This window comes from Cucumis sativus, chromosome 6, assembly GCF_000004075.3.
Source record: "Cucumis sativus cultivar 9930 chromosome 6, Cucumber_9930_V3, whole genome shotgun sequence".
In the NCBI taxonomy this organism is placed as follows: domain Eukaryota; kingdom Viridiplantae; phylum Streptophyta; class Magnoliopsida; order Cucurbitales; family Cucurbitaceae; genus Cucumis; species Cucumis sativus.
In genome coordinates this window covers 10,170,291-10,231,238 of record NC_026660.2, presented here as the reverse complement: position 1 = coordinate 10,231,238, position 60,948 = coordinate 10,170,291, and the positions used below count along the sequence as shown (strand labels likewise).

The following is a 60,948-nucleotide window of genomic DNA, read 5'->3' as shown; positions in this document are numbered from 1 at the left end:
ACTACATTATATATTTATATCTATAAAAATTGTTTTCCATAGTATTAAGGATGGAATAGATGTTACGTTAACATTTTTCTATTTAATCACCACATATAATAATCTTTGTCTCTAATAATACATATTGAACAAAAATGAATTTAGTGGAAAGAATGAACAAAAAAGGAAACTCCCAAGAGAAACAAAAATAAAAATAAAAAATAAAAAGGACTAAAGAACATTAAAGACAGTAATAATAATTTAAACTAAAATCATGGAAGTTACAGTAGGTAATATTATTTAATTTTGAAACAGCCAAAAATGGAATGAATGTTACTTAACATAATTTATACATTTTTTCCGTTTAATTATGGTATTTTTTTGTCACACTTTGACCAACATTAATCATATAGTAATGAAGATAAAAATTAATTTAATTTTCTCATATTTAACACCATTTTCTACATACACTATAAAATCACCACTTCCCACTTTACATTTTTGCATAGACAAAGAGTGAATTAATTAAAAAGAAAATTGATGGCTAACTCGTTCAATAATTTGCTTTTTCTCTTGGGTTTTGTGGCCATTTTTGGCCAAGCCATGGCTTCCTCTAGACTCATTTCTCCAACTCCTAGTTCTAGTCCTAGTCCTATTGAGGCTCAAAAGATCGACACTTCATGGCATGATGGACGTGCCACTTTCTATGGTGACTTTAGAGGTGGTGAAACTATGGGTAAGAATAGAAAATGCTTTCTAAAACAATACTATCTACTATGATATTATAGAATTTCATCATTTGCTTGTTTTCATTGACAGAATATTTAAGTATTCATCTATCTCTATACATACCAGGAAGTTGTCATAGTAAGAAATTGACATGCAACAGTTTTTGTATTCTTTCAAGAAAGCAACTATTAAAAGGAAAATTGTTTGTATTTTTTGTATAAAAATGAAGAGTACGAGATTAGGTGTAGTCTAAAGTGCATCTAATCATTACTCACTTTATTTTTTCATTAAAGATGCAAATGTGTGATTGAGAAGAATTTTTTAATTTTAAAATAAAAAAGATTTATGATATTACATGAAATGGAATTTCATACCTATATGTATCATCTACTCTCTTATATTGTGATACGTTATCATAACTTCATCATTATATTATTTTGCTAATAATTTAGACAAATTAAATATATTGATTATTTGTTGGCAACAGAAGGAGCTTGTGGATATGGCAATCTATTCCACCAGGGTTATGGCCTAGCAACAGCAGCACTAAGCACAGCATTGTTCAACAACGGTGAAGCTTGTGGAGCATGTTTTGAGATAATGTGTGTGAACGACGAACATAAATGGTGTAAACCAAATGCAGGCACAATCAAAATAACAGCTACAAACTTCTGCCCTCCAAACTACACAAAAACACAAGACATTTGGTGCAATCCACCCCAACGCCATTTTGATCTATCTCTCTACATGTTCACCAAAATGGCTCCTTACAGGGCTGGGGTCATTCCTGTTCGCTACCGTAGAACACGTTGCCATAAACTAGGAGGCATACGGTTTGAGTTGAAAGGGAATCCATATTGGCTTCTTGTTTTGCCCTACAATGTTGGTGGTGCTGGTGACGTTGTTGACCTTCAGATTAAAGGCTCTTCTACTGGCCGTTGGCTTCCAATGAAAAGAAATTGGGGCCAAAATTGGGAAGCTGACAGTTATTTGGTTGGGCAGAGTTTGTCTTTTAGAGTTACTACTAGTGATTGGAAGACTAAAGAGTTTGATAATGTTGTGCCTAGTTCTTGGGAGTTTGGCCAGAACTTTGTAGCAAACTATAATTTCTAACACAACATTTAAGCTTTCTTCTATGTTGTTTTAGTTTTAGTTGACTAGAGTTCAGTTTGGATTTCTTTCCGTTAAGTCTAGTTGTTGTAATCGATTTAATATTATATAATTTTAAATAGTTAAATCCTTAAACTATTTAAATTTTGTGTCTAATATATTTCTTATTTGTATATATACGAGTTGAAAATTTAATCAAAATTAAAAAAACAAAAACAATGTTTTTAGTTTTCAACGTCAATAAATAGATGAAAGTGAGATTTGTAGACTTAATTTTTCAAAATCAAAATTCCTCATAACTATTACTTTAGGTAAAAACTGAATTACTTGAAGAAGAACTTAATAAATATAAAATTGTAAAATTGATGACATAGATTTTGGAAAAACAAAAAGTGAAAAGTTGGGTAAAACTTGCAATGGAACCAAAAAAGAGTTAGGTGGAGTAGTGCATATAGTATGAGAATTAGATGGTAGGTTTAGAATTTCTTTTACAAGACATGTTAGTATTAAATTCTTGGTGACCTTTATTTCAAATAGCTGTGAGATGTTGTTGAGAGAGCTAAGCATTCAAAACCTTATACCAAGTTGTATTTTAAATGTTTACTTTTTATTAAAGATTTTATATTAAAAAAACATTTACTACTAACCGAGTATACATATTTCTTTTATCTACTGTCATGTCATAAATCGTTTTAAAAACATTTAGAAACTCGACAGATATTAGAGAAATATTTTGTTTTAATTGGTTTTGACATAGACTTTGAGCTTTAAAGTTTGTATATGTTGATCTAATCCTTTCAATCTTATATAAAATTTACTGATAGCTTTCATGTTAAGTTATATATATATATCATGTTAATTGCACTTAACTAAGCTATCTACATCTTCAATTAAGTCCTAAACCAACGTAAAACATAATAAAAAATGGGATGAGATATATCAAATTCAATGCCAAAAACCTCTTCTTGATCAAGAAGCTCTCTTTCTTATAACCAATTAAATATTTCAATATATACTACTTTCACTTTCACCATTTTCCATTACAATAAGCTATAAACCACTCGATTATCCATCTATTATGCCATCATTTTCACTAAATATATTTTTGTTTTTTGTTTTTATTATAATTAAGATGAAGATAAGAGAGATTTAAGATAGAAAGAACTTGTGGTTTAATATTAAAACACCTCTATGCCAATTGAATTAGGTTTACTTTACCTAAATATTCAGTATCTATTTCTTCTTCTTCTTCTTCTTTCTTTTTCATCCACCACCCACTTGGTTGCTCAACCTTCTTAAATGAGATCACAATGTTCTATCTTTTGTACGAAAAAAAAGAAAGAAAGAAGGGGGTAAATTAAACCCTCTACACTATACACCTTGATCATTAATTATGATACCTTCTAAGAGAGAGATTCATATGGGGGTGGTTGTTCCAAAGAAAAAAAAAGAAGTTTTTTATTCAATTGATTAAGACTTCTTGTTTAATAATTTCTTTCGTTTTCTTTAATAAAATGTATGAACTTTTTCACAATGTTGTTGCAAGATAATAAGACCCCATTTGAAATTAAATTAGTCTTTAATTGCCTTTTTTAAATCTCTTCTACTTATTTACCTTTTATCTATGTTTATTTTATAATAAAAAAGGTAATTTAGAAACTTACTTTTTAAAAAAATTGGCCAAACTTTTATTAAGAGAGTCGAAAACTATAATAAAAAAGTGAGAAAAAATATACTTAAGTTTAAAAAAAAAAACAAAGGATAACCAAACGAGAATTTAGATAATTATCAAACATTGAATTAAAAATAAAAAATGAAAAGCTTATTTCCTCTAAAATAAACGTGAAAAAAAAAAAAAAAAAAACGTCTCAAAGTTTCATAAAGCTTATAAAATTCTTAGAAAAACTTTTATAAATTAGTGTTAGAGATACAATATTCTTAATAAGGTTCCCTTGTCATTTAACTTATTCAATTCAACCCTAATAATTAGATTTGAATGAATTATAAGCTAAGATTGAAATACTTGTGGATATACGTGTAGACTGATTTAACGTCAAGATATCTTCAACATTTTTTATAAAAACATCACAAATTACCATATAATATGCATACAAATAGTAATACCAACATATATCAATAATTAGTTTGAAATTAGTAAAAGAGACGACTTTACTTACAGAAATATATATCCCTCCATTTTATCAAGAGATATATGTGTTCTTAAAATAAATTAAAAAAAAAAATTCGATCCATTTCAATATCAAATCAAATGTGTTATTTAATTTTCCTACAAAAACAAAGCATAATTTTTGTTTTAACAATTGTAATTTATAAATCTATTCTGACCGTACAAAGAGCCCAACTTTTTAAACTGATTATTTATTGTGAAAGTCAATAGAAAAGTGGATTACATTTGAATAATAAGTATAATGTATATAAGACGAATTATATTTTTACTTTTGAAGGGGACAATCTGTTTGTGAAACTAATAAGATGGTTATAAATTTAAAAGTAATCTTGGAACTATTTTTTTAAAAATACGAATAAAATAATTTAAAACGAAAATCTAATTCCGGAATACAATTTTAAATTTAAGAAGTTATCAAATACGAAAATTTCTGAGGTTGGTATGACTTACCAATGATTTAATAAATATTGTCAATAAAAATAAAAGGAAAAAAAAATCTTGAAAATATGAGAGCATTTGAAGTGTCATTGTATGTGTTCTATAAGTGGATTTATTTGACAAATGGCACCAAAAATGACTCCAACTATTCTCCACTTCATTTGTAAAATGGGGAACTTTGATTTCATTGAATGCAGGCCGACAAAAGGAAAGAAAAATAGGATCAAATGGCATCTGTCAATATATATATATATATATATATTTGACCATTTTGTTGATCATTTCCCACCAAACTTCTATGCATAACCATACCAACACATTTCACTAAATTTTGTATATGTCTCAAATAATGTCAACTTTATAACCTCATCTCTATTATATATTTATTATTATCAATTATTATAGTTTGTGAGTGGTCGTATCGTTAAAATAAAAAACAGTATATAAATAATTTTAAATAAGAAACATCAATCAAGTCTAAACAGTAAGTAAAATGGGTGCTTCTTAATTTGAGCTATTAGGGTGGCTAAATTTGAAAATCTAAAAAGGTTAGAAAGGTAAAGGGGGTGTAGAACTTATAGACAAATCAAATGTGTAGAAGAAGGTTTAGTCAGTGCATGAAATAACCAAAAAAAAGAAAAGAAAAGAAAAGAAAAGAAAAAGTGGGATTACACATTTGTTTTTTTCTTCTTATTTTACTTTTTCTTTCCTCTTCTAATATATTGGTAATAGGCTATGTATTTATTAAGCAGCCGAAATTTGTATTTTGGATGGTAAGTTTAAAATGTTTGAATAATAAATTTCGAATGGACCAATAAAAGCCATTATGATATAATTAAACAGAGTTTGTGGTAGGGTAGAGTGAGCCAAAAATGGTGGAGGTGAAGAAAGGAAATAATTAAAATCAAAGCAATGGTTTAGGCCCAGCTAAAGTTAGAAAGTGAGTTGATTGGTAACTGACATATATTAATCGATTTCTATGTTTATTGTTGATGTTAAATCAACTGTGAATATGACTTAAGTCCTTCTCCATTAAGTTTTTCAAAGTAATCAAATTGGGACGTGAAAGAGGAGTGTTTCGTTTTACATTTCACCAAGTTCAAACTCATCTAAGGTTCTCTCTTGGATCCATTTTGATCAATGGGACGATACTTTGGGTAGAGGTATGCATGAAGCATACTTAATTAAGGTCACTTTCTTTAGGTTCATTGCCCAATCTTGGCCAAGGATGTCACTTTTGACCTTCTTATCTTATTGACTTCATTCTTTATAGTCTCTCCTTTTTCATTTAGTCTAAAATCATTTATAAAAGCACACCAAAGTGAGAGGGAATGAGGGGAGTGAACAATTAAATTTGATTTCTTTTGTAAGTTAAATGTATAGCCATATTTAAAATTAAATTGCAGCTCCTAATTTCTATTTTTTCTTTTTAACATCATATATAGAAGATATGGAATGAAACATTTGATTTTCAAGATTGATAATGGAAACATTTGACTTTGAAGATTGATAATTGATCTATGTTGATCTCAATTTAATTTATAGTTTTAATGTGTCACCATATTTGGTGTGTTGAATTTAAATTCTAAATTAAATAGGATGATTTTAATTTGATTAGAATTGAAAATATTTAGTTTTAGAATCAATATATTTAAGACAATTTGTAGACACAAATATGGTGAGAAATTAAAACCTCACATTTATAATGGCATAGATTTAAATGGAAACTCTTTATTAGTCTATCAATTTTGAATGCATCTAAATAAAATCAAATTTTCCATTTGACATTTTTTACATTTATTCTTATTGGCTAGCCAAAGAAAAATCAACTATGAATTTTCTTATATATATATACGCATAAAACCTGAGTTCAATTTTCACTAATCACAAACTAATTTGAAAACAATGAATTAATTTAAACGAAAATATTGTTTTGTACAAAAAAAATACCTTTGACCAATATAAGATTCATTAACTTTCTAAACCTTCATAAATTTTAACACAATTTTGCCATAATGCTATTTATCTCTAAAATTTTATGAATAAAAAAAATATGTTTTTTCATTTAAATACCATTTTTAATCTAAGATAATTATCTTAGGTATAGACATTTATACTAAAAACGAGAATTAAATTATAAGAAAAACTATTGGTAGTTAAAATTTTGCTCTCAAATTTATGTTAAGAAAAAAAAAAAAAGTATGGATAGATAGAAAGTTTAAATTGATTTTGAGTATGGAGGGGAAATGTAAAATATGAATAGAATGGAGAGAGGTAAAGAAAATGATAAAACGGGAGGGGGTTTCCCGAGAGGGATGAAAGATTTGAGGAATGATGAGCGTTCCTTCTCCATATCCAACTTCCAAGGACATCCTTTTTAATTAATTTATTTAAATAGAAGAATGGCAAATTGATGTAAATAATAGAAATAAAAAGGGGAAAGTTGAAAAGTATTGAAACTAATATGGTATGAGTGAGACGTACACGTTGCCATTGAATTAGGCTTACTTATTCAGCAGTTTATAGTATTCATAATCTTAAATTATATCTATGAATTAGGAATCAATTACATTTTTATCTTTACAACTTAAGCAAGAAGAAACCAAAACAAGCAACAAAGCTAAAAAAAAACCTGCTCCTTTTCTCTGACCATTCCCCTTCCCCTACCCCTTCCCCTTCCCCTTCTCTTCCGGATTTTCACCAATTTTCCTATTACTATTCGCCATTCTCATTGCTTCTGGAAAAGAAAACACCTCTTCTTCTGTTCTTCTTTCTTTCTTTCTTTCTTTTTTGTTTGTTTGTTTCTCTTTGCTTTTACATTCCTCCAAAGAAAGATTTTGGTTTCTATCAACATGGATTTCTGTTTCTAGACATTCCCAATCTCTGTTTCTGTATCAATGGCAAACAAATGGAGGAAGGTGAAGATGGCTCTTGGCAATGGTTTGTGTCTTCATCTTCCTCAAGTTGCTGGAGATTCCACAACCTCTAGTACCCAATCCCTTTCTCCTTTGCCTCCTAATTCTAATTGCCGCCAATCCACGCCGACCCATTCATTCTCTACTCCCCGCGTTTCCAAATCCGGATCAAGGTCTTCTAAGGTCTCTCTCTTTCTGATTCTGAATTCCCCTGTTTCATGTTTTTCGATTGTTTCTTTTGTTTTCCTGTTCTGGGGTTCTTTTTTGTTTTTGTTTGTTGTCATCCTCTTAATTATCAGATTTCAAGAAAATTTCAAGAGGGTTTCTGTATTTCCCATTACCTATTTATCACTGTTTTTTTTTTTAAAAAAAAATCTCTTATAATGTTCTTGTGGGTGGCTATTGGTGTGATCATGTTGAAATAAGTTTTGATCTAGCTATTGGTACTTTCTGGTCTTGTCTTAATCACATATTGTTACCCTCTTTCGTTATTCTTGTGGGGTACAGTGTCCCTACAGTGATTGGATTTATTAGAACTTAGTTTTTAATTTGTGAAGAAGGCTATTTCTTGTCGGGTTCTGTCTCTTTGACTCTTTATGTTATATTGCTATTATCTTTTCTTTTGCTATCTTTTAACCTTTGATCAAGTGGTGGGGTGTCTGTTTGGTGAGGCTGTTGTTTTGTTTTGTTATAAGTGTAGACTGGGTAGTGGTTTTCTTTGAGTACTTTTGATCATTTGTACAACTTAAAAGTGCTATTTTGAACTATATCTCTCAGGGAAAAGGAAAAAGTAAGATTTGATGTTAATATTTTGGAAACAGTGATTCCCAATGGTTTTTCCCCTTTTCGTGGTGTGTTTTTTGAGACCCTGTTTGACCATCGTTGATTTTGAGATTTTCTTGTAATAAGTTTTTGCTAATTGTAAAGTGCCAACTGGTTGAGGAAAGAGGGGGGCCAAAAGAAAAGTCATGGGGATAGTGAAGGGATTGGTAAATAAAAAACTACATAGGAAACACAAACACCTCATAATTTCTTCTTTCTAAAGTTCATACTGTTAATCCATCTTTTTTCCGGATCTCAACAATGGGCACCGATTTGCAGTTAAAATACACTGTGTCAACCCATCTTACTGAAGCAGCAAATTTTGAAACTGTTTTAATGTAGAAAAGAATTGGAATCAATAGTACAATTGACTTGAACTATTTTTGGTAAGCAATGCTTGCAACCCACTGCTGCCTCCCAGTCTGGCCCCTGTCTAAGTCCCAGTGTGGCTGCCTCTGAGTTAGTTATTATAGTTTGTATTTGGGTTGCAAAATATTTTAGTTTGTCTAAAAAATTATTAGGAAATAGTAAGCACTCTAACAATTAAAAAAAGGAGGACGAGGTGGAAATTGTAAATGCTATAATAGAGAGAGAAAACTAAGTAACAAAGAAGGATTTGAAATAGTAATATTGGAGTTAAATCTTGACTATACCAACTATTATAATTGGAGCCTCAATCATGGAGTAACCTAAGTTGGAGCCTAAACACCCCCTAGAATTTTTCATATACGTGAGCCATTTACTTTTTAATACTTTATTGATTTTTTCACTTTCATGACTTCATGCAAGACTGTGGCTTTAGAAGCCGGTCAATGAACCCTTTGTTCCTTCCAACGTAATCTGTAAAGTGCCGAACTTTAATGCCTCTTCATGCTGGCCCAGAAGATTCTCTTCTGTTGAGGAAAATCTAATCATATGAGGCAGTATTTTTGAGTTAGTTATGGTATCTATTTGCATCTGGACTTGCCATTTGATAGAATATTCATATTCATTTAAATCTTCTCTCAGCAATGTATTTTTCTAAAATGCAGAGGACCTGTGCAATATGCTTGACCACCATGAAAGCGGGTAATGGACAAGCTATTTTCACTGCCGAATGCTCTCATTCTTTTCACTTCCAGTGCATTACTTCAAATGTAAAGCATGGGAACCAAATTTGCCCTGTTTGCAGAGCAAAATGGAAAGAAATCCCTTTTCAAAATACCAGTTCCGATTGTGCTAGGCCTAGAACCAACCCTGCAGGCTTGGCCCCTGATGATCCATGGATGACGATTGTTCGACGGATGCCTCCTCCTCGCAGCAATACAACTAGACAAATCACCTCTATTTTTCATGGCCCTGAACCTGTAGCTTATGATGATGATGAAGCTTTAGATCAACAACCTCATGCCACAGAGAGAAACACAACAAATGATGGTGCTAGTGTTCATAGTTGCACTGATAAAGTAGAGGTCGAAATGTACCCAGAAATTTCAGCTGTTCCAAGATCAGTTTCTCATGATCATTTCTCTGTGTTAGTCCATGTCAAGGCTCCTCTCTCTATTGCAACAGTAAATAACTCCAGAAACCAGGCTTCATTGCCTCCATTGAATCAACCTTCTCGTGCACCTGTTGACCTCGTAACTGTGCTTGATGTTAGTGGCAGTATGGCTGGCACCAAACTTGCTCTACTCAAACGTGCAATGGGTTTTGTGATCCAGAATCTCGGCCCTTCCGATCGACTTTCTGTTGTATCGTTCTCCTCGACTGCTCGTCGCCTTTTCCCACTTTGTCGAATGACAGATGCTGGACGACTGCAGGCATTGCAGGCTGTTAATTCTTTAAGATCAAACGGTGGGACAAACATTGCTGAAGGCTTGAGGAAAGGTGCCAAAGTGTTGGTAGACCGCAAGGTGAAGAACCCTGTTGGTAGCATTATATTACTCTCTGATGGGCAGGATACATATACTTTTAATGGTCCTAGCAGTGCTCGTCCTCAAATAGATTATCAATCCCTCCTTCCAGTTTCAATCCATCGCAGTAACCGATCGGGAATGCAGCAGATTCCGGTGCATGCGTTTGGGTTTGGTGCCGATCACGACGCTGTGACGATGCACACGATTTCTGACACATCTGGTGGCACGTTTTCATTCATAGAAACTGAAATCACCATCCAGGATGCATTTGCTCAGTGCATTGGTGGCCTGTTGAGCGTGGTGGTGCAGGATCTGCAAGTTGAAGTGAGATGCATTCACCCAAGTTTACAGCTTGGCTTGATACGAGCAGGAAGTTACCAAGCCAGCATCTCTGAACGTGCAAGACTAGGCTCCATTTTCTTTGGAGACCTGTATGCTGAAGAAGAGAGGGACTTTCTGGTCACACTCAACATTCCGGTTGATGAGTTTGGAGGTGAGATGCCATTGCTCAAAGTTAAATGCGTTTACAACGACCCCATTACCAAAGAGCCAATCACTTTAGCAAATGAAAGTGAGGTTCAAATACTGAGGCCGGATACAGTAGGCGAACAAGTAGTGTCATTGGAAGTAGACAGACAGCGAAATAGATTCCATGCGTCAGAGGCAATATCCAAGGCCAGAGTTGCCGCGGAGCGTGGTGATTTAGCTGGTGCAGTGTCTGTGTTGGACAATTGTTACAGAACTGTGTTTGAATCAGCATCTGCTCAAGCTGGTGACCAATTATGTGCCGCTCTTTGCGCTGAGCTGAAGGAAATGCAGGAGAGAATGGCAACTCGCCACATCTACGAGTCCTCTGGACGAGCTTATGTGCTGTCAGGATTGAGCTCACATTCATGGCAGAGAGCAACTGCTAGAGGGGATTCAGTGGACATGGGAAGTGCAGTGCAAAGTTATCAAACGCAGTCAATGGTAGACATGGTGTCTCGTTCTCAGACCATGATACTAGGGCCGCCACCGTCTCAAAGAACACTTCGGCCCACTCATTCTTTTCCAGTCAGAGCACCCCAACCGTCACCACCACAGTAACTTGTAATGGTGAATGATAAGGTGAAGCTGAGAAGCTCAAAAGGCCCTTCAATTTCAACCAATGTTTTGCTTTTTCTTCATGGTTCTAATTAATATTTTTTTTAACATTCTCTTTAAATTAGTTTTAGAGAAATGATATTGATTTATTGGATTTTATACTGTTAGGCTTTTCATTCATATGGATGGCTTTGAAAAGAAAGCAGAATAAGGCATGATGAGGGTGCCATAAAAGGAGCTTATTTATATAAAATAGTGTGGGAAAACAAATTCTCATAATATTTTCTTTTTCTTTTTGAAAAGAACAATTATTATGTAAGAAGAAGAGGAAGTCAAGATGATGAGTGCAGAATAGTTGTTTAGTTTGGAGTTTGCTTTGCTTTGGTGTTTTTTTATTTTATTTTGCAATTATTGAAATAGTGTTACAATGGTCCAAATTATTATTATTATCCCAACATATAGATGATATAGTTTATATATTTATTTGAATTAACTTCCCTTTGTTATTATTGATTTGGATTGGAGCTTTTTGCATTCATTGTTTGGGCGAATAAAAAATTCTATAATTCTATAATATTTGTATAACGTTCGTAAAGATTCATTTAAAGACGAACTAAATTAAAGCTTAAAGTTAATATCGAGAGTTTTGAAAATTTAGAGATATAATTGAAATTTATCATAAAGTCGAGACATTTGGTATAATTTATCATTTTCTTCTCTTTATTCTTTAATATTTTTTTTCTTTTTCTTTTTCTTTGTCTCTTTATCCTATGTCGGCCACAATAACTTTGATTATATTTTAACATTTCATAATTAAAATATGAATTATGAATAGGATTTTAAATTTTAAGCTAAATATGAAAGTTATGAAAACAACTTCAAGAATTTGATTAGTTGAAAATAAAACCAAATCAAATGTTTTTATTTTGTTTTTAAGTTATTAAAGTGAGGGTGGCTTCCAATTACTTGTTAAAAATATTTTTAATTTCTACGTGATTAGATGAGACGATAGGATGAAGATTGTAGTCTATTTTGTTGTTTTTAAATATCATTCAAATAATAAAACGTTGAATATTCTAAATAATTGATGCAAACTATATAAAATAAATGAAATTATAAGTTAGTAAGGTAAGTTAAAAGTAAAAGGTTTTGGAATGAAAGTATATGAAACTTAAAAGTTAAGAAGTAATATGAAATGAAAAAAGTTTTCTTAAGAATGAAAATGAATTTGGAAACAAAACTTATATAATATTAATATGATGAATCGAATGGGAAGCCGATTGGGAGTTCCAGAAAATGTAAATAAACCCGACGTGTAATGCCACGTCACACCTAGCCGACGAAAACTGGGGACCACTGACCATAAAATAATAATAAATCAATAAAGAAAAAGAAGAAAGAAAAAAGAAAAAAGAAAAAAGAAAAAAGAAAAAGAAAAAGGGCCCCACGTAATATATTTCTGATTTCAAACCCCTTTGGCTTCGGCTCACTCCCGGTGGCGCCTCCTTTCGTTTTTCTCTCATTCTCTCACTCTCACACTAAACTTCAAACTTCTTTCAACTAAATCAACTCAATCCTTCTTCTACTTCTCCTCTATTCTATTTTGTTTCTATCCTTTCATCTTCTTCTTTTGAATGCGCTTCAATCAAGCTCCCTTTGTGAAGAAATCGTGTCGTCTTCTTCTTCACTTCTCGCTTTCTTTCTCTAAATCTCCTCTAATTTTGGCACCCCTCTTAGCTTGATTCAATAATCATAATCTTCAAATCAGTTGATTTCCGAAGTGGGTATTGTGGTTTTCACAGTACAAAGCCACACAGTCTAAGACACACTATTGTTTTACTGGGTAAGCAGAATCTTCACTGTTTATTACATTTCTGTTTCTGACTTAGCTTACCATGTATTTTACTTGGTTGGAAGAAGCTGGATTTTCCTTCCATGGCCTTATTTTGGCCATATCTGAAACTCTGTTATTTGGACGCTCCAGATTATTCCGATCAATCGTGATTGATGCACGATTGTTGTCCGCAATTTGGCGGTCTACATAGCCGACACAAGGTTGGTGGGGATGTGGGTCTCACTATCGGGCCCCCTTGAAAATCGAGGCCATGATTTATTTATTTTTCTATTCACCCTTGTTATTTTCTTTTTCTATTTCTGGGATAAACGTTGGAATTCCACTTTACATTTCGGTTTGTTCTAGTTTTCGCATGTCTTTGAAGCCAAGTTTGGTAGTCTTCTAGCCGTTGTTTATTTGGCTTCTGTTTTTTTCTTTTCCCATTTTGAAGATGGGTTTTATCCGTTGGTAGAGATGCTGTTTTCCAAAAAGTAAAATGTAAACAATGTCAGGGAAGGTAAGACAGTATGTGATTAGTAACTTGTTTATTTGTTGTATGTTGAGCAGTCCCTTTCGAATTCGCAAATGGGTCACTTTCATAGTGGTGGTCGATGGGCTCTGTTCTGTTCTGTTTTCAACCTGATTCCAATTCTGAATATATCCAAACTATCAGCGGTCTCTGTCCACCGTAATTCCCTTTCTATCATGGACCTTTTCTATCTTGCCAATTTTTCTCTTCCATTTCCTCCCATTTTTTATAATTTGTAGTTCGCGTGCTCAATCCACTGTTTGATTGTCTGGGTATGTCTCCTTTGTCTTATTTTACTTGATATGGTATTTAATTATTAATGCTTAAGTTGGAGTTTAACGTATCAAGGGTAGCATTACAAAAGCACTTCCACACCTGTGGTTGCTCAATTATTTTTGTTATTTGATTAGAGCATTGAAGATTTTCTGTTTCTGGTTAAATGTTCAATTCCTTTCTTGGGTCGTTCTGAATAACCTCAATAAAGCATGTACATTATTGCGAGATGTAAAGAGAGGTAGTTGTCTTATATGTCTTCCTTTGATTTTTATTGAACTTTAAATGTTCTGTTGCGGTAATCGATGATGTAGGGGGCCATTAGTTACGGAAATGGCGTTTCATATGGCTGGCAGGTTGTCCTAGTTTTTGATGTGACTTGAATTGGAAGTTTAAACCACTTTATTTCCTGGTTCCACATGTCACTCTGTAATCAGACACTTGGTAAATAGATAAGATTTTGCGGTTCACTTTTTTCTTTGGTTTATCTGGTTAAATGTTTTAACAGTTAGTTATTACCAAGGGTCTTCATAAATCATTGTAAAATTATGTTTGGAAAATTAAAAAAAATCTTACAATCTTACTTTTCTTACAAGTATAATTTCTTAAATATGTAGTGTGTTGACTTAAATGATTGGAAAATTTTAGCAGTTTGTTGTCCAACTCACGAACTAATCAACAACTTTCCCCAAATTGTATTTTTCCTGTACTGTTTATGTATTTGTTTTTCATCAGGGAGTTGAATCAGCAATTCCTATGAAAATAATTGAATACTGCTTGGAAATAAGAACAACTGTTATACTCCCTATTTTGCAATTAATCATTTTAGAACGGATGAAAGGATAACTTTCAGTGGCAGTCACCTGTAATGTTCCTTGATGCCATATTTTGTTTCTCCTTGTCCACTTAGGCTAAATTAGATAATGGTAGCTTGTCTAGATTGTAGTTATCATTAAACAATCCAGGCATCTGATCTGTGGATTGTCTTGATTTTCTTCTTTATGATTAATCATTAGTTCAGTGTGGACTCAGTAGTTTTATATTCAATTGGCATTCTGCTCTAGTCTAGTACAAATCAAGAAAAGGAATCAATTTTTGAATTTGTAGCTAGTAAGGTTTAGGAATAATGAACACTGTTGAAGGTTATAACAAGTTAATTCTCATCTCATCTTGGATTCTAATATTTCTGCTATGCCGTCAATATTTAGATTGAATAAAATACCTTCATGTATTAAGTATCAACATATGCTACAATGTGCCATGAAATAAATATTATGCAATTGGCGATTTTTAATCACATTTTGGAAAGCAAGCACCTGTTAGTTTCTTTTCTTGTTGATAAGTTTACACTATCCTCTTCTTTTGTCAATTAGACCAAATTATGTTCTTTATAAACACTCAACATGAAGTAGAAAACAAAATTTGCCATATTTAACTTTTGTTTGGTTTCAATTCATTTTCTTCTTTGACTCAGATAAAATGAGGCATCAAGTGGCAGCCACCTTCCTTTCTTTAGTGGGTTTTATCTTGTTGCAACAAGTCATTTGTGGTCAGTATATCCGGAGAAATATATGTGATCAAACTTTGCCTTCCATGTGTTGGTCAATGTTTCATTCATTTCAGGTTAAACTTCCTCTCAGATATTATCTGGCTTACCCTATGTTTATGTTTTTTTGTCTCAGCCGATACTTCTGATTTTTCTACCTCTGGCAACTGGACTTGTAGATGTTTTTCTCCTCACCAAGAAAATCAGGGATTAACACTTGGTCCAAATTGTTCTACATCTTGTTCATGTACACAAGGTATAAACAGCGCCCTTATATGTTCTAGACTAGTCATCTTGAGTCGTTGAAATATTATCATTTGTTGCTACAACAATATTGGAAAAACTATGACATTCTGTTGGACTTAATGGTTTTTGGCATCACATCCTTCAAAAACATTGGTGAAAAGCATTTACTCTCTTTAAAATGATGCAATATTCTTTCAAAAGCTCTACTCATTTTTTGCTTTGATGATTGGGTGTGGATTAATTCGGCTATTGATTTATGTGATATATTGATTACATATATGAACTAGCTACTCATTTTTTGCTTTGATTATTGGGTGTGGATTAATTCGGCTATTTATTTATGTGATATATTGATTACATATATGAACTAGCTACTCATTTTTTGCTTTGATTACTGGGTGTGGATTAATTCGGCTATTGATTTATGTGATATATTGATTACATTATGAACTTAATTTAGATGTTGAAGGATCTAGACTGTGGACATGCATGTGTTCAACTGATGGCTTCCCAAAAGTTGTAGCCAATAACCGTGATTCCAACTGTTTTACGTCATGCAACTGCACTTATGGTATACATCAACCTTTCAACTTTGTTGTTTGATTGTTTTTAGTCCATGTATATCTTAGCAGTTTCTCAATTTGTCATTAATCACCAAGAAAGGGTAGAACCAGTTTCATAAATGCAATTCTGAGTTTATGTGTATGGGTATATACTATTTTTCATAATTGGTATAAATAGCAAAGATATTTTAATAATTTTCGTCAATTATTGAATCCCATTTAGATTGTTGTCTGAATTATTATTGAATTCTACTCAGGAACATGCCTTCAATAATTTAACTTGTTCATTTTGTTTTATACTGCTTTTGATACTTGCTTGGGCATCCATTGCAATTTTGTTGTTGTTGATTCTTTATTGTTTAATTTTGAAATTTGGTAGCTATTTAAGCTTCTTGTAAGCTTTGTATTTGATTGTGGATCAGTTATGCTTTATCTTAGTCTATTGAACTATTTCTATGTTCGATCTGAATGTTAATTTCACTTTTACATTTGCATGGCTTGTGAAAATTACTATAAAATTCATATATTATTACGTTTGGTTTCATAATAAGTCTAGTAATGATAAAGAAAATTAAAATCTTCCTTGGATAACATTTTCATTGCTTCTACAGGACTGCTTCCGGAGTTGCCATATTCTAAAAGGCATATTTCAAGCAATGTGGTTGTGATTATTCTCTCACTATGTGTAATAATCATAACAGTAGCATTCTTCATCTTAGTGGTTTGCTATCTTTGTCAAAGGGACAAGTGCCGTGTTCGAGCTCCAATAATTTCATTAGATAAGCAAATTAGCTACAACAGCTTGACTAACCTAATTAGTCACAGGAGTTCTTCAACACCAGATAGTAAGGTTATGATGGATTCTCCGGTGAATAACATCAAAGGTGTGCTGGTTTTACTGGGGTTTATTGTTTTTCATTATTTTTGAACTTGGCTCAATGGATTCTCTACTAAGCACAACGACCTTGCATTCACACACTTAAGTTTACTATTGTCGGTTGGGTAAATAAGAATTGGTCTACCATATTTCTCATTTTGTTAGTATCTCACAAGTGATAATGCAATCTTCTACATTTAATTGTTCATATATACTTCACTTAGCTGCTAACCCTTATCATTTTGCAGGATGTTTTTTCATGAACCAATGCTTGTTGAGAACTAAATCTAGAAGTTTGTGTGGGATCATCATCCAATTCTCGTACTCAGAGTTGGAAAATGCAACAGAAAAGTTTTCAAGCTCCCATCTTGTGGGGCGTGGGGGAAGTAGCTTTGTCTATCGTGGTGAATTGAGGGATGGTAGAACAGTGGCAGTAAAGCGGCTCAATATTCAAGGAGGACCGGATGTAGACTACTTGTTCTTAACAGAAGTATCAGTTCCACCGATCCCTTTATGATCACTTGACACATTTTTCCTTATATCTCTTGCAGAATAATATTGTTATCTTATTTTCTTCCATATTTTGCTGTTCAGATACAATTGTTATCAAGACTGAATCATTGTCACGTGGTGCCTCTGCTTGGTTACTGCACAGAATCAAGAGGGAAACACACTGAAAGGCTTTTGGTATATGAATACATGCCAAAGGGTAATCTGAGAGACTGTTTGGATGGAGCTTCAGGGAAGAAAATGGATTGGAGTACTCGGGTTACAATTGCTTTAGGAGCTGCCAGAGGCTTGGAGTATCTTCATGAAGCAGCTGCTCCCAGAATTTTGCATAGAGATGTCAAGTCAACAAATATTCTTTTGGATAAAGATTGGAGAGCAAAAGTAAGATGTAACTACAATCCACAAAATGAATTGCCAACCTTTTGAGTTTTGATGATAAGATATGCTATTGTTACAAAACAACTCAATCATCCCAACCAATTTGATGTATAGGTTTTCTGGATCTCCCTAGGGTTTACTTTTCTGATGTACTTTGGTTCATGGTTTTTTGTATTAGTATTACTTCTATTTTGCAGCTGAAAATATGTAATCAAAATTTCTTCTATGGATGCATAGATAACAGACCTTGGTATGGCTACAAGGTTAAGAGGTGATGATCTTCCTAGCTGTTCCAGTTCTCCTGCTAGAATGCAAGGGACTTTTGGTTATTTTGCACCGGAGTATGCAATTGTTGGAAGAGCCTCTTTGAAGTCTGATGTCTTTAGTTTTGGAGTGGTTCTTCTTGAGCTTATAACGGGTCAGCATCCCATCCATAAATCAGCCGGCAAAGGAGAGGAAAGCCTTGCAATATGGGTAGGATAAACTTAATCATTTTGTTTACTTTAATAAATATGGCTCTCATCTCTATTTCATAAATAGCCTTATTAAGTGTATTATCAGACATCCACTTTCACAAGATAAGATAAGCTTCTTAAGTATCTAGTTCATCCTTCGTTCTCATAATTACTCTCAAAAGGAATAATTGTATGGTGGATTTGATTACCTTGGAATCAGTTGCTTATGCAGAATTGGATACTCTTTTTATCTTTTCCTAGGCTGCTCCTCGGTTACAAAATAGTAGACGAGTTATAACAGAGTTACCGGACCCACATTTAGATGGAACGTTCCCGGAGGAAGAGATGCAAATAATGGCTTATTTAGCAAAGGAGTGCTTGCTGTTGGATCCTGATGCTAGACCAACCATGACTGAAGTTGTTCAAGTTCTTTCAAATATAACTCCAGATAAATCAAGAAGGAATAACATTTCTGCAAACGTTTTTCAGGTAAGTCAATGTTAGTTATATCCAACTTTGCTTTGATTAGTGTTTCTTTTTTGAATGGTACTGATTGTTCGTGCTGCTATTACTCATTGTCACAAGGGAATTTAAGGACCATCTTGAGTTATTAAGTTGGCCATTCTTTAATTGTTAACTTCTGTAGCATCCTTGTAATGAATTACAGCTGAATCCTTATTTTTTACTCAAAATGCTTACCTCTATTTCAGTTCTATAGGGATGAGAGAGTATTATCCAAATTAACTGCTTTAGTTACAAAACTAGGGGTGTTAAGCGAGGAGTTCGTGGGCCCATGACTTAAAAAATACCAATTTTAAGATGGTTAAAGCACTTGTGTGCCTTTTGTTGCACAAGGCTTCTATATTTGATGAGCACTCTGATATACAACAAGGGTCATTACGCACACCAGATGACTGTTTGATCTTCTTTTTTGTTTGATTTATTAAGGAGAGGCTGTCACCCTGTAGTGTGGAGAGTGAACCAGACATTGCAAATCACAACATGCGTCCTTCAGGGAAACAAGTCCATACAGAGGTGATTGTTATGGATGAGATGATGGAAAGACAAGCTTCATCCCGCAAATGGCTTGACCGCTATTCACTACCATTGGATATCGATCGTTCACTTTGTGCTGACAACTATGGCAACCAAGATATTGTTTCTTTTGAGAACATGAAAACACTCGTACCCTTTACTTCAAAGGGCAACAATCTCCGAGTTCAAGGCCCAGATGACGAAACAGTAGACTTGACTGAGCCACGGTTCGAGTCATTCTGCATTGTGAATGTCAAATCTTCCTCATAGAAGCTAAAGGATCAGAGGCTCATGACACAATCACAGTTTTCTTTAACTTTTCGAAATAGACACCACAAAATGATGAAGTCCCAATTTGTTCCTCAGGTTTCCCCGTCAACCTGCATATAAATTATAAGAGGAAGGGGAAAATCTGGGTGCTTTTGCAACAGAATTGTGTTCTAGTGCTGTAACATGTATAATTTTGATAATATGTACAGAGAATTAGGCAAAAACTATATAGAAATTGAGTCACAGAGTTTGTTTTATGTTCTCTCTCTTGAATATTGATATCAATTATGTATTAGCTTTCATGGAGATAAAACTGGTTTACATTTATCAAGTTTTGTAATTTCTGTTGCCTCTCTCTTGAATATTGATATCAATTATGTATTAGCTTTCATGGAGATAAAACTGGTTTATATTTAACAAGTTTTGTAATTTCTGTTGCCTCCTCTTCAACCCTCCAAGAGTTGACTGGTTAAATTTTTATTTTTGCTTCTTTGTTGGAATGAACAATTTGGACAGTTCTTTAGATCGAAACTTATATCTTATTAGTAGTTTTTAATATGAAATCGAAATAATTTTTTTTTGTTATTTTTTTATAAAAAAACTCCTAAGAGACAAATTTTGTAGTTAAAAAATTGAAATCAAACAAGTTCAAAACTTAAGAATCAATTGTATAAAATTTAAGAACAAAAATAGATCCTAAATCTTAGAACTAAAAAATAAATCTCTTTTATTGTATAGAAGTTATTTGTATATTTGTTTCTATTAAATAATTGGACAGAAGAGAGGTTTCAATTTAAGATACTAAAAAAAATAAACATTTAAATATTTTTCTCTTTTTAACTCTTGTGTCACTCTTTCAGCCCGTCTCGTTAGAAAAAGACTAGAAGAACTCTAGTCATACAAGTTCAATCATAGATGATCTAAAATTTGACAAATATGAAATATGTACTACTTTTCAAAATTGATGGATTTTTTTACCTTTTGTATAAGTCATATTTGTTTGAAATTACGGAATCTCATGCAACTAAATTGATTTTTCATTATTGTTCTCTTTGTCTCGATAACTCTAAGTCTCATTTCACTCGCTCTTCTTGATCTCCTTTTTCTCATTTGCTCCTAGTCTTCTCTCATTCTACACATTTGACACTTCCATAACTAGATATATTTATGACATTTGATTTAGTATAGATCTATTGGGATCCCTAAAAATTTTAGTGTTTTTATATAACATGTATAAAGAAAACTAGGGAAATTGCCAAAAATGAGATTATTTCGATGGGTAGTGAGAGTTTTGAGATGGGATTTTAAAAAAGAAGACTTTTAGGACAAATGAGCTGTGAAAAGTCTATATTACCCTTTAATTTAAAAAACCCTAAAAATTAACTTTGTGTCATTTTCTCCTTTTCCTTCTCCCTCACGTTCTCTTCTTGCGGCTTTCTCCTTCTCCCTCACTTTCTCTTCTACTAAGACAAAGGGCAGCCCGACTTCAACTCTTCTCCTTTCTCAGTTGCTGTCGCATCTCATTTACCGTTGTCAACCGTTCAGGCATCCATTGGTGGTCAGTTTGTACGCGTCGTGCAAGATTCTCCATCGAAGATGCGGCATGCAAGATTCTCCTTTCTCAGTCTTTTTTTTTATAACCACGCACTTTCTGTTTAGGGATTGTTTTGATCGGATTGCTTTTGTTGTTGTGCATTTTCATTGAATGGTTGAAGGCACGTATCTCGTACACATCTCGTACCTATCTCGTACACATCTCGTACCTATCTCGTACACATCTCGCACCTATCTCGTACACATCTCGCACCTATCTCGTACACATCTCGCACCTATCTTGCACATTTCAAAACTTTTACTATTATTTTCAAAATCAAATTGTTACCCCTCCTCGTCGGAATCCAATTTTCGCAGCAAGATCACGAGTACCAAGTCATGTTCCACAATGAAATCACCGGAACTACCATTGTTTTTGTAGTTTTGTGAATGAAAAATGAGAAAGGAAGAAAAAGGAAATCAAAGGTTTTGTGAAAATGAGGAAAAATGGAATACGGATAGAGAGAGATAGAAAAATGAAATATTCTTTTTGGAAGTGAGAAAATGGAGGAAGAAGGAGAAGGAATTCCATAAATTGTTTTTTAGGTTTTTTTTATAACTAAAGGGTAATATAGACTTTTCCTAGTTAATTTGTCCTAAATGTCATCTTTTTTAAAAATCCATCCTAAAACTCTTTAAACCCTTAAAAATTATCCTATTTTTGTTAATTTCCCAAGAAAACTATTTAATATTTAATATTTAATATTTATAGCTAATTTAGTGGTAATTATGCTTGTAAAAAAATATTCTTAAACTTTAAGCACGTTTTTGTTTCAAATGTTTGGCAGCTGCCCTTCAATTTTTAAAATGAATAAAAATTAACTTTACCATTAATTTTCGATAAAAATCAATTATGTTTTTGCTAAAAAAAAATACTTTCTAAAGTTTAAAAAATAACACATTTTAGTTTTTAACTTAAAAATCATTAGGGAATTAAGCCCTTGTCTGGCGCCCTCACCCGCTTCCAAGGTTCAATTTCCCAATCGTTGGCTCCTCGGTCTCTACCATAACACACAACTCTTTTCGATCTCTTTCAACTCTTAATAGCCCGTTCTCTAAACCGATCGATTCTGGGTTTTTGTGTTCATTGCCTTGACGGCCTCAGGTACCTTTTTTTTTTGCATTAATTATAGGTTTTGAACCCTAAATTCTGGTTTTGTTTGCCAGTTTTCTTTTGCCGAAATGTAGTTTTTTCTTTTTTTGTGTGTGTATTTTTCCATGGAGATTAGCTACTGAGGCCCTTCCATTGTGTGCCAAACCTCAGGAAATTTGTGGCGGAGCCTTCTAACTTGTCAACGGAGTCATTCATTGGCGTTCTAAATGGCCAAAAAAGCGACACCAACTACCACAACGTATTCTCCGTCTCCTACTGTCCACAAAACCAGGCCATCCCTCTTCAGAACCGATGACGTCAACTGGGTTCGCCCCGATGGCCGTGGCTTCCATCAATGCCGCCCTGCTTGTATGTCTATCTTGCCCATTTCTGTTTTTCTCATTTGCTCTGTCTTGCTGCTTTTCACATTATATCGTTATGTTATTGTTTCATTTAATGTCTATTTGAGGTTATTGTTTCTAATTGCTGCTAGTTTGAGGTTATTGTTCTCGATCAGTTTATCATAAGTACTAAGCACCCTCGCATTATTTCTGCTGTCTCAATCTTGTGACCACGTTATCAAATTTGCTCTGTATTTGTATGCTTATGATGTCTTTTCCATGATGATGGTCCTGTTGAGGATCCCACGTGGAGATAGATGAGCTACTTCTCCCACTCCCAATTTATTTTGAGAGATGGAGCCACGTTATCTAATAGGCTTGAGAATCGTTGTTTATCTAATAGCCATGTTATCTTAGTTTATTGATGGAAAAATTGGTTGATGCCATGATCTTAATAAATAAGCGTTAACTGAGAAGTAGGAAATGACATGGTTAAGAATGTGTTATCTTGTCTTTCGACATTGAAGTCTAACTGGAAGGTTCTCCCTTTGATTCGATTCAGTTAGTAGTTGATCATAGAGTCCTTGAGGATTTTGAACATATGTTGTTTTACTTGGTGGTTTTGACATTTCTGTTGTTAAATCTTGGACAAATATCATCTGTTTAGAAACCAAACTTGTCATTCCTTTGCAGTTTTCAGGACTGGAGCTGTAAATGCTGCTTCAGGATCTGCTTATGCAGAATTCGGTAATACCAAGGTCATTGTTTCTGTGTAAGTTCTAGCTTACCTCCGACTCCAAGTATGTGCTCTTTGTGACTTCTAGGTTTCTCTTTGATGATGAGAGTTTGAGCACCAGTGCCTAATCCAATTGGTTGCCCATTTGATGAACTTGCTATTCCTTTCCTTTAATCATTTAAATCATTAGTATTTTGTGTCCAGTTTCCTTTCTTTATTCAAATGCTGTATTCTTTGCATCAGATTTGGCCCCAGAGAAAGTAAGAAAGCAATGATGTACAGTGATATTGGCCGGCTCAATTGTAGTGTTAGTTATACAACATTTTCCACTCCAGTTCGTGGACAGGTGTGAAGATACCCCTCTTCTTCTATTTCGTTTATATCTTTTTACTGTTGTCATTTGACTATCTCATTTTGTCTTGACTTCATTTGTTAGGGATCGGAAAACAAGGACTTCTCCTCAATGTTACATAAATCTTTGGAAGGGGCAATAATATTGGAATCATTCCCCAAAACAACAGTGGACGTATTTGCCTTGGTGTTGGAATCTGGAGGCAGTAAGTAGAGGATTTTTTTTTATGTGTTTGATCTATAAGACGAATTTACCGTGAAGAAGATAGATTATTACAGTTAATGAATATGAACCAGTATTCAAAGCTTATTTGCATGTGGGAGTACGATGACTCGTAATTTTGAAGTATAACAAACTAAGACCATTTTGAGAAGATTCAAAAGTAACATGTTTTAATCTCATTACACTATGGAAACTTTCAGTTGCTGGTTATTCTTTCTTTAAAACAATGGTCCATTAGCTAAGTGGAGAATGTTGGTTATTTTTTTGGGCTGCATAACTATTTGTTATCAATGGCTTTCATGCCAAGGTATCTGTAAGACCCCCAATTATCCATACTTATAGGAGGAAGGGTAGAAAAGTAACTGCACAGGGAATTATTATGGAGAAATGATTGGAAGGACGTTCTGAGTGGTAGGGCCCACTGGGCTGAGGAATATGTGAGTCTATAAATAGGATTATTAGGTTGGAGTAGCTAGGGTATTTTTATCTTTTAGGAGGTAGGGCTACAGCAGCCACCAGGGTCTCTTAAAACCAAGAGGCTGGTATGATCTTTTCTGCATTTTTCCTTGTTGTTTCTTGTTATTTCTTTTCATCTTGTGAATCTGGATCATTTGGCTTTATATATAAATAAAGTAAACCAGAGTACCGCCTCTGTTTAAGCCATTTATACAGTCCTTTCGGTCTAAATTATTGTTAGTATCCTAACAGTATCCATGATGTACTTTCTTTCCGTACTGGCATCAAGTTGGAACCAGATCCAACCATTATTCTCCGTATGCAACTAAGGTTACCTTTTCTCTAGATTGATATTCTGTTGTTGCAGGTGATCTTCCTGTTGTAATATCATGTGCCAGTCTTGCTCTTGCTGATGCTGGAATTATGCTTTATGATCTTGTTGCCTCAGTTTCTGTGGTATGCATGTGCACATTCTCAACTGTCCTGTTTCTTCTATAACTAATTTTGTATTTCTAGCATTAAGCCTATCCTCAACATGCATTTGATTTTGCTAAGTTTATCATGCGTTCTCTTTCCATTCAACTAGCTTTTTGGTTACAAAGGGTTATGCAAGTATACAGTTATTCAGGTTGCTGATAATTGAATCCTAAAAGTAGGAGATTGTAGTTCTCTGTGTTCTGGCCTATTTTCTCCTCTCTGCAACTGAGGAAGATATTTTTCCGCACAAAATGACCTTTCGCATTGGCTGTCTTGATTGCAGAACTTCATTTTTTAAAAAAGAATTTGGGTTCTGTTTCCAACATAAGGCACTGATGGATCTTTATTCTATTATGATTATGTAACTCTCGGTGTCTACCATACGAATTACCATTTTAAGTTCTAATACATTACTCTCATATGTTAACTAGAGCTGCTTTGGCAAGAATCTTCTTATTGATACTGTTTTGGAAGAAGAAAACTACCAAGATGGAAGTCTTATGATAACTTGTATGCCATCTCGTTACGAAGTCACTCAGCTCACAATCACAGGTGAATGGACAACTTCTAAAATTAATGAGGTAAAGCATCAACTCTTAACTTCACATTCATTTTGAAGAAAGTTTTTAGTACTAAAACAGCATCTGATAATGGTTTTTCTTGTTTGTTTGTTTTTATTACCACAAAAGGGTATGCAACTTTGCCTTGATGCTTCATGCAAGCTTGTGGAGATCATGAGATCATGCTTGAAGGAATCTGCCGTCACCATTTCAGAGGAATAAAAAGAGTGATGTCTAATGTCTCTTTTTAGTTTTAGTACGGAAATCTCAACACCACCCCTTCCCCTTCCATCCCCAATTTTGATGAGAAAGAAAAATATGTAAAATCTTTGGAAAATGGTTGATTTGGATTTTGCATCAAAGTAAAAAGTAGCAGAGAAGTATTCATTGGTTGGTGGCTGACCACAGTAAAAAACAACTCCAATGGCTGAAGAAGCAAAGTTGACTTGAAACCTCTTTTTCCTTTTTTTTTTCTTTTCCTTTTGGTTTTTTAGCGTTGGTAAGTCAAGTCAAAAGCCTTATCCTCCTACTTCTACGGTTCTACCACGCTCCATTTTGAAGTCTATTCTCTAGTCAAAGTCTATTTCATTCTTTGTATTTTTTTTTTTTCTTTTTGAAATGTTTAGTTATGATCCTTTTAACACATGGATTCCATAGAGGCAAACAAAGCCATTGACTATACTCTCTCGATTCTTGTTTTGCAAAATCCTAGTACAAGTTAACATGGGATTCCAAAGCTTATGTAAGCTTTGACTTATTCCTTTGAAGATTTCTCTCTGCCTTATCTTCTCTTAAATATCCACTCTTTGTAATTTTTATACGAAAAATCATTTGTATACCATATATTTCATTGGGAGAAGCTTTAATTGGACTAATTTAACTTATTTGTCTTTTAAAATATTTTATTCTTCTTTATCAGTATCATTTCCAAAATTTGATTTTGATTTTCTTATTTATTAATCTTAAAATTCTATAAACATGACCATTAAAGTTGGAAAACATTACTTATATTTTAAAAAAATTGACATGTTTGAAATTGAGACATGGGAGAGGAGAGGAGAGGAGAGGAGAGGAGAGGAGAGGAGAGGGAGTTGACTGAGAAATCAAAATTTGATCTAAGAAAACAAAAGGGGAAAATATAATATTAGTACAATAGTATTCGATAGATAGAGACGTGACACTAATCATCAAACTTACATATTATTTTTATTCTAAGAAAACATGAATAAACTCACGTACTTAAGGTCATTTATATAATCATAAAAAAAACGCGTTAATGATGCAATTAATTAATATATATAAATGGGTTATCTTATCATCACGGCACAATTTATTTGATTTTTTTTAATGCTTCATTTCTGTTTACGTATTTACATTAATACATGCATCAAATTTCATCTAACTATAAAATAAGGATATAATGTGTAAGTGTGCGTATGTATAATAGATGTTTATGGTCACTGTCGAGTTTACGTAAGAGTATGCAAAAATACGTGCTCCTTCACATTATCGATTTTTGTATTTTAATTTTAATTTCGAAGTGTTAAATTACAATATATATTCAATAATGTTTTGTTTTAAACAAAATAAGATTATTTTATAGGGGTTGTACTCCCACTTTCACAACCATAAGTTGTTGTATCTTCTATATTCTTATATTTTACCAATTTTAATATTTGAATTGAGAATTTGAGTTTGAAGATAAATTATTGAAATCTTTTAGCACGATTTAAGTTAATAGTTAGGTGTTAGCAAAGGTAAGCTCTTTTTTTTGCAATAATTTTCAATTAAATTATATATTTATTACCTAAACCATAAACAATAAAACTTGTAATTAAATATAATATTTATATAATTATAACATGATATTAAATTATTATAATAAATAAAAATAAAAATAAAGCAAAAGGGGTTAGGGACATGGATAGAGAATGCATTCGCCGTTCCCATCTCCATTTAGCTCATTTTTCTCCTAAACATTGAATTTCTATCCCGTTTTGACATAGAAAACGGAAATCTCTAAATACGAAACTTCAAAGAGTCTAATCGAACAAGAAACTCGTTCACGTTTCTGGTAAGGTACAAAACATGAATCATGATCATTAGTACCTAAGTTCCCATATCTTTAGGCTAGACTCAGAATGCACTATTGTGAGTAACAGTAAAGAAATAGTGCAACAATCCAGTACATTATTATATACACACAGAGTAAATGAAAAAAGACAAAGTATAATGGAGTGATTGAAAATGATTTAATGGGAGGAATTATTTAAATATAAAAATGCATGCTTGGAGAATATATAATGAGAAGAGAGAGCTATTAAAATTGAAATTAGAATGGACCCATTGCCAAATCAGAACAGTCTGTAAGCAAATAGAAATTTGCAATAAGGCAATATGGGAAGGGAAGAGAAACAACAAGAAATGGGTGTTTTAAATGATCCCATAAGGGGTGTCTGATTATAATGTCCCAACCACAATCACATCTCACACTAATGGCCCCCATTTTTAGTCCCTCTTTTGTACTTCCCCCATTTCCACTACTTCTAATCTATTCTAAACTACTATCATTCCAATTTTTGATAGAATCGAAACAAACATATAATAAAGAAAGATGGTGGTATATAGAATAACATATGAGTTACAAACAAATATGAGCTGCATATTTGCTAGAAACCTGTCATTTGGAGAGAGAGAGAGAGAGATATTTGAGTAATGGAATTGGAATAAATAAGGTATTATATATGAAGTGAAGAAGTGATTGTGAAGACAAATGAAATATGCAATTAATGTTGCGTCCTTGTTTAGTGTTTAGTGGGGGAGAGATGAGAGACGTGAGATGTTAGGAGTTAGGAGTTAGGAATTAGGACTTAGGAGGAGTTTTAATTATATATTTAGAAATCAATTAATCTTAACTATAGGGTGAGCTGGCATCTTGGGTTGTCGGATTTCATTGGCTTTGGTCTGACACCGTGGCATTTAACTAATTTATTAGTATTTAATTTGTTTTGTGTTTAGTCTCAGCCTCAGCCCATCACGGCCGGGTACTTTTACTATTACCTCACCCTCTTTTTAATCCTTCTTCTTCTTCTACGGCTTGTGAGATCCGCACTTCCACAGTACCAACATTTTTGTTACACATACTATCCCATCCATTTACTATACTATGTATAGAGAGAGAGAGAGAGAGAGAGAGGAGAAGCATAAACAGAAGCACACATAATATTTATATATATATTTAGTTGTCCATCTCTTAAAATACAAAACCATAGAAAAACCCACCAAAGTTTGGTTTTGTTGGTGCAGAGCAGTTAAAGAATTCCCAAATTTACACTTCAACTACAAATTGCACAATCTTTCATAAGGTATTTCATTTAATTATTTACACATCTTCTCAATACATTGCCCAAGATGCAATCTTGTTTCTCAACATTAAAACTTTGGATCATTTATATTGTTTTATTCCGCATCTAATTTTTTAAAATATATATATAGTTTTTATTTGTTATGAGTAATTGAGTTATATTCTTAATTATTACTTTCTTTTTTTTTTTTAGTATTAAAAGCTTTACTTAGTTTTTAAAAAAACATGGCAGCAAAGATAGAGCCAAAAAAAAAAAAAAATTAGAGATAAAAAAAAGTGTTCATAGACTTCACTTTTTAGCTAGAATTACAAATATAATCTTAATAATTTAGTCATTAATTTATTGCAAGACTACACATAGTCCCTTTTCAGAATTTTATTATTTCGAAATACAATTTTATAAATAGAAAGTTAAACAGAATTTGAGAAGTGCACACACATTGATTTCGTTTTTGTTGTTATTATTTTTGGAAATTGTGTTTATTTCAAAAGTAGCAATAATGGAAAAATGAAGTACATATGTAATATGGAAACAAAAAAAGGCCAAGTTTTGGTTTCCTCAAAGGAAAAAAGAAAAAGCAAAAAGCAAAAAGAAAAGTGAGTTTTTGGCTTTTCTTAATTCCATTGATAGAAAATAAAGAGTCAACTCCCTATGATCACTACATCAAATGCACAACAATGGCTGCAGGGTAAAATGGGAAAAAAAGTTCCTTTTTCTTCTTTTTTTTTTTTTAAAAAAACAAACTTTAAATTATATTTTCTTAGAAAAAAGTCCAAAAGAAGCATCTTTTCTTCTGCCATCTTATGAAACTTCTTTAGACCCATTCTCTGTTTTTGGATTCTCTCTCTCTGTCTCTTTCAGACTTTCACAGACTCATGGAAGCGCTTCTTCTTGGTAACCATTTTTTTTTTTTTTTTTTATAATTTCAGTGTCATTCTTCTCTCTTTGAACTCACTTAAGTACCTTTTCCTACTCTCTCATTTTTCTTTTCCCATGTCTATTTCATTGAATATTTCAAACCCCATTTCCCCATTTCATTCAAATTCTGATTTTCAACTTCTCATTTGGGCGACAACTACAACAAGCCCTTCTCTTTATGCTTTGAAACAGGTATTCCTGTAAAACCCATCATCAGTTTTTTACTTCTTCCTATTGAGATGCAATCTTAATGTTTCCTCCCCTTTTTCTCTTGTCGGTGTTTTTGTGAATGAGGGAAAAAAGTGTTTGGTTTTAATTAAGAAATTGGACTTAGTTTAATGAACTTGGTTTGAGATGCAATTCTCTATGATATCCTACTTGGAAAGTATTTGGTTGTTAAAAAGGGTATTATAATACAAAATACTCACATGTCCAACTTGTTCATTTGGAGTTTGAGAGGCTTTACAGCTTTATCCTTGCTGCAATTTTTTAATTCACATGATTCATGGTTACACCAGGCATGGAAAAACCTTCCTCTTTAGTTTATGGGCCTTGAATTCACGCCTTGTCTTTTTCAGTTATTATGAACTTAACATAATTTGGCATTTTCAGCCTTCTGACCTCTACTGTTATTTCCTTGTATTGCAGGTTAACTCCATTAGAACTGCAGCCAAAGTTTTCATTTGAGAATATCTTTATGGCTTATGGTAGTTCTAGATCCGTAAGGTTTGTTACCTTTTCAGTATTAGACCTGAGGACACAATTTTTAATACTATTTTTGTTCGTTTCTCTATCATTATTGTATTTGGTTTGCACTTAGTTGGGATTTAGGCATCGTGACACGTTTATGATTCAAAGTTGTTTTTTGATTCAGGTTCCAAGACGATCTTGAATCATCTGCCCTGCCTACTATCAATGGTGGTGGTGTGACAAAGATCATATACAATATTGATGGCACACAAATACCGGAATCAAGTGGCAAGAGGACAGCAGCTTCTAGGAAGTCTGGACGATCCCTGAGAGCTAAAGTTTTATCTAGAGTTTTCTCAGAGGATTATGAGAGAGTACAAAGAAAAATACTGGATCCTAGGGGGCAAGTCATAAGGCGATGGAATAAGATATTTTTAGTTGCTTGTTTAGTCTCTTTGTTTGTAGACCCTCTTTTCTTTTACTTGCCTGCGGTCAGGGATAAGGTGTGTATTGATATAGGAGTAGGTCTTGAAGTCGTCCTCACAACTATAAGATCTATAGCTGATGTTTTCTACACAATTCAGATTTTCATTAAGTTTCGTACAGCTTATGTTGCGCCCTCTTCTCGTGTATTTGGGAGAGGAGAGCTTGTTATAGATCCCTGTAAGATAGCAATAAGGTATCTACGCCATGGATTCTGGATTGATCTCATTGCAGCCGTGCCAGTTCCCCAGGTATATGTCAGTCCATCAGTTGCTTTTCCATTGGTGTTCTATGTGAGGTTGTCAAATTATTGATCTGAGCGTTGGTCCTTGGGCCTTTGTAGGTACTGATCTGGATTGTCATTCCCAACCTTAGTGGTTCAACAATGACTAACACCAAGAACTTTCTAAGGTTCTTTCTCATATTCCAGTACCTCCCAAGGCTTTTTCTCATATTTCCTCTCTCAACACAAATTGTTAAAGCCACTGGACTTGTGACACAAACAGCATGGGCTGGAGCTGCTTATAACCTGATTCTTTATATGTTGGCAAGCCATGTAAGTAGAAGACTATTGCCAATTCTAATTGTCTCGAAGTGGAAATTAGAGTTTAAAATGAAAAAGTAATAACTTATTTTTATCTTACTGCTCCTACTGTTTTATCCTTTTAAAAGGTTTTAGGAGCCTGCTGGTACCTTCTTTCAATTGAGCGACAAGAAGCATGCTGGAGAAGATTTTGTTATTTTGACAAATCTTGTAAAGATGGATTTTTTGATTGTCATAAGGTTGATGACCCTCAAAGGGATTCATGGTTTAATACGAGCAACATTAAAAGCTCATGCAATCCAAATGGTTCCTTTTATCAATTTGGTATATATGGTGATGCAATAACTTTCCATGTCACAACCTCACCTTTTTTCAACAAGTACTTCTACTGTCTTTGGTGGGGCCTGAAAAATCTCAGGTGAGCTACGCCTGCATTTTTATTATGTTAGCATAAAATTTTTGTTTTTATTTTTTTTCTAATAAGAAGGAACAATTTCGCATTATGTTGTTTTTCATATGATTTAGAGAGATAGCCCTCCCATGTGATCAGGGGCTACATAGGCCAAGGGCCAAGGGGAGTATATTTTAGAATTGTTTTTCTCAAAGAAAAATGTTCTTCCAACCATAAAATGGTTGAAGATCAGGAAACGTATCTCTGAAAATTTTCTTTTTAAGGGAAGAACATTATGTTGTTATGAAGCTTGTTGAAATTAGCCGTTTCCATTTTATGTCACTCACTATTGTGGCTGTTTAATGTGTTCTTCTGGTTCCTAGAAAAAAAAATTGCGTTCTGCTGGCTTACTAGTGACCCTTCAGTCCTTAAAGAGTTCAATACAAAAAATTCAACTTCCCTCCATTTTTATGTGCAGTTCCTTGGGACAAAATCTTGCCACAAGCACTTTTGTTGGGGAAATAATTTTTGCCATTATTGTGGCAACTCTTGGACTGGTTCTGTTTGCATTGCTCATTGGTAATATGCAGGTAAGCCCTTTATATAATAGCTATTGTAATTAACCCATAGTTTATAATCACCTTCCGCCATAAATCTAAATCACGCAATATATTATGCAGAAATATCTCCAATCGACAACAGTTCGATTAGAAGAGTGGAGAATAAGGAGAACTGATACAGAACAATGGATGCACCACAGGCAACTACCTCCAGAACTCAGACAATCTGTCCGCAGATATGATCAGTATAAGTGGGTAGCAACTCGAGGAGTCGATGAAGAAGTGCTGCTGAGAAGCCTTCCCTTGGATCTCCGGAGAGATATAAAACGTCACCTTTGCCTTGACCTCGTTCGAAGGGTAAATTTCACATATAAATTTGCATGACATATGGATACGGAGGAGCAGTGTTGGAAATGACTGCTCACGAATTACAATTTGTCGCAAATTAAACCGATTCATCTCTGTGCACCCCCTTCTTGATCTTTGCAGGTTCCATTGTTTGATCAAATGGATGAAAGAATGCTAGATGCAATATGTGAGAGACTTAAACCCGCTTTGAGCACAGAAGGCACATTTCTTGTGCGAGAAGGTGACCCCGTCAATGAAATGCTATTCATAATCAGAGGTCATCTTGACTCATACACCACTAACGGTGGTAGAACTGGGTTTTTCAACTCCTGTCGTATTGGTCCGGGTGATTTCTGTGGTGAGGAGCTGCTGACTTGGGCTCTTGACCCTCGTCCAAGCGTTGTGCTTCCGTCTTCAACTCGCACGGTCAAAGCCATCTCCGAGGTAGAAGCATTTGCTCTCATAGCCGAGGACTTGAAATTTGTATCCTCCCAGTTCAGAAGACTCCACAGCAAACAACTAAGACACAAGTTTCGATTCTACTCGCATCAATGGCGAACATGGGCTGCATGCTTTGTTCAAGCAGCATGGCGAAGATATAAGAGACGGAAAGAGCGAGCTGAACTCAGGGCTAAAGAGAGTTATCCAACTACCAAAGTCGAGTCCCCGCTTTCACCACCAACGACATCAAACTTGGATTCACGATCAGGAAATGCTAGAAGGGCATTGAATAAGCGTTGTGTTTCAGATGCTGGGGTCGTAAGCTCATTGCAGAAGCCAGAAGAACCTGACTTCTCCATTGTTGAGGAGTAAAGTGACGATGGAGCTCGGCTGAAAAACCAGCAACTGAGTCTGTACAGGTGGGGTGTGAACGGTGAAGCTATACTTACTACTGGTTGTTTTGTGTAAAATGAAAGTTTGGTTAAGAAAAATTTACGTGGGGATTTTCTGTTGACTTTTTTTTTTTTTTTTTGTTAGGTAGATTTGAAGGATGTGGTGTAAGTGTAACACAGGGAACTAGTTGAAAGAGATGTATGAATGATGTAAAGCATCACAATAAGTTTCTATAATATGTATGTTAATTATAGTAATTGGGTTTGATTTACTTGAACTCCATGTCTGAGGTTTTATATTTTACTCTGATTTAAAGTTTATATTTTCTAGTACATATATATTTTGCAATTTTGAAATGATAATTGGCGATTAATTTACTAAACTAAACACAAAGAGAGATTGGATGGTTATAGGGATACATTATTTGTTTCAAATTTTACGTTATGTTAAGAAACATGAGAAGTGAAACTCTAGACAATGGGCTCTACCTGGAGAAGGCCCAAGTTTCACCTCAAAGTTTCGAGCCTCGTACTAAATGGGCTTTTTCCTTTTAATGGAACGAACTATTTGTTTTAGTTGTTAGAAATGGGATATATATATATATATATATATATATTCAAATTTAGGAAGGATGAGTAGATTTCACCTTCCCTCTAAAGTTGGTCATTGAAAGTTGTCAACTATATAAAATAAAGCATTTGAAGTAAATGAGTTATAGCCTCATTTTAGACATTCATATTCGTGAACCCTATATATTAAATCTTAGCTTACACTTTTAGGGTCCAACAAAATAAAGTTGTGCATTAACTTTCTTTTTTTTTTTTGACCATATGACATTCTTATTTAATTAAAAAAAAATTCAATGATTTTATTTTAAATTGAATTTCATATAGGAAAAAAAAGATTTATATGGTCCATTTATTCTCATTTTACTTTAATTTGATACATGAATGAGTGAGTATATGGTAGACATTAGACAACATTTAAGGCTCTAAAGTGAGACAACTTAGTTTAAGAAAAGAAGCAAGATGGAGATGGGCCAATGGGCGTTATCCATGGCCCATTTAGAAGACACAGAAGTGGGCCCAGTTTCACCACATCAGCCAACGTTAGATAATATATTATTTTATTAGACGGGGTTTGATAAAACTTGGTAAAAAAATGTCTATCACCCAAGAAATCTCTAAACTAATTAAAAAAACCAAATGGTAGGATAAGAGTGTAATACTAAAACTTGGTTATGGAAGTTGAGGGTCCTAGTAGTTTGAATTTGAATTTAGTTGGAAAAAGATGATTCTTTTTAACCCAAAATTCAAACTCTTTTCATTCATTGAAAACACTTTATTTTAGGGACTTGGGGTGTAAAATGATAAAAGAGAAGGGAGGAATGAGAGAATTTGGATAGAGTTGAGGGCATGATTGAAAGGACAAAACGGGATTTGAGTAATTAAAGCGAAAGTTGTTGGGATTGGGAAGAATTGGTGAAAGATGCTTCTGTTTGTGTTTCTGTTTCTGCTTCTGTTTCTATTTCTCTAGAAATCATATAAAAATGTAATTAAAAGTAAGAGAGAATGGATTTAAGGAAGAAGTAAATAGTAATGTTGAAAAAGAAGAGGAAAATGATTCGGACAGTGCAACAAACTGAAAAAGAAACAAAACTATGGTTGGGGTCCAAATAGAAAGAAAAAACATTATTTTGGGGTGGGGGTACAGAAATAAAAATAAAAGTAAAATTTGGTAGCATTATATGGTGAAGTCCCCACTGTTATTACTTATTGCTGCCACCATGTGAAGCTTAGAACAAAGTCCAACTCTAAAATAATAATGTTATGTCCTAACTACAGTCTTTTGTCTTCTTTTTTCTTTTTTCTTCTCATCCAATTTTTTATATTACCATTCAAATATCATTTTACTCTCTTTCAACTTTCTTCAATATTCTATACATTATTATTCAAACTATAAACATCAAAATCTTGGGTTTTGTGTTTCTTTAGTAGTAGAAGATTACGAATACTCCAGTGACTTAAGTTCTTCTTGTATTTTTATTTTCATTTTCATTTTCCTCTTTCAAGTACTCTTCAACTTTTCATCTCATTGCTTTTTCTTTTTCTTCTTCTTTCATGCTTATTTGTTCCAAAATCCCAAGGATGTTCTAAAATGTGCTTAATTTTTCTTTTTCCAAAAAAACCCAGAATTTGACTTGTGTTTGGTGAAATTCCACTCATTATGTTGCATTCAAGAAAAATAGTAATATAAAAAAGAAAAGTATGCTCATGTGAAATTAAGAAAACCCAAATGTTAACTAACAACTCAATGTGAACAAGGGTTAAAGTGAAGGAAGAAGAAGATGACATTATTTAACCCTCTCTTTATTCATTTTTTAATCCAAATCACACATTAATATCCTTTGTTTCTAATTTTTTGTTTTTAAAAGTTATGTTAGTATATGGAAAATTAGTTTAAATTTTAAAAAATGCTCAAAAATATTTACCGATATAGATAATATTATAATACATAAAGAGTGTGATGAACTACTATCTATCATGACACATTTAGTTAGTATATAGTGATCTATCATAAATAAACTATAAAATTTTGTTATATTTGTAATTGTATGTTCATTTTATTAAGTTTCAAAACAACCATAATTTAATAAATATTATTTTTACTTCTAAATTTATGGATTTGTCATGGATCTACATTTTATAAAACTATACCAAGGTCTAAACACTCAAAAAATCAAAATCATTTATTTTAAACTTGGTTTTGTTTTATAATTTTGGCTAAAAATTCAGCTAGTTTACTTAAGAAATATGTAAAACAGTATCAAAATGAGTTTTTCTCAACAATAATTGATATCACTTGGTGAAAACTTCCATCCCTTCTTGACATTGTTGAATTGTAAGAAATTAAAGGAAAAAAAAAGTTTAGTTTTAAAAAACGAAGAAACAAGTCCTTGTTTAGTAAACTATTTAAGGCTTCCTTATAAAAAAAATTAGACGTATTTCAAAAATCTAATTTATCCCCCAAATTTCTAAAATAAAAATACAATAAACTCTTGTATGGAGTTTATATAGTTTAAATTACTATTCACAAAATCAGATAGTATTGTTCTGTATTACATGTAAGAACACATTAAAAATAAATAATTTAGTGGGAAATATCCTAATTGTTTAAGAAAATTAGGGTAAAAAAACAGAAAAGGTTAATACTAATAGAGTAGGGTTAATATTTCGAAATTTGTAGAGATTAGGTGGAGAGGTTTTATATTATTAGGAGAAATGAATAAAAATGACAAGGAAAATAATAATTATGTGTTTGTACATATTTGGAAATTAAACATATGGAAAGTAGGGACATTAATAATCTAATTCAAGTAAACTTGGAATCCAATTCTAATAATAATGCATGGCCCCTTCAAGTAATACCTTCCCCCACACCCTTTTTTATTTTATTTAATTTTCAGCCCTACTACGACATTACTTCAATTAAGGTTAATTTTTAAAATTAACACTAAACTACTTTTCATTTCCCCATACTTAGTTTTATTAGACATAAAATTGGCCAAATTAATTATTTAATTTGTTCTAGGGGGAGGGATTGCGATTGCTCAAGCAACTTCCATAATTATTATTATTGATCACTTGCCAACTAAAAATTTAGATAGTTTTTATATCTTTGTGTAAATAGATTTGTTTAAATTGTATATCAATATCAATAAACTACCTAGATGATATTACGAAATAGAATGGTCATGATCAAATCCATTTTGTTTAGTGAATTATTTACGCCCCAAATTATACAGTACTAATGATAGAATTGTCAAATTAGTGAATAGCACAATAACATTATAGAGTTTTCATTAAAATATATATACCAATCATACAATCATGAATTTATTCATATAATTAAGATTAAAGATTTAAGGTTGCTTTAGTTTTTTTTCTAAACATAAAGTCTACACAGTACTAGACAAAATTGAGTAAATTATTAGGTAGAAAGAAGATCTATTTTTTGTTTCAAAAGAAAAAAAAAAAAAAAAGGTAAGAAGAAGATGAAGATTATTCATTAGCATTGAATAGTTATTATTAAAAAAGGAGATTATAAAGCAATGGCCTCTTGGACTCAAAAAGGCATTGACAAAAATATCTTTACTTTTTGTCAATATTTTATGAAATTATATATTAGTTTTAGAAAGTACATTAAAAAAAAAAAAAAAACTAAATCGTTGTCCATATTACAATAAGATAACAAATTGAAAAAATCATATGCTTCTCATTATTGGATTAAATTTTAAATTTTTAGAGCTTATATAAATGTTACCATGTATGTAAGTTTGTTAGAGGTAAGTTTTTATGATTTATATTATTATCTATGTATAATTTTACTTGATGTGGCTTATTTCTAAGCTAATTAAAATATTAAGTTAATGGGATCTAATTAAATTTTAACTTAGACCATATTTTATTTATAATGAAACATCATTTTTCTCGTTCCAAACTCAACATGATTGACATTGAGAAATGATAATGAAGAAATATAATGTCCACATTTTTTTGACTGTAATTGATGAACATTATTCATATAGAGATAGAAATGTGTGAAATGAGGCAATGAATAAGTTGGATGATTATCATAATTTTGTAGGTCAATAAATTATGTGACATCATATTTAGCCCAAACAAGTACACAGATTTATGAAAACGTTAATTATATTATTACCTTACAACTGTAAAGCCTAAAAAAAACAGAAAGAATTTGTCCAAAAAACAAAAAGAAAAGAAAAATTTTTATTTTGAGACCAATGTTTTAATTTTAACCATGGAAAATTTATTTTAAATAACAATTTTCTTAAAGATATTTATAAATGTAACCAAATATCACGATTTAACAAAGATAATATTTATTTATTATAATACATATAATAATTTACTTCCATCTATTCCGATCCATTAAATATAAAAGTACAAATTTTATAAATATTTAATTTAATTTGATATATTTAACATCGAGGTAGGATAGAAAGATATTCCATTGGTATATAGGCACATAAATCCAGTGCTTTCGTACCGATTGTTCCATCTAGACTTAGAGGCACATTATTAATGTTTCATTTATTTTCTTTTTCCAAAACATATTCATTTATTATTTTACTTCATTAATTTGACAATTGACTAATAATTAATGATGGATGTGTGTGTGTAGATTTATAATATTATGAGTTTTATTCTAACTCTTAATTATTTTTTAATAAATGCTTTACATTCTAATTTTGTTTGTTAGTGTGTGTTAGATATGCATTTATTTAATAATTATGCGTACGCCATTTTCTCCCGTAATTCGTGGTTTGTAGATAATACATTCCATAAATACAACTCATATATATATAAATATAAAGTATCAATATCTTTAAATTTTACGGAAATATCTCGATAAATTTTAAAAAGTTTTTATAGAAATAGTGATAAAAATTAATTAAAAATATTGAAATTAGTTAATGAAACTTTAACTGTGATATTGATCATTTTACTCGTTATTTCTATAAAGTAATATAACATTTTGATCCATGATCAATATTTATGTAAATACATTGTGTAAATTTAAAAAAGAAATGAAACAAAAATTACAAACTAATATAAAATATTGGTAACTTATTACAAAATTAAAGGTCACGACATTTGCATACCCAATCATTCTAATTTGTTTAATATAAAATGTACATATCTAATTAAAAAAAAAAAAAGAGTTTAACAAGATGTGAAAATTCAATATAAAAGTTTGATTGAAGTTAAAAATGGAATAATTTTTCACACGATCAGTTTCGTGAAAATTTAAAGTTTTAGATTGTCAATTCAACTTTGTGATGAAGCAATAAAAAAAGTTTAAATGAAGTTAGATATTAATATATGTTTTCTTTAAAAGTAAAATTTAAATTTTATAAATATAAAAAACTCATATTAATTTAATTTTGAAGGGAAAGTATACGTCCATATGTAAAACTATGCAATCCATATACTCAAGATGAATAAAAACTAAAATTGTTAGAATGAATGGTGTATGACCACGTTGTTTTATAATGAACAATATTATTTAGAAAAAATAAACTTGAAAAAGAAACACGACTATTTGAATGATCACAAATATAGTATATAAATACACATTGTTTTTCACGTTGCTTATAAAAAAAGAAAAAAAAAACTTTGTTTAAGCTACCTAGCTAATTGTTAAATGCAAATAACAAAAAAAATCTTAAAATTTTGAAGAAAAATATGGAATTATTTTCTATTAAAGTTTGAAGATTATATATTTCAAAATTTAAAACTATGTAATAATATAGCTCAATATTGTCTAAAAATGAAAGGAAAAAGTATGTATGGGCAAACAAATTCTAAAAAATAGTCTACCAACCTATATGGTTTAGTCATTCGTGAAAAACATTATATATACATATATATATATATATATATATATATATATATATATATATATATATATATATAATAATAATAATAGTTTGAGGACCAAATAGTTTGTCTTTCATCGTTTATCGATAAATTTTTAAACACTTTCAATTTTATAAGATAAACTACGAAAATTATTCTTTTATTAAAAAAGAATAATCGATAACTTATCCATTTGATATAAGATTAAATTTATATCTAATAGAAATTCAAAATTTTAATTTTATATTTATTAGATACATAAATTTTTACAAAAATAAACTAAAAACTTGATAGATGTGAGATTGAATTTGTTGGATCCCATTCAATAACTAATTCGTCTTTTTTTCTTTTTTGTATTTTGACAATAGTTTATATATTTTTTAAAGGTTGAAGAAGTAAATTTATAATATAAGTTATATTATTTGAATGAGAAATTAATAATTATGTGATAAAAAAAAATGAATCCATTAAATATTAGTGGGAGAGGGTGAGTGCATAGATTTAGGTTTAGATGTATCGATGTGGACAATTAAAAAGAAGAGAAGGGTATTGTAATTTAAAAGTTTGTATAGATGATAGCGTTGGGATAATTGGGCTTTTGAGAATTGGTACCGGCCTAAATCAAATTCTAAATTAATGTCCCAATGCTATACACTCAAATGCAATAGTTGCTAAACATTATCCTAAACACATCAACTCTACCTTCAAATAATTTATATATGCAAACTTACACGTTTTACTCCCAAAAATTTGAAGAATGGGTCTCTCCATTTTTAAAATATATCTCTTTAGATTCTGACTATTTGAAATATGTCCTAGCATTTTTTTTCTTTGAACATTTACATGATATCTAAAATTTAAAAAAAAAAAAATGGCATTCTTAGATGTCATACATGCATCTATTTCTTTCTTAAAACTGAAGGGTATTTGAGACACTTAATTGATTGTTATAGTATGTGATTAGTTATAATAGTTTGTGTTTGAAATTTAGAGCTACAGTATTTGAAAACTTCAACTATTATAATGAGATATTCAAACATTGAGTGAGCTACAATATAATAAGTGAGTAGTCAACTTGGGTTGAGGAGGGTTTAGATTAATTTTTTTTAAAAAAAAGAAAAGTGAAGGTTAGGAAGTAATGAGAAAAGAAAATTAATGTAATAATATATAAAGGAAATGAAAAATGAAAGTGTTATATGTGTGTGTTTGTGGTTAATATGATGAGGTTGAGAGGAGAGGGACCAAAGGGAAAAAGAGTGAAAGTAATGTGAGGGATTTTGTGTTGGAGAGACAAATAAGAAGTCGGTGCTGCTGCCCCCCCGGCCCTTTTGTTTTTCTCACCATTATTATTATTTTTTTAAAAATAAAATAAACTTATTTCTTATAAATTAAACTTAACTTTTCCCATCATGCTTTGTTCCCTTTTTCTATTCTTTTTTTTTTTCTTTCTAATTTTTATTTTATTTCTCTATTTTTAAAATAAAACCATTCCAATTCTTATTTTTCTTTCTTTCATCCCACAACTTTCTTTCAATTTATTCAATTAAATATTGTGTTTCATAATATAAATTATACTAGGAAAATTAATAAATACAAAATCCTTTACAAATATAGTATTTCATAGTATATATTGATTTTGTTTTAATTAAAATAAGCATTATGTAAAAATTAGTGATTATATACAACTATTTTTAACATACAGCATGTATATTTGACCTATACTTAGTTAGCTACCCTCTAGTTTTATGATTTAATTTTTAAATATATTATTATTAAACATTGGATTAAATTAGAATCTAATTTTCGAATCAAATACTAATTAAATATAAATAAAATGTTGGAAATGTAATAAAAGTTTTTCATTATATTATTTAAAAGAAAAAAGAAAAACTATGTGTATTGAAGTGAGATTTTTTAGTATAGATAGACAATAATATTATAGAATTGATGAGATATGTATGAATCATTATCATTAATATAGAAAAACATGAAATACAAATTTGTTTATATAAATTTTATTATTCTCTAGAGACTTTTATTTCTAGATGTCCTACTGAATGCAATACTTTCAAAACTTTCACATTTATATTCAACAAGTGTTAATTAGGGGTCTAATAAGAATCATTGATTTATTATATTTTAATGGTAGAAAGTAAATTGGAGTTGAACTTTTCCCTTTTTTCCAGTTTGATAAGGGGAAAGTGGTTTGATTTGAGGGTTTAGATTGTAAAGGTTATTTAATAGAAATGAGTTATGAAAAGAAAAAAAGATGTTTAATTTTGGTTGGATTAAAATGTAAAAACGTTGACATGAACTCATCCAAAGACTTTAAACATACGACCAAGAAAAGCAAATATGTCTTTAGTTTAATCAAATGAAATGTAATGGATAATGAAACCTGCCGACAGCATGCGGAATCAACAATTTATATATATATATATGTATGTATCTCTTTTTAATATATTTTAGTCAAACATTTTGATTTTCCCTCTCTTTTAATTCTTTAACAATTGCCTCTCCAATTTTTCTAAAATAATAATAATAATAATAATAATAACTCTATGTTTGTATTTAGACTAATTATATTAATCCAATCCAAAAATAATTAAATTGCATTAAAAGAATTTTAAATATAATGTTAACAAAAGAGTCTACCTTCACTAGAAGCCTAATTGAAACGACCATACATTTCACACGACAAATTAAGAGAGAATGAGACGGGAGGCAATAATGAATAATGCATATACACACATACAGAGGAAAGGAGTTTGAAAAATGTAGTATGAAAGTGATGGAAGCTACGGAAGGAGATGGAGGAAGAAAGCAACAGCCTAACAAACTTCTTTTTCAATGGCGGCTAATAACACAGAGAGTTTGACAAAGAAATTAGACCAACTTACGCTATTTCCTCAACTCTTCTTCTTATTATCATAGATTCATACATACACATCCAACTTTTTAAACAATCAAACTAAACCATATTTTTTTCGTTCATCTTGAAAAAAACAATATATATAGACTTGGAATATATTGTGGATATCTAATTATAATTTTTATTATGAGTGTTTTTTCTTTTTTCTTCGATAAAGACTTGTCACAATATTTCATGTGTATTTGAAATTATGGGTTTGGATAGTTACATTTCATTGGAGGACACTCGTGCACCCATAAATATTATATTATATAATTTTATATATGTGACCTTTGTGTGTTTGGTGTTGAGTTTGTGGAGATATATTATTATTATTATTATTTCTAGCTGTATTATCATTGGATTTGGGATTTTGGGGTTTTGGAATTTTGTAATTTGATTAAGTGCTAGGTCCTTTCATTTTTCTTGGTTAATATATGGTGTAATTTAATTTTCTATAGTTCATTAATTTGGTTTTCACGTTTAAAAATTCGATATTGGATTTTGTTCATTAAACAGATTAGTATAGAGGTACAAATGATTATATTTCAAGAAATAAGGGCAAAAATGACTTTTTATTTTATGAAAGCTTCATCACTAACAAACATCTATCAAATCTACTTATATTTGAGATTTGAAAAAATGATAAGAACAATTGTATAAGGTGAACAAAATGAGCATGATACTTTCTTTATATTAGAATTTTTTTTCCTTATATTTATATCTATATATTAGGAATAAAAGATGATTTTTTTTTTAAAAAATAATATTTACATTTTTACTTTTTCTTTGCTCGTTACAACTATTCAAATGGTGATAATTATGTCTTTTGCATGGTTATTACCCAGCTCGAACGGGTTACACGAAAAAGTGGTGGTCTATACATTTTCATGCATTTGTTTGAATTATGATTTAAAAGTTTTTTAGAAAATGTGAGGGAAAATATAAAATTGAAAATTGAAAACTGAAAATTTCTTTTATATCTCAATTTTTATCCAAAATTATAAGAAATGTGTTCCACCAAATGTATTTTGCAAACATTGGTAAGTAGTGGTCAAAATCTTGTTATTGCAAATATTTAAAAAATAAATGATAAAAATGTTATAGCATTTTTTTTAAAAAAAAATAATGAAACCTAAAAATAAAGATTGGGTCCTACAACAAAACAAACTCCAATTTACATTGAGTGTGGTAAGGATAAAAAAGGAAAGGTTATCTTCTTTTCCCCTTTTTTTTCTACTAATGATTTTTAGTTAATATTCTCTTTCGACCAATCAAATTGGGACACGTCTATGACTCAAAAGCAAAAGAGGAGAGAAAAAAAAAAGAAAAAAGAAAAAGCCATCCATGAAAATCATTCCAACAAAGAAAACAAACACAAAAACACCCATAATCTTTTTCTTTCTTTCTTTCTTTTTTCTCACAATATACAAATACAACCACTTATTCATTTGATATTTTTTAAAGAAAAATGACGCACGTTGAATTCAATTTTTATTTTTAGTTTTTTCAAAATTAAACAGTTTTTTTTAATAATATTTTTACATATTTTGAAATCATAGTTAAATGTTATGTCAAAACAAGAAGATTAGATTAGAGTAGAGTAGAGACGGAATGAAAGTCTAAATTTTGAAGGGAAAACAAAAAAAATGAAGCTTATGTTTAGGATTAAAGTGGTGTTGACAACACAGTTTAATTAAATTAGGTGATTTATATTAATAAAATAATTAAGATTAGAGGTGGGGGAGGCATAATTTAGGGAGCTTCCTTTGTGGACATTGGTTGAATTCAAATACATTGAAAGAGATAGTTGCCTTATCCAAAAAGGCAAAAGCTTTCCAAAAGTCATTTCCTCCTTCTCACTCTCTCTTTAATTTGTCTCTCCATCCTTAATTCCATTATTTCACACATGCATCAATTCCTTTTGCTCTTTCCAATTCCATCTATTATATGTATAATAACGTATATTTAGAGTACAATTAAGATGAATTGATGATATTGGGAGTAAAAGTGGTTTCCATTTTCAAACCAACTAAGAAATAAACCAAATCAATTCATTTACTAACTCTGGTTTGTTTTCAATTTAATCAGTAATTAAACACGTATCTATTTTGTGATTTAAAGAAAAAGCAATAGAATTGGAAGACGTAAGCAAGAAAAAGAAAGGTACTTGGAGAGGAAGTTGTTGTGTAGCTAAGTGTGGTAGGAAAATGGGCACAAACCAAAAACCAAAACCAAAACCAAAGGCTGCGGATTCATTCACAAACATTAGTTCAAAAGACTCCGTTTTTATCTGACTAGGATCTCCACCATTCAATTCCATTGTTTTTTCCTTTTTCCTTCTTGGAAACTGGGAATTCAATCATAATAATACCTTTTTAAATTATAATTACATAATTTCATTTCTTTTTCTTCAAATAAATAAATAAACACATACATAAATTCCCACACACACCCTTTAAACTCTTCCCCAACACGTAAACAACCCTATCTACCTTAGACATTAATGTTTGTGACATAACCCATACACTAAAAAGGTTTGGTCCCATTTCTCTTTCAATTACCAAAGTAACAAAGTATAATAGTTCATGTATATGTGAAGTATGATATAATAAACATAGCAACAAAGTGAAAAAGAGAATAAAGGAATTGGTACATGTTAATATTACTACTATATTTTAGGCTTTATTTAACAACATATTCTATCAACTTTAAATTGAAGACCCAAACGACGGTCTAATGTTTAGGGTCGCAATTCTTAATTTTTTATAACCCATAGTAAAGTTAATTTTAAAAATTCCATTGTTTACGTTGTTTTATATTAAATTATTATTCTCTCTTCTCATTTATAATCAACACTAAACAGTTATGCACCTTACCGTCTCAAACATTAGTATAATAATCAACTCAACATCTTCTAAACAATGATGTTTCAAATGTTATGTTTGGATTATGTTTTAAAGTAGGTAGGGTAGGGGAAATCTTCTTTATTGTTAATAAAGGAGGAAGTTAGTAAAAGAGATAAGACTAGAACTGTGTTTGGTTTAGAACGGGAGAAGGATATGATTCTTGATTAATAGATGAGAGAACATATACATGTATATGTATAATGAATTTGAGTTATTGTAATATATATATATATAACAATAAATTAGATGATATGATGAGATTTTTTGGGGTATGAAAAGTTTTAGAAGAAATGTAATTTGGGTGGTAGACCCAATTGCCAAATTTGGTGAAACAAAATTGACCACACTTATCTTATTTACAGGTTTTGGACTCTCATTGGTTCACTCCAAATTGAAAAGAGGGTTCCCCCAATGAAGGGGTTATTTTGTTCCTATTATCTCCAATTATGACTTCTTCTTCTTTTTTTTTCTTTTCTTTTTTTCTTTTTTTCATAGTCATATAGTGCCCTTTCTCAAAGCATATTCTTCCATATCTTGTCCCTCTAAAGGGGGGGTGGGGGGAAGATGCCCACGTGTCACTTAAGGGACTCCCTTTCTCCCCCTTCCCCCCTTTTCTCTATCTTTTTTTTCATTTTTGCTTCTCCCCTTCCCCTAGCCTGCTACCCATCTTTTTCTCTCTTGCATTTAGTCTATCAGTCCCCATAGGAACCATATCTTCTCCTACATCCATGGACAAAGTCATTAACCACAACCCAAAGTTCAAACAATTAAAAACCCACATTCACATCTAGATTTATGTAGTTTACTAACAATGTATGAGAGCTACTTATTTAATTATAAATAAAAATGATAGATCGGTTTAATTAATTTATTACAAGAGAATACCGTAAATATGAAAATGAGAATTTATACAAACTAGCTAGTCATGTTTGTTCACTAGGATCTATGGGATTTATATTATATGTTGAGATTATGTACTCTTTCACCTTTCTTATTAATTATTAATCAAACTTTTAATTTATTAACTAACATGTTTTTTTCTTAACAACAAGCTATAAAGAAAAAAACATGGAAGTGTAAATAGTAAAGACTGATGCCAAATAGGGCTAGAAGGTTTGTATATAATACCCTCCTAAAAATCCTAACTCAAAAATGTAAATATTGTACCATGTAACACAGTTTAGGTTTTGGGAATGTAGCACTCGAGTTTTCACCAAAACTCGTGCTCAATCATTCTTAGCACTAGATAACAAATTTAAGATGATACCAACTTCTATTTCTACCCTTCCTTCTTCCAAATCATTCATGTGCTTTGATTTACCAAAAAGTTATATATTTTTTGTTTAACATAAAGTTTAGATGAGTTATGGGAAGTTTTGCATCGAGGTGTGTGTATGAGAAACAAAAGCAATAATGGAGGAGTTGGGCTTTTATATATGTATTAGAAATTGGCAAATATATATATATATTTGTTTTTACAATATCTTCTTATATCTGAAGCTTATATGGGACAACAGTGACGCATGCAGTTCTGATATTACCCATTCCTTCATGCTCAACACAAGGATATGGGAAAAATTAATAATCAATATTGTTGTATATATATTTCCTTAAATCAAATTTTACATCTCGAAATGGATAAAGACTAGGCAAAAGAAACCCTCTTTACATTCTTGCATGCATGTGTAATGTCATTCAATAATATACATTTCGCGTCAACTAAACTTTTTCACATTTTTTTGACCAAGATTCTTTCGCGTCATTCATGGACATGTGTATTTTGTCTCATTGTGCTTAATTTTAAAGTGAACAATATTTTCTTCACAAAAAATTTAATATTATGTCATATTTTTATGGTATTAATAATATGAGAACCAAATAGACAAAAACATATTGGGTTGTTTTAATATTTTATGTTCTTAAGGTATATATGCATCATGATATAATCAAAAGTTATTTGAACTTTTATTCAAAACAAACAGATGGATTGAGATTAAGAATCATGATATAGGAAGAGGAGGATAATTTGTTTTTCTTTTTAACAACTTAAATTATAAGTGTTTCCTATGCTTATAGCAAGTTTGTCCATCAATGGATTCCCTTTTTTTAGAGCACAACCAATTAGATGTCTTTCTTTATTTCTCACATAAGTAAATTAATTGCCTTGCCTTCCCCATTCATCTCGTCTTTATTTGTCCACTTATTGTTCCTTCTACAAACCCATTATTACTTTATTAACGTTTCATCTTAAAACACAATCTTTAATTTAATAAACATACTTAATTATATTAATCACACCCTTAATAATTTCCGACAATCTCTCACACTAAATTGGAGTAATCAATAAGTTTAAATGAAAGTAGACCCATATGCGGAAAGTAATTAATAAGATGTGTGTGTAACAAATTGTTTGTTCTAATTAATTAATCTCAATTAAGTACTTTCCATGCATGCAATACATTTGAGTAAATATTAAAGTATATGGTTTGGTTTCTCTAGACATTTAACTTTTAAAATGATTGATTATGTTGGGTCAATATGTGAGCTTAATTACAAGAGCTAAGACCAGTAAAGATTGGTTCTTTTATGTAAAAGTAAATGATAGGTAACAAAAAAGCTTGTGCTTTCTTTGGTAAAAGGCAATGACAAAAGAGGGTGACATTTATTGTGTCGAACCATCACGTTTAATGTTGTTTATTTTAAATAATCATCATTATTGACTCTTTACAACGTAAAGGTTTAATGTCAATATATTAAATTTTACGTTAAATTTTGGTTAATATACATTTTTAAAAACCTTAAATTTAACCTCTATTAACATTTTTACTATAGATTTTAAAATTATATATTCAACGTATGTTTCTTACAAACAAAAAATATAAATTATTTAACCAAGTCGAATAAAAATTGACTATTGAATTCTCATGTTTCTCACCATTATCTACCGTGTATTATTCAATTAAGGCACCTATCGTCGATTAAAAATATACATATTATCTCATTAATAATTACTAGCATAGTTTATGTCTCGAGCTTTCCTTGGATGACAAATATCTCATTGTAAAGTATACGGTTATTATAATCCACACTTAATTAGAGCAAAAATGTATAAAAACTTGTGTCGTCTATCGTATTTATTATTTTGTAACAAAACTAAATTAGTATGCACCATAATTATTATAGATTATTTTAACTCATGCTAAATTAGTCCAAACACTAACTACTATAACACAAATTAAAATAGTGTACAGCCCATAATCCAAGCGGTAAGAACGTAAGCTTCACCAAATAATTTCTTGATGCGGGGACGAAGGTGAAAAGAAAAAGAGGAAGAAGAGATAAAGAGACATGAACATGTGAGGACGGTTTTGATTTATAGGTTTAAGAGGTACATTGGATAATGTATACACAAACATGAAACAAATTGGTAGTCAGATCAGCCCATTCCCTAAAAGCATACATAACACTATACACAATACATTCAATCAAAATAATTTCATACTAACGTCAAACTTGGGGACTATGGCCATGCTATGTCCTTATGAAAAACTGTTCACAGTCGAACAACCAAAAAAATATCAATTTGCTACGCATCATTATCGTTATGTAAAGCCAACATCTTTTTGGTTATTCAGTCAAAAATAAGGCAAAAGAAAGTTATTTAAAAGTTAGTGATGGTTTATTATAATTTGTTGGGTTATCTTGCTCGATTAGTAGAGTAAAATTAGAAAAGGAGATATTTTTATTGGTGGGCAATGGTAAAGGTTGGAAATTTTCAATCAAGGTTAATGCAGTCACTTTCCTTTGTCCTTCCTCAAAAGAGTGGACCTAGAGAGAGAGAAGAAAGAAGAAGAAGAAGGAATTAAGAATTAGCAGCGTCAATATTTTTTTGTTCCTTTGCAGTGGCAGTGGCAGTGGCAGTGCAGCCTATATATTTAACCACACCACACATCCCTTCTTTCTTCACCAACTTCATACCTCACCACAAAATCAAAAACACTGACTCTGAGGCACACTCTCTTCTTTAATGGAGATGGAGAATCAACCCAAATCACCCATTTTCAAGAGGATTTGTGTTTTCTGTGGTAGCAGCCCTGGCAAGAAAACTAGTTATAAAGATGCTGCCATTGAACTTGGAAAAGAACTTGTAATATCTCTCTTTCCTCTGTTTCCCCCCCCCCCCCCCCCCCCCAACTCTGTTTTTTGTTATGTTCATCTCTTCTCTTATTCATTTCGGATTCTGGGTTATCGATTGAAAAGGGGTTTGGATTTTGGACTGATTTTCACTTTTTTTTGGTTGGTGGTTTAGGTTTCGAGAGATATTGATCTGGTTTACGGAGGAGGTAGTGTTGGATTAATGGGATTAGTATCTCAAGCTGTTCATAATGGTGGTCGTCATGTTGTTGGGTTAGCTTCTTCTTTTTTCCCTTTTTCCCTTTTTGAGAAGGTTCATGCTAATGACTAAACTCTTCTCTGTTTTTGGGTTTTATTTGCAGAGTTATCCCCAAGACCTTGATGCCAAGAGAGGTATGGTACTGTTATATCAAGTTTATCATTCACGTTTTTCTTAACTATTGAATTTTTTTTTGGAAGAAATGACCAAACAAATAAGTTGGAAATGGAGAGAGAGCCCCAACATTATCTGATATATTTTTGGTATTCTCAAATAGAAAGTGATTTTGTTTCCTCTTCTTCTGGCTACCATCTCTAAGATAATATGAACATCAATTTATTTGTCTACAAACCCATAAGAAAACTAGAGAAGCTGTTTTTTGCCCTTTTTTCTTTCTTACGTGAAAACCCACTTGAACTGTCTTGAAAAAGAAAGAGTGTGGAATGAAGAAATGGGTTATAATGATTTTTTACCCCTTTATCCATTTAGTTAGACAGATTTGTTCTCTCTCACACACACACACACCTCTGATTTTGGACTCTTTGTTCAATGGAACTAACACAGAAAATAGGGATTGAAATGAGAAATGAGGCAGTGAGATAATTTTGCAGATAACTGGAGAGACAGTGGGAGAAGTGAAGGCAGTAGCAGATATGCATCAAAGGAAGGCTGAGATGGCCAGGAGATCCGATGCCTTTATCGCTTTACCTGGTTCGTTTACTCACAAGTCTTATCTGCTATTCAAAGAAAAAAGAAGAACTCATTCTTCTTTCTTTTTATTATCTTCAATCACTGTGAATAATTTGTCTGTTTGCTGCTCCATGTCTCTTGTTCCTCCTCATTTTAGCCCTACAAAACCTTAATGTTAACCATAAACAAAAGTTTGTGGTAGGACAATTTTTGGGCCCCAAGCTTTAGAGGAGGCACTTAGCTTAGGCAAAATAGACTTAGACTTAGACTTAGCCCAACATTTAAATGTGTAGCTGCTCTAAACTGGGCCCTGCCCTTTTTGGTCTTGTTCTAAGTACCATCTTCTTCCCCTTTATACTTACCATTTAAATTGATGCATACCTCCCTACCTTCCCTTTTTAACACAAACTATTGATATTATTTGAATAATGTTAAAAACATCATAAATTGTGATGAAAATCAACAAATAAAGACAGACACAAAAGCATAAACGATATAAAAAAACGGTAATAAAAATTATGTAATTCGTTAACTGTCAACATGAGCTTAGCTCAACTGACATAGTGTTTGTACTATCAACTTTGAGATCAAAATTTCAATTTACACTTAATACTATATCTTTTTTAAAATAGATTAAGATCATATGGCCTTCTAAAGTTGGAGAGTTTATACATCGCGACTCTTATACTCGTTCGAAGTGGTAACTATAAGATTGAAGACATTCCAATATAGTTGAAGACAAATTTCAAATTATGACTACATGGACGTTGGATAAGAAAACAATATGTTTTGACATGAACGGTTCAAGTAAAAGAAACAGCACATCTAACATAAATATTGTTGTCAAACCTCTCAAGTAGTTGAGCTTCTCCAACGTAGTAAAATAAAAGGGTAGTTTTATTATATTGGGATTAAAGATAATGAGTATTGGAAGGTTGTTTTGTGAGATTTGATTATGAACAATCTCTGACACAGGAAATTGGGGTGCAGCCTTTTTTTTCCCTGAGAAATCTGAGGAAGGGCTGCCAAATTGGCAGTCTATTTGTATAGCTTATATAATTCAATGGTACAATTCTTAGCTCTAGACAAAGAAAAGAAGGTAGAAATTAAAGCAGATGGTCCTGAGTCCCCTATTTTTCTCAATTCTTCCCTACATTTATTACAAGCCTCTTCTTACTTTGGCATTATCTTCCATTGGGTCTAATATCTAAGCCCATTACCATCCAAGGCCTCAATATCTGAAGCCCAATTGAGTAAACAAATTCTAATTCATCTCCATGCTTTGTTATTCCTCGTGAAGGTGGCTATGGAACTTTAGAAGAACTGCTTGAAGTTATCACCTGGGCTCAACTGGGAATTCATGATAAACCGGTAAGCAAACATGTTCATGTTCATCGGAATTTTGGTTAAGAAAGGTTAATTATGAATCTTTTTTTTTTATTAAGATGAAGTGAGTTTGTTTATTTTTCAGGTTGGATTGTTGAATGTGGATGGATATTACAATTCCTTGCTGTCTTTCATTGATCAAGCTGTGGAAGAAGGTTTTATTAGTCCAAGTGCTCGTCATATTATTGTATCAGCACCTAATGCAAAGGAATTGGTGAAGAAAATGGAGGTAAAATCTCTAAAAAGAAAAAGATGAGCTTTTTGCATGTGCAATGAAGATTCAAATCTAAATTTAAAGTTTGAATATTGATTTAGGAGTATGTTCCAAGACATGAAAGAGTTGCTTCAAAGCATAGCTGGGAGATTGAACAATTAGGGTACCCTCCAAAATGTGACATCTCAAGATGAAATGAAATTTCAATACAACTTGACAAAGGGAAGCAAAGATGAAGACACACTACTCTTTTGGTAAAATGGAAGCCACTAATTTTATTTAGAACACCAACAAATTTGCTGAAGTTGGTCTTTTTTTCTTTTTTTCTTTTTTTAATTATGATGATTCTGCTATTGTAAACTACCAAAAAAAAAAAAAAGAAAAAAAAAAGAGAAGAAGAAGAAAAAGAAAAACTGACATAAAAAGAAGTATTGAAGAGTTTATGTAGTTTGGTATTGGAACTTGGCTTCCTAATTAGTTGTGTTTTAAGTTTTTTGTTTCTCAAAAGATAGGATGGTAAAATGGACCCTTAGTTAGCTTATATCAAATCAATGTATCTAATGTTATTGACATTTTGAGTTTAAATTATCTATGTACATTTTTAACCTTCCTTCTTTATGTATCTCTAATCCATCTATTTGATTTTCAATTAACAGAATATTTAAGAGATAGATTTTGTTCAAGAAATTAACTTTTTTACGAGTATTCTTATGTTGTAAAGTAATTTATAAGAGAAAAGAGGAGTTACATTTTTCAAATTAAAGAGACGGAAATAATTATTTAAGAGATAATTTTTATAAAAAAGAAATGTATGTACTTTTCGGGACAAAACAATTCTTTGGCTCCATTCTTGTTTTCTTAATGCATTTATACATCATAATGACAACCTTTACTTTCTCTCCTTTGTTTCCTTTTTTTTCTTTTTTAAATGAAACATTAAAATCAATAAGCTTATTTTTCCAAAGAGTAGTTTGGTATTTATTATATTAGAAAAGTATTTTGTTCCAATAACAATAAAAGAAAAATAGTTAAATGTTTTATTAAAGGCTATGTGTTTTTTAATTCTCTTTTCTTTTATATCTAATAGGTGTTTAAAATCCTGGTTAAATATTTATTTTTTATTTAACAGATTCATTAATTTAAATATTTTTAAAAATTACGGAAAGGAAAGTTAAAAGATTTAAAAAAGAATATATTTGTTGATAAAAACCACTTTTGTTTGTTTAGCTTTAACCAAACACTACAAATTGGGATTAACAGAAACATACAGTTAATTGTGTGTAAACAAACAGTGAGTTATCCATCTCAATTTCACTAAATTTGGATAAATTAACAAATGATAACAATTAAAATTTTCTATAATGGTAAAATAATAAATGTTAATATCAAGTGTTTGTTAGAAAAAAAAGAAAAAGAAAAGAGTTTTAGGCATTTCAATTTCACTATAATAAATGAAATGTTTTTAAGAAACAAAAAGCAAAAAAAATATTTAATATATACAGCTAAAATGTCCAAATACGAAACAAATATTTTTCATAAACGAAGGCCACGCGGCATGCAGGTAAGCGGGAGCCATCAAAGAAACGCTTCATAGCGTTACGATTTCTCGATTGAGAATTCAAAAACCAAACCAAACCAAAATTTCTTACTCTAATCAAAACCAATCAGACACTAAAAACCTGTTTAATCCTTACTAATCCTCCCTCAGATTCTTTCTCCGATTTACATTTCCGGTAACGTTTCAATCTTAAGCTGTCTATTTCTATGTTTCTTCCCTTAATTTCTACTGTTTTTTTTTTTTTTTTTGTGTGTGTTAAATTCCTTTTTCCGATTTGGTTTCTTATGGCATTTACGTTGCAGTTGTTAATGGCAACGGATTTTTTTTGTTAGATCAGTTGTTGTTTTGTACATTTTTTGGATTCGAATGTTTGAGGTTTCTTGAGTTAATGCGAATTTCCGACTTTATTGAACATTTGATGCATTGTGATTTTTAAGTTTCTTTCCCTGTTCATTTCGGTTATTATGTGTTTGTTCATATTTCTACTGCTCAACTGCTTGATTTTCATATGAATCTCTCTTGTTCTGAATTGCTAGGTGAACTTCGTAAGAATAAGAACGACTGCTATGTTAATTCTATTACTATGTGGATGAATCTTACTGACGGAATTTTTTTGAAACTCCACTGTTTTTTTTTTTTTTTTTTTTTAATTTATAGGGATTCGACTTTATGTGGATTGGACTTTCACAAGTCGCTTAAAGAATTGATTAAGTTGGTTATACAACTTAAGATTTCATTACAACTATGGGAAACGCCCACCGGTATACATATGCTAGTTGTTTGCTTTTATTTGTGTCCTTGTCATTTTTAGTTTTGATTGGTTTTTCATACGCTGCTGATTTATGTGTGCCTTTCATATTCTTTCCACAGTGGAGGAACTAGGAAAGCAAATGACGGTGCGAGGATCATATTGACAACGTTAGTGGGAGTGGTCTTTGGATTTTTTCTGGGTGCTTCATTTCCTACAGTGTCTCTAACTAAGGTATGTTTTGCTTGATCAGCATGTTATTTGCAGCACCTGATGCCTACACCCATTTGATACATTTCAAAATTTACAGATTAACTTACCTTCAAGCATTATATCATCTCTTGATGTAGCCATGGATGTGCAAAAATCCCCTAGAACCAGGATAACTGAGACTCATAATCAGGGATCACCTAAAATTCCGAAGGTATCGTTGTTGATTTCTATTGTAGGAAGTAAACTAACATTTCATGCTGACATTTTTTTTCTTCTATTTATTGATATATTGGTGCAAAATTTCAACATTTAAATACGATTGTGACAATTCATACTAAATTGCTAATTCTTGGAACGTACTTTTCATTTCATTTGTCGATGAAGTATCCTTGTTTCTCTTTCAAAATTAAACTACTAATTTCTCACGGTTTTCTCTCTCTCTTTTTTTTTTTTTAATTTTTAATAATCTATCAGATATATGTGCCAACAAATCCTCGTGGTGCAGAGTCATTGCCTCCTGGAATTGTTGCTTCAGGATCCGATTTTTATTTACGTAGATTATGGGGTGAACCCAGTGAGGTATATATGATAATGATGTATATATACATTGAAGTATAATCAATTTATCACTGTTCTGGGGCCCTTGTGTTAATTATTTTGAGAATGATTTGGGAATAAGTTTTAAATATTTTATTGTTCCCTCTTTTTGTTAAAGTTGCAGTATCCTCTCTTGAAGCAAATTAGAGTTCTGATTTCAGTTTAAACAGTGCTAACTTATGTAATTTGTCGATTACCATTTCATGAAGTCTATCAATAATATATTCTCTATAAATTGATGTGTTTTTCAAGGGATGTGTGTGTGTGTGTGTGAGGAGGGGGGGATTCTTGGGTGCATAGGAGTCCACATTTTGTTCAATCTTTTTCTGCATCTTATTTTAGAAGAGCCTGACTTATGGGTGTTTTTACTGCATTTGGAATGGATTTAAGCCTATTACTGAGATCCTTAATCGTGCAGGATCTAAATAAAAAACCCAAGTACTTGGTTACATTCACTGTGGGATTTGATCAGAGAAAAAATATTGATGCAGCAGTGAAAAAGGTCATATATATGGAGTGTTGTTCATATTCTTCTTACTACCATGCTGTTGAGGCTCATGCTTGCTCTTGTTGTATCAGTTCTCTGATGACTTCACAATTTTACTTTTTCACTATGACGGTCGGATTACTGAGTGGGATCAGTATGAGTGGTCAAAGAATGCAATTCATATCAGTGTCAAGAAGCAAACAAAATGGTAGGTATATTGATAATTTGTATGATTTGTGTTTTTTCATCCTTTGTAATATCTGTTGCAATTGGAACCCGATCATATATTGTATTTAGAAAACATATTTAAGATCTTACAAAAGGTGAAGATTGAATTTTTTTTTTGTATTCTTAGTTCCTTTTTTTGCACCCAGGTGGTACGCAAAAAGGTTCTTGCACCCTGATGTTGTAGCTGCATATGAATATATTTTTATCTGGGATGAAGACCTTGGAGTTGAGCATTTCAATGCAGAGAAGTAAGCATGTTTTTCTTTTATCCTTCACGTGATGCTTGGTTCAACGATTCGATACTATTTGTAATAGCAATCTCTTATGGATCGAACAATCAGGTATATTGAGTTAGTGAAAAAACATGGTTTGGAAATTTCCCAACCTGGACTTGAGCCTAACAATGGACTGACATGGCAAATGACAAAGAGGAGAGGCGACAGAGAGGTTCACAAGTAAGTCCCTTTTTCTTTTCTTTTGGCTGGTAATTTAGGTTCTCACCTTTCATGTTTATGTTGGATTCTGACATGTACATTTCCGATGCTGAAATAGGGATACAGAAGAGAAAGCAGGCTGGTGTAGCGACCCTCGGTTGCCTCCTTGTGCTGCGTAATTTTTCTCTTTCACAATTATGGTTCTCCCTTAGTTGGATATATTAACACCAGATCACCTTTTAATTATTTTTGTATTTAGTCCTCTGGAAGCTTTTCTATACGCATTGGAATCTCTTTTCTATGAAGACTTGTGACATAGAGTTTAGAACTACTTACTGGTGGCAATCTAGTCATATTGTATCCGCACAAGTTTAGATCACTGGTTTCGTATGTCACAGGTTTGTAGAAATCATGGCTCCCGTATTTTCTCGTGAAGCTTGGCGATGTGTGTGGCATTTGATTCAGGTATACTGTTACTACGTGATATGATAGGGTTGCTCAATATAAACTTGCAATATGTGCGCCCTCAAGTATTTCTTATTTCTATTCATATCCTATCTATGTATTTATTTACTTGTAGAATGATTTGGTACATGGATGGGGGTTGGACTTTGCTCTCAGAAGATGTGTAGAGGTCAGTAGTTCTTTTATATGGTTTCTCACACCTCTCTGTACCTGAAAATCAGCTGTCAACTTAAACCTCACTTTTTAATCACTTCAAATATGTATAACCTAAATTGAAGTGTATGACGTATATGTATATCAGAGTTCGATCCGGAAAAGTTGCAATCCATAAGTCTTTCATGGAAATGCTCTGTTGAAAAGTACAAAAATAAAAGGTCACATCTTTTATATATCCTCTCAATGACATCAACTCTTTTCTTTTTATGGATTTCTGCAGCCAGCGCATGAGAAAATTGGCGTAGTTGATTCACAATGGATTGTTCATCAAGTAATTCCTTCTCTTGGGAGTCAGGTGAGATTTATTTGCAAGTTATTTATTGTGAATGAACTCCCCACCCTTCCATCTCATTTCTCTGATTCGACATCAGACCAAGCCGTGTGCATACTGGTGCAGTCACCCATCACCGAATTAAATCTGTGTTATTGTCTATATTTCTTTGTTTCCTTTTGCTTCACTCTTTAAATTAGGTATCTTTTTTATCTAGTTTCTTGTATGTGGCATTTGTAACTTAATTATCTATACTTTCAGGGAAAATCTGAGAACGGGAAGGCTCCATGGGAAGGGGTAAATATCAATGATATTTTCGTCTTTTCAATTCCAAATAAGCTCGTTGTTTCTTTTAACTCTAATAGTTGGTTTCAAAAAACCACCTACAGTTGTCTTATGTTCCTCATTTTAACCCTGTAGGTAAGAGAAAGGTGCAGAACTGAATGGGCTGAGTTTCAATCTCGGCTCGCAAATGCTGACAAAGCATATCTGGCTCAGATTAGTAAGGCGAAGGCAAAACGTTTATTATATAAGAGAGCAGGCTTGTGAAGTTGTCTCAGTTGTTATTATGTAAATGTCCTCTTCTAACCTTGAGGATTTCTTTGTGTCCTTGAGCGAGATAATACGTTTATTGTAGGATTTTTTCATTTTGTTTACTGATAGAGAAATAATTCATATTAAAAGGCAATACACAACAACAGTCGTTTCCCAATTGTCTCAGTCTATGTTGTGGTGACGAGGGCAATATAACAAAATTAGTTTTTAGAAGTTGAACGAAGTAATATGAATATGATAACTTTGTTTATGTTAGTATGGAAGTTGGTTTGAATCTAGCGTTTTCGTTTCATTTTGGCTAAAATGTCAAGAATCATGATGAGATTATAATGTAGACCTGTCATCTACCACCGGAGATGATGATTGAAGTTAGTCATGGTCCAAACTTTAGATCCACAAGGATACAAGTAGGTCATTCCATTGGTAATATGCATTAGGCTTATTTGGAAGTTAATAGGTTGGAGTTAAAGTAATGCATTTGGAGTGTAGAGTTGTAAGATGGTATTCATTGATAAATGTGTAAAAGAGAGAGAAGAGGAAGTTTATAGATTGGTATGTTCTTAGGCGGTTATATAGAAAGTTAAAATTTAGTTAATGTAGTTTGATAATTACTCGTTACTACATTAGTGTAAAGTTATGAAAAGAAAGAGAGTTTAGTTGGTATTATAGTATTGAAAAGAAATGTATCAGTAATAATTTGTTAATTACTATTTAACTTTAGCGTTGAAAAAGGAATAGATTGAGAAGGAAAAGAAAAAACAGAGACAAAATGTCAAGATTAATAATGAGAAAGATGGTAAGTTATTTTCTTGGAAGGAGTTAGATAAGGTGTCAAATGAAACCAAAAAAAAATGTGCGTGGGATTCCATAATTGAGGTTAAACCAAAACAAGAGAACCATTCCTTAGAGGCTTAACAAATGCTATTGTATGGTATTGTATGTATGGTGGGTGATATTAGAAAGAATTAGGTTTGGAGTAAAATCCAAGGTTCTTCACCTAACAATAATGCAATTTTCAGAAACCCAAAACTCCTTTTGCTTGCATTTCTAGACACCTCTCTTTCTCTCTCTCTCTCACACACCTGAATGTTCACTTCACCATCCTTCCTTGTTTGCCAAGACTCTATTTTAACCATCTTCTTCAACCATATACCATACCTTTTACCAAAATTAACCTATTAAAAGTACCCACCTTTCTCTATGCACTTCCATTTTGACTTAAACACCCTTAAAACCTTACCTAAACCCAATAACTATAATGTTACGGCATACATGTGTGATTAACCAATTATACAACCAAATATTATAATGACATATCAAAATCATTCTTCAATGAGTAAATTATATTTCTCAACTAAAGTTATTGTTAGCGGCGCGGCCCCTCGTAGACTTAACCTCCGACCTGCTTTTCCTGTTCTGATTTCATGATTTAAGTCGACTTGGATGAAAGATTTTCACACCGACTTGGTGTCGAGCCTAACACACTTTGTTACCTTAGTTGGTATAGGAAGTGTGTTAGTTGAACTAAGCACACGAAAGTAAGATCAAAACTTTGTCTCGGAGATTGCTTATTATTTCCTTTTGAATCATTGAATATGGTTATTTATTGTGCTCTTGCTATGACAGTCAACTATGGTTACCTAATGTTAGGATTGTTAACAATGCTCACGGTTGCAGGACACCGTTATTTTTTTTATTGATGTATAAATTTACCTACTTGGTTGGTTCAGCCCACAACCTAAGGCTCCGGATACCCTTCTAAGAAGTGTGTTTCTTCATGCTACCTCTTAGTTTTTATTGGGCATGAACCTGCTTGTGGATGATGGATCTTGCCTGAGGCAACCATCAACAGTTATAATCCTAAGATAGTGAGATGTACTGTAGTTTAAAAAATGAGAGTGGTAAGTGTAAAGTCAAATGTTCCTGAGGTGAGGGGTTTGTTAGTCATTTCATTTCATATCAGAATAAAACGTTAGCATCCCAACGGTAATTTGAAAAATGGAGGTCTTTGCTTGAAGTGGGAGTCAAATCATATGATGATAAAGAGGGCCTTCTCCAAACCAAAAAGCACCAAAATTATTTTAATTTATTGGAATCTTCATTCTTAACATCCAAATACACTCTTTCTTTAAGCGGTAGGCACCAACCTTTGATCCCCCCACCAAAAATATAAGCCTCCACATTCCTACATTCTCCTTCAAGCTTTCAATCTTTCTGTAAAAATAAAAAACTTTGCAGCCATTAACACTTGTTGGATGAACCTATAGCAGCTCCGAATTCTTGATTGCTTGTTTGTTTCAATCATTTTGATCAGAAAATGGGAGAAATCTCAAGCTTTCAATTGGGTGTCATTGGAGCACTATTCTTATCAGTGGCATCTTCTGTCTCCATTGTCATCTGTAACAAGGCACTCATGAGTAACCTCGGCTTCCCTTTTGGTGCGTATTTATTCTATTTAACATTATTATCTATCTGCTTAAGCGCGTAGTGTCGTTTCTATGTTTGAACTGTATTATCATAAACTATCACAAAAAACTAGAGAATACAATACCTTCTATAGAAAAGAATATGAATCCAACAAATTCACGTTAT

At 31.9% G+C, this 60,948-nt stretch overlaps 8 protein-coding genes across 16 annotated transcripts in view; all 8 read left to right on the top strand.

The window, feature by feature from the left end:
- The first annotated feature begins 582 nt into the window (after window positions 1-582).
- Window positions 583-1,821, top strand: LOC101211019 (expansin-A22). Its single transcript, XM_004145761.1, has 2 exons — window positions 583-715; window positions 1,196-1,821. Exons 1-2 carry the CDS (start codon window positions 583-585, stop codon window positions 1,819-1,821), a joined length of 759 nt encoding a protein of 252 aa, XP_004145809.1.
- Window positions 1,822-7,005: 5,184 nt separating this feature from the next.
- Window positions 7,006-11,651, top strand: LOC101217919 (E3 ubiquitin-protein ligase WAV3). Of its 2 annotated transcripts, none has more exons than XM_004145703.3 (2): window positions 7,006-7,542; window positions 9,213-11,651. In XM_004145703.3, exons 1-2 carry the CDS (start codon window positions 7,342-7,344, stop codon window positions 11,160-11,162), a joined length of 2,151 nt encoding a protein of 716 aa, XP_004145751.1. In that variant the 5' UTR covers window positions 7,006-7,341; the 3' UTR covers window positions 11,163-11,651. The 2 variants fall into 2 exon arrangements, with proteins under 2 accessions (XP_004145751.1, XP_031743913.1); XM_031888053.1 differs by lacking the exon at window positions 7,006-7,542 and adding an exon at window positions 7,563-9,124.
- A 977-nt stretch (window positions 11,652-12,628) lies between these two features.
- Window positions 12,629-20,100, top strand: LOC101217673 (receptor-like serine/threonine-protein kinase NCRK). 7 transcript variants are annotated; one of them, XM_031888025.1, is made up of 12 exons: window positions 12,629-13,002; window positions 13,144-13,214; window positions 13,561-13,681; window positions 15,270-15,344; window positions 15,478-15,597; window positions 16,048-16,158; window positions 16,762-17,034; window positions 17,276-17,517; window positions 17,622-17,918; window positions 18,153-18,389; window positions 18,632-18,859; window positions 19,319-20,100. In XM_031888025.1, exons 2-12 carry the CDS (start codon window positions 13,167-13,169, stop codon window positions 19,673-19,675), a joined length of 2,109 nt encoding a protein of 702 aa, XP_031743885.1. In that variant the 5' UTR covers window positions 12,629-13,002; window positions 13,144-13,166; the 3' UTR covers window positions 19,676-20,100. The 7 variants fall into 7 exon arrangements, with proteins under 7 accessions (XP_031743885.1, XP_031743886.1, XP_031743888.1 ...); XM_031888026.1 differs by lacking the exon at window positions 13,144-13,214 and having other exon boundaries at window positions 12,630-13,002; XM_031888028.1 differs by lacking the exon at window positions 13,561-13,681 and having other exon boundaries at window positions 12,631-13,002.
- Window positions 20,101-22,183: 2,083 nt separating this feature from the next.
- On the top strand, window positions 22,184-26,274 carry LOC101217447 (exosome complex component RRP41-like). The gene is made up of 8 exons (XM_004145701.3): window positions 22,184-22,373; window positions 22,533-22,730; window positions 23,396-23,474; window positions 23,682-23,784; window positions 23,875-23,995; window positions 24,836-24,924; window positions 25,377-25,526; window positions 25,635-26,274. Exons 2-8 carry the CDS (start codon window positions 22,589-22,591, stop codon window positions 25,725-25,727), a joined length of 777 nt encoding a protein of 258 aa, XP_004145749.1. The 5' UTR covers window positions 22,184-22,373; window positions 22,533-22,588; the 3' UTR covers window positions 25,728-26,274.
- Window positions 26,275-29,640: 3,366 nt separating this feature from the next.
- On the top strand, window positions 29,641-33,776 carry LOC101210775 (protein CNGC15b). The gene is made up of 8 exons (XM_011658702.2): window positions 29,641-29,764; window positions 30,437-30,514; window positions 30,663-31,212; window positions 31,305-31,517; window positions 31,634-31,923; window positions 32,375-32,486; window positions 32,577-32,813; window positions 32,946-33,776. Exons 2-8 carry the CDS (start codon window positions 30,486-30,488, stop codon window positions 33,615-33,617), a joined length of 2,103 nt encoding a protein of 700 aa, XP_011657004.1. The 5' UTR covers window positions 29,641-29,764; window positions 30,437-30,485; the 3' UTR covers window positions 33,618-33,776.
- A 15,955-nt stretch (window positions 33,777-49,731) lies between these two features.
- On the top strand, window positions 49,732-53,202 carry LOC101217215 (cytokinin riboside 5'-monophosphate phosphoribohydrolase LOG1). Its single transcript, XM_004145700.3, has 7 exons — window positions 49,732-50,048; window positions 50,211-50,308; window positions 50,398-50,428; window positions 50,906-51,005; window positions 52,285-52,355; window positions 52,456-52,599; window positions 52,686-53,202. The coding sequence occupies exons 1-7, from the start codon at window positions 49,929-49,931 to the stop codon at window positions 52,776-52,778; spliced, it is 657 nt and encodes a 218-aa protein (XP_004145748.1). The 5' UTR covers window positions 49,732-49,928; the 3' UTR covers window positions 52,779-53,202.
- Window positions 53,203-54,111: 909 nt separating this feature from the next.
- On the top strand, window positions 54,112-58,611 carry LOC101216740. Of its 2 annotated transcripts, none has more exons than XM_011658699.2 (15): window positions 54,112-54,317; window positions 54,800-54,903; window positions 55,013-55,124; window positions 55,241-55,314; window positions 55,578-55,682; window positions 56,119-56,202; window positions 56,280-56,395; window positions 56,562-56,663; window positions 56,757-56,870; window positions 56,968-57,024; window positions 57,248-57,314; window positions 57,430-57,483; window positions 57,751-57,825; window positions 58,063-58,098; window positions 58,222-58,611. In XM_011658699.2, exons 4-15 carry the CDS (start codon window positions 55,243-55,245, stop codon window positions 58,348-58,350), a joined length of 1,011 nt encoding a protein of 336 aa, XP_011657001.1. In that variant the 5' UTR covers window positions 54,112-54,317; window positions 54,800-54,903; window positions 55,013-55,124; window positions 55,241-55,242; the 3' UTR covers window positions 58,351-58,611. The 2 variants fall into 2 exon arrangements, with proteins under 2 accessions (XP_011657001.1, XP_011657000.1); XM_011658698.2 differs by having other exon boundaries at window positions 55,201-55,314.
- Window positions 58,612-60,141: 1,530 nt separating this feature from the next.
- The window catches only part of LOC101216974 (UDP-xylose transporter 1), a 3,409-nt gene continuing 2,602 nt past the window's right edge, over window positions 60,142-60,948 (top strand). The window contains exon 1 of the mRNA XM_004145699.3: window positions 60,142-60,794. Coding sequence (XP_004145747.1) covers window positions 60,674-60,794 — 121 coding nt within the window. The 5' untranslated portion in view covers window positions 60,142-60,673. The remainder of the gene's footprint in view (window positions 60,795-60,948) is intronic.

Bases quoted from the DNA above. Each gene is read 5' to 3' on its own strand.
- LOC101217447 (XM_004145701.3), top strand. From the start codon at position 22,589: ATGGCCAAAAAAGCGACACCAACTACCACAACGTATTCTCCGTCTCCT. The intron at 23,475-23,681 runs GTAAGTTCTAGC...TCTTTGCATCAG, and splicing joins ACCAAGGTCATTGTTTCTGT to ATTTGGCCCCAGAGAAAGTA. The intron at 25,527-25,634 runs GTAAAGCATCAA...TTACCACAAAAG, and splicing joins CAACTTCTAAAATTAATGAG to GGTATGCAACTTTGCCTTGA.
- LOC101210775 (XM_011658702.2), top strand. From the start codon at position 30,486: ATGGCTTATGGTAGTTCTAGATCCGTAAG. The intron at 30,515-30,662 runs GTTTGTTACCTT...TTTTTGATTCAG, and splicing joins GGTAGTTCTAGATCCGTAAG to GTTCCAAGACGATCTTGAAT. The intron at 32,814-32,945 runs GTAAATTTCACA...TGATCTTTGCAG, and splicing joins GCCTTGACCTCGTTCGAAGG to GTTCCATTGTTTGATCAAAT.
- LOC101217673 (XM_031888025.1), top strand. From the start codon at position 13,167: ATGCACGATTGTTGTCCGCAATTTGGCGGTCTACATAGCCGACACAAG. The intron at 13,682-15,269 runs GTAATTCCCTTT...TCTTTGACTCAG, and splicing joins ATCAGCGGTCTCTGTCCACC to ATAAAATGAGGCATCAAGTG. The intron at 17,919-18,152 runs GTAAGATGTAAC...ATGGATGCATAG, and splicing joins ATAAAGATTGGAGAGCAAAA to ATAACAGACCTTGGTATGGC.
- LOC101217919 (XM_004145703.3), top strand. From the start codon at position 7,342: ATGGCAAACAAATGGAGGAAGGTGAAGATGGCTCTTGGCAATGGTTTG. The intron at 7,543-9,212 runs GTCTCTCTCTTT...TCTAAAATGCAG, and splicing joins CCGGATCAAGGTCTTCTAAG to AGGACCTGTGCAATATGCTT.
- LOC101217215 (XM_004145700.3), top strand. From the start codon at position 49,929: ATGGAGATGGAGAATCAACCCAAATCACCCATTTTCAAGAGGATTTGT. The intron at 51,006-52,284 runs GTTCGTTTACTC...TTCCTCGTGAAG, and splicing joins TGCCTTTATCGCTTTACCTG to GTGGCTATGGAACTTTAGAA. The intron at 52,356-52,455 runs GTAAGCAAACAT...TTTATTTTTCAG, and splicing joins TGGGAATTCATGATAAACCG to GTTGGATTGTTGAATGTGGA.
- LOC101211019 (XM_004145761.1), top strand. From the start codon at position 583: ATGGCTTCCTCTAGACTCATTTCTCCAACTCCTAGTTCTAGTCCTAGT. The intron at 716-1,195 runs GTAAGAATAGAA...TGTTGGCAACAG, and splicing joins TAGAGGTGGTGAAACTATGG to AAGGAGCTTGTGGATATGGC.
- LOC101216740 (XM_011658698.2), top strand. The intron at 56,664-56,756 runs GTAAGCATGTTT...TCGAACAATCAG, and splicing joins GAGCATTTCAATGCAGAGAA to GTATATTGAGTTAGTGAAAA. The intron at 58,099-58,221 runs GTAAATATCAAT...TTAACCCTGTAG, and splicing joins GGAAGGCTCCATGGGAAGGG to GTAAGAGAAAGGTGCAGAAC.